Source organism: Chelon labrosus (genome assembly GCF_963514085.1).
Source record: "Chelon labrosus genome assembly, chromosome: 10".
Lineage (NCBI taxonomy): Eukaryota > Metazoa > Chordata > Actinopteri > Mugiliformes > Mugilidae > Chelon > Chelon labrosus.
The window spans coordinates 1809005-1869952 of NC_140360.1; the positions used below are offsets into that span (position 1 = coordinate 1809005).

The window sequence follows — 60948 nt, forward strand, 5'->3', positions numbered from 1 at the left end:
GAGCAGTTATGTAATTAAACAATTATCAATAATTAGCTTATAGTCGGAACTATAAATAGTAACCATCGAATGTAACAAAACTACTTAACAAAAGTATAATCAAGTGATCCAAATAAACTGCTCAACTAAAGTAAAGATCTAAATTTAGTTTCACTATCTTGATCAACTAACGTATTTTATGTAATAAATGTTTTGCTGCTGTAGAGAACTAGCCAAAGCTCTGCAGCAGTTTAAATTGAACACAAGTTACAGATGGGCTTGTTTTGAGCAAACAAGGTCCATCACTTTCAGGGTCCTCTGGAAACATTTCTGTTGTGTGAGTTTTTCAGTTTGCATCGCATTTCTGAATTTGCAGTGCAGTTTTTGTTTGCTGGTGTTGTGAGTCTATTTGCACTAGTGTTGGAAAAAAGATTTGGGATCCGGCTCATTGAACCGGCCACCAAAGAAGACTCTAGAATCTAGACGCCTACTGAATCGGCTCAGTTGAGTCCTACCACATTTGATTGATATATAATCAATAAACGGCAACATTCACACATCTTACATACGTACATTTTGCTTCTCTGCACCTGCACTCAGCCAGCAGGGACTCATACCGAGAGCAGGGAGTCAACAGCCATTCAGTCGGTCGGCAGAGAAACGATTAACAGCCTCAGTATCCACTCCACATACATTTTAGACCATAAGAAAAAAAAATATTTTTTCGTAGTAGTGACCCTGTCCTCACCCATTTTTTATTTTTTATTTTTTGTACAGTTTAATTTTGAGCTTTAGGTTTAGGCTTATATAGGTACTTGATATGATTTTCAATGGTTATGTATCACAACTGATAAATGGAAATAACAGGTAACTGATAATCCTTTATTAGGTGTTTACTATGCTTTTTTATGTCTCAAGTGAATGTACTGGAAACACTTTATTTCGCAATTGGGCCATTTTGGGTCAAGTGACTCAAGTGACTCAAGTGACTCGCAAAACCTGGCTCATACAAGTGAGTGACTCGGACTGATCCGAATTCCTCAAAAGATCCGTGTTTTACACTACTAATTTGCACGTGTTTTTTTAAGTTAAAGTGCACTGAGCTCTCTTGACCACCATATATGGCTCTGAGAGAAAGGAGCCAGGACACACAGTGCATCAGAAAAAACTCCCACAAGCCTAAAAATCAGACGTAACTTGCAAAATAACACAGTTTGAACATGTACACAGAGGTTAGACGTTTGGGTGTTGGGGAAAAGACCCTCTAAGCAACTAAGGTGTCCACCAACTCCAAAAAACAGAGGGCAGCTGGACTAGTAGAGTATCTTGAAGACACTTCATCCAAGTTTCCACTTTCACAAGATTTTTTAGTTGTTCCTAAAGTGTCGTTGTGTGTGTGTCTGTGTCAGGCTGCATCTTGCTGGGGATGGCTGCTGCCATCAAGGAGTGTCATTGCTATGGGGTGGGGGTGTCTGGTCTGGTCTAGGTGGGTGCTACATGTCTAAGTAACATCCACACCAATGAATGCCAGGTCCAGAAGTTTCCCAGCAGAATGTTTAATTGTCACAAGATGGTCAATGTTATTAACTTCTCCTGTCAGTGGTCATAATGTTGTGGTCTAAGTTTATATTTTCATGTGAAATCTTGTTCCACGTGGCTTATAAAATGATCAAATACACTTTAAGACAAGAACACTGAACTTACATGGCTGTCGCTGGGGTAGACCATTTTGCTTAAGTCTGCCATGTCGTTCAGGACCTTCACCGCATCCATGTCGTCTATAGAGGCCAGGTCAGTGTATTTATCTCTGCAGTAACTCAGAGCTTCAGTCCAGTTCTTCAGTTCATAAACAAAGTGGTAACTGTGTCCAACAGTAGAGGAGACAGCACACAGACCTGCGTATAAAAACATATATATAAGTCAAAGGTTAAAAAAGAACAATCCTTTTCCAGTAACTGTCTTTGTAATGTAGGCAGCTGGCCGACTGAACTGACTACACTACACTAACACTGACTACAGCCGTTAAGAGAAAGGTATTTTACAATCACAATAACACTGTTTGAATGTGTCACGGTGCTGGATACCACAACATGTCAGATTAAAAGAACTGTAAATGAGTGTGTGATATTAAAGCTCTTGCCTGATGCAGCTGAGATGAACAGAAGAAGTTTCTCCATCGTTGTCTGCTCTTCGTTTCTGACTGTGACAACAGACAAGCAGCGGCTTCAATGCATCATGAGGTTACACATTAACACCCTGACCTGTTTATTAATAGAAATTACAGGCGCGTGTTTTTGTCTGTTTGTTGTTTTATGAGCTTCTTAATTTTCATAAGGACTGACTGACTTACCAGGTCATCAGCAACACTTTGACTAACGCTGTTTCAGTGATGAGTTTCTTTTTTCAGTTTTCCAAATTCCACATTAATCACATAAATACATCTAAAATATCCATATTTACATATACACTCACTGGCCAGATCATTAGGTACATTAGTGAAATCATTCTAATCTAAATCCTCCTTCATGACTGATCTAATGCTGAGCTGATGTTGAACCAGAGTCAGAAAGGTGGTGATTCACCTGATGATCACTGTGGAGGATGGAGTTTGAGCTGCTGTTGAATTGGTGGCATGACATTTTGGAACAAGCTACAGTTCAACAATACAACAAACCACAGCCTCTACAATAGAAAGCCAGATGAATCAACATCTCTCTCAGTTATTAGAAACTAACACTGAACACCAACACCTTCACGTAGAATAGCAGGACTGGTTTCACTGGTCTACCAAGCTGTAAATGACTGGAAATTAAATTATTTGTGATCGTTTTAATCGTGGATAGACTTTGTGGATATAAAACAGACATGATTACATATTTTAAAGTCAAGGCCATCTTACTCAGAGACGACGGCGCTACAGCAACAATGCAAATGCTTCTCCAAACAAACCATAGAGGCGCCAGCTTATTAATGGAACATAAATTTGAATAACAGTAATTTAAATAAAGGCAAATGTACAGACCTGTGTCATTACATCATCTGAACATAGCCGACACTGGCCTTGGCCTTTAGGTTTACTGTGGGTCCATGAGACTTCTTCAGGTTTAAGACCAAATGAATGTCCTGTAGCTTCACTAATGTATGAAATGAATTTTAAATCAATTATTGTTATTATTATTATTATTATTGTTATTATAATTATTATTATTACTTTTAATTAAATTTTAACTTTATTATTATTAAAAAATACAAGCTGAATAATTGAATTATTATATATTAAATAAATCAAATCTATTCATAATAATATAATATAATATAATATAATATAATATAATGTCAGACCTTAGTAAAATGGCAGCAATATAAGAAACTCTATTCCCCAGAGTAATATGGCGGCCGCGTTGACGAGTGTCTGCAGCGTCCAATCAGACGCAACGTTAATAAACACGTCAGCGCCCCGACCCACGCATGCGCACATAGTCTACTTCCTGCTTCCTGACAGCTGCCCAACATCAACAGCAGCAGCAGAAGCAGAGTCCACCTGTTCTCCCGTGTTTATTTCCCTCCGTGGACTTTTATCATGTTTTCTGCCTCCAGGTGTCTCAGCGTGTCTCTCTGTCTTCTCGCACCGTAATAGTATAGTCCTAACCTTAATCTGCCTCCTGAAGCCAGACTAGGAGCTGGTTTAACAGGAGAGGGTCCTGGTAGCTGAAGTTTCTACCTCCCATGCTAGGAACCAGAAGTAAACCTGAACCTTGAGTCAGACTGACTGTTAAACCCCCTTCTCCTTAGTAAGAAGGACCAGCATCCTTATTTGTAGGTTCACTGTTTATATTTTTTAAGATTTATTTAGTGACCCGGTTCCTACTCTGATAATTAGGACCAGTCCTTATCACTATCATCACTGAATATTCTGTATGATTTGATTTGATTGGCCATTAATGATACCGTATGAAGCCACCTGTCGTAGAGATATACTTCCAGTAGTTTCATTTGGATTATTTTGAAACATTTCTGGAGATTTTTCTTTGACCCATTGTCTATTTTGTAGGAATTTGAATAAATCATGTGAGATAAGGTTTGTGACGTCGTGTAATTCCTCTGCCTGCATTTATTTATTTATTGTGGTAGAAAGATGTGTGTTCTTGTCAGTTTCTGTACACGTTCTGCTCCAGTTCAAAGAACCATCTGACAAAGAACAGTCCAAATACCCGGATGCATTCTTGCCCAGCTCATTTTAACGAGGAAGCATCAGGAGGTAGCTATCCCATAATGCATTTCAAGTTGGCTGCTGTTCCAAGCATAGACTGTTTATAAATATGGACAGGGAAAACACCAGGAAAAACACAAAGTGATAGACAAACCATAGTACATCCTAACAATATCTGCATACCTTTTGTCTGTCACACACTAAAGGCACATAGTTTAAAGTTGCAGATCTGGTTTCTTGGACTGAGATACCACTTATCACCAGTTTACAATCACTCTAATCTGACCCCAAAACATTTCCCCACCATTCACACCTTGACTGGAGTCTCAAGGTTCCTCTGACCAACTTCCTCTAATTGCATTTTAGTATCAGGTCATTAACAGACTCTAGTCATGTGACCGTCAGGTGGACTCCACCCACTAGTGATGTGCGGATCGATACCTCCGATACCAGATCTTTAAGCTATTGAGATCTTGTCTAAATGATATGCGGTTGGTGGGAACTACTTTTCCTTCCGCCTGGGTAAGTGCATAATGCGTCAATCACTCAATCTAGACACAATGGAAGAGCGTAAACGGAGTCATGGAGCTATTTCAGCTCCTAGACTTAGATAAACTTTATTGATCCACAAGGGAAATTGCTTGGCCACAGTAGCTTAGTTGCACTCTTAACAACCACAAGTGAAAGAAAAATTAAATAAATAAATAAGGCTTTTAAATAAAATAAAATGAAAATAAGTAGAATAAAATCTATTCATTCATTCATTCATCTTCTGTAACTGCTTGTTCCCGTGAAGGGTCGCGGGGTCTGCTGGAGCCTATCCCAGCTGTCATTGGGGCGAGAGGCGGGGTCCACCCTGGACAGGTCTCCAGTCTATCACAGGGCTAACACAGAGAGACACTCACACCTACGGCCAATTTAGAATCACCAATGAACCTAACCAGCATGTCTTTGGACGGTGGGAGGAAGCTGGAGCATATGAGCAAATGCACAAGAAATAGAGACGGAAGAATATGTATTATATACACAGGAATGATAGTAAGGTGCAATAGTGTCCATTAACATAAATAACATGGAGTTATCTATAGATGTACCAGACACATTAGGTGTATTTGTACAAAGTATCGCATCGATATCGCCGATACCAACCTGAATTTTACTCAGTATCGGATCGGAAAGGAAACCGTTGGTATTGAACATCACTACCACCCACAGATGTTCCTGATAGAAACCTAAACCCCCCACCAGTCATTTACAGCTGAACACTTGGAGGAAACATCTTCTACAAACACAACAAGTTCTGTTGCAACTGTTTATGCTTTGTTTTCATAGTCTGCCTCTGACAGAGCGTCAGCCATCATATCAGCCATCAACGTCCAAATCTTAGCCAGAGAAGACCGATGGTTTGAAAGAGGAGTAAAGGAAGCTATCTATGTAAGACTGGAAAAAACTTCTCTAAACAGAGGAGGTGGACTGAGATTTAATCTGCCATCACTTTACTATACAGTTTTAACTTCTGTCCCCACAAAGTTTCAACCTCATTCACACCATGAGACTGGAGACTGACAGACAAGAGTCGTTAGAGCACCATTCATAGGGAAAGAGGACAGGAATAAAACACTCCCCCTCAATGACAGGTAAGTATCTAACTGTTAATGGAAATTAGCTGCCCCGGTTACTGGTTGTTCACACAAACAAGTAAGTTTCTGATGGGTTACCCAGAGTTTCCTATTTAAACCTCAAACTTCCCACTAGTCCCTTATAAATGAAGAAGCTACTCAGATGAAACATCTTGTCAAAAAACTCTACAAGTTCAGTTGCCTTTTTAAAATGCTTTCTGGATATACCATGATTTGGATGACTGAGAACCTTCACAGGTCTAAGGTGAAGTTTCCAGCTCAGCTACCTTGTTACTGTAGTGCAGTGGTTCCCAAACTTTTCACAGCCAGTACCCCTTTGGACATTTGACCTCCAGCCATGTACCCCCTACTCTCACGCACTTGTAGCAGCTTGAAAAAGAAATGTCTGTGAGCCTGACTGGTGGTAGCAGTTGAGGTCTCACTGGAAGGGCAATCTATCTGTTTTAGCCATTTATCCATTTTTAGCGGTTAGCCAAACAGATGAAGAGATGAAGGTTTAATACAAAACAATATAAAACATGAAGATCTTTACATTGTGAATTATATTTTCTGTACCTTTCAGACCACGTAGTTCAGTTCAATGGTCCCTGGGATCTCTAGTTGTTGGTCGAGCGTCAATCAGAAGTTCAGCAACATCCAAACATTTGTTCCATTTTCCATCATTTATTCTCATTTTTTCCATCAACTCTTTGTTTGCCTCTTCTCTCAGAAGCGTCTCCAGAACATTTTCCTCCTCTTCCAGTATCTGTTGTTCATACAGTCTGTCACAGCAGCCACATGTGCTCTGACCACACAGTGTCATTAGAAAAGCCAAAGAAATGATCATGAATAACAGTGAGAGGCCGATGAGCTGAAAAGAAGCACAAGGATTTGATCCCATCACAGACCTGATGATGATAAACAGGCTGATGAGTTAGAATAAGACTCTCATACCAGTGATATACAGATCTCGTCTGTATTTACTGGGTGGGAGTTCCATCTGAAGAGGACTGCAACTGAATAATAACTTCACTATTGAACCAAAGCCTTTCATGAAGCTTTTAACTTCATTTTTTTACTTTAATGTGTACAGTAGTGAAGAGGTTTTATCACTGTAAGAACAACAAAAAGACAGATGAATAAATTAGTAACTTAAACACTTACCTGATGCAGCTATGATGTAGAGGAGAAACCTAACAAGGCTGTCTCTCTGTAAGTGTGTCTAGGGAAGGACCTACTGTATAAAAGTGAATGTAACCTTACTATTGTCAGTCCATTCTGTACTTGCTATAGTGCATGTGTCGACTGCAATTCTTGCTAAAAGAATTTCCGTAACAGTCTCCATCTTTGTCTGTTCCCTGTTTGTCTTTAGTCTGTGACTGTAGATATTCTTCTGCACAAATAACCTATTAAACTTTCATTAACTCCATGCAATGAATTATGTAAACTAGTTGTGTGTCAGACTATAGATGAATGCTCTTCTGTATACAGATTTCACGACCTTATTTACATAAGCCTGGCCATGAACAGATATCATGTTTGGTGTGTGAAGGTTCTCAGGCGTCCAGGTCATGGTTTAACCAAAAAAAAAAAAAAAAAAAAAACATAACTAGGACTACTGGACCTGCAGAGACTCTTCATCCAAGTTCTAAAAAATCTTGAATTAAGAAGTGAATCCAGGCCTAGATAAATCATCTTAAATGTCATCAACACATGAGGAGATCCAAACTCTGGCAACACTCATTCATTCATTAATTCATTCATTCATTCATTCATTCATTCATTCATTCATTCACTGTTTCAGCATCATCTTTCAAAACAGTCCAAGAAGACTTCATCAAGACTTTTTCTTATTTGCGACCAAACTGTTCCGTCCCCAGCTCACTAGGGGTAAAGGGTGTGGAACCTAAAAAGAACCAGGTGGATACAGGTTCTTGACTTGGATGGTGGTTGTTTAATGAGACCAAACAGGTACATGAATAATAACAGGTGAATTGATCAAACTTTAAATATAACTGGTCTATGCTACAACAAAACTAAGTTCTCAATAAAAACTCTGGTGGGACTAGAACCCATAAACCTCGTGTTTCAACACATGGAACAGTTGATGAAAACAAAACTAAACTTAAACATTCAATACAAAGCAGAAGATAACTAATCTAGACCAAAGTGCTTCAAGAACTTTATCCAGAAACATGCAACTAACAATCAGATTTAATTAACACTTGGATCAATGGTTGTAGATGAAGGACGACCAGGAGGAGGAACCAGGAAGTCGGAAGTTGTCCAGGACCGACGCCAATCAAACAAACAAATGAACTCACTGAACAAAGGATTCATTCAAACATCTGAGCATCAAAATTCCAACACATGACCTAAATCTAGATTTTACTGCTGCTGTTAATCAAACCCAAACCTATAAAGGGACGATTCATAAGCTGATAACTTGGTAATTATTAACATCATTATGTTATGGTGAGGTGACGATTAGAATCAGTGTCATGTGGCAGGAAAATGAAAAGCAGTCTTCTGTGCTAATGTCAGAGTGTTTGGTGGATCCGTCCATCCACCCGGTCCTCACCCATCAACTTCAACATCCAAAGCATATTAACATGAGTTTGAGTAATTGCTGTGTCTACACACAAGATATACAGTTAAATTCATTTTAGAAATTCAACAGAAGGATAGTTTCTAACGTTACAAAAACAAATCTTAACATTTAAAGATCATCCTTCGTTCTTCTGTTTAAGGTCCTCTTCTTTGTCTCCTCCTCCTCCTTGTAGAAGACCTTTCCATCTGGTTGCTTCCTCCAGCTCAGTTTGATGTCTCCCTTCACCCCCTGGTCCTCCAGCCTCTGTTTGAGCTGAGACATGAAAAGTTTTTATTTTCCTGAACATCACAGGAACAGGACGACACTGCTCTCCACTAAACATCTTGCTCAGCTGCATCCTGCATTCTTTCCTCATCTGCAAGATCTACAGCATCATTTTTGACATCAACATGATTTAATCAACGTTATGTTTCTATATAAAATGTCATGCATCAGTCCATAAACTACATTTAGATGTAACTGGAACAATTGGAAAATATACAGTTCCACATAAAGGTTTTTGCAGCCTTCAGAATTTTCTGAATTTCTGCCTGAAAATGATTCAAAACATCAGATTTTCACACAAGTCCTTAAACTTTATACTTGTGTACTTATTTATTCCAGAATTAATCATTAGTTCATATCAGTGAGGTGATTAAGTCAGTGCCTCCTTGTTTCCAGTATCTGCTGTGACCTCCTTGTAACTAAATGTTTCTGGTAACTGCTGATCAGTGGTCTACAGCAGCTTGGAGGAATTTTAGCCCATTCCTCAGAACAGAACCACTTCAGTTCTGAGATGTTGGTGGGTTTCCTCACATCAACTGCTTGCTTCAGGTCCTTCCACAACATTTCTATGGAATGCAGTGTTGTTTCATCTCCAAACATGACGCCTCTCATTTAAACCAAACTATTCTACTTCTGTCCACTAAACATTGTCCCAATAGTCTTCTGGCGTGGGTGCAAAATCTTTTAAGCGTCACTAAACGTTGACAAGTATTTGTACGTACACTGGTGTTGTTGTTGATTTACCTGTTGCAGCAGGTCTTCCATCACACCCGGGTCACTCAGATTCACAGAGGAGTTCTTCACCAGCTTCACTTTCACCACCTGCTTTGAAACAGCTTTGAAAACCAAACAGGCTTCATCACTTACATCACTCCTGTTTAGGCAGTAATGTCATTCTTCTGATAAAATGAACATTTTCCATCTCGTCTGTATTTACTGGGTGGGAGTTTCATCTGAAGAAGACTGCAACTGAATAATAACTTCACTACTGAACCAAAGCCTTTCATGAACTTTATCAAGGTATTAAATTTGACCAAGTACATGCTAATGTGTTTTATGTCTTGTGCTTATTAGCATATGTCAATATAACACGGTAAACTAAGACGAAGTTGAACTGTAAACGTTGTACCAGATAAATTGCATCTAGGAAACTAACAGGCGCATGTTAGCATTTAGCTTACCCATGTACTCTTAAAGAGTTGCTAGCATGACCGACTGTTAAAGGGGATCTACTGTTTTTTGGACCTCATTTGTAGCATAAAATACAGTTGTTTACTCACCCAACTAACTTTTGTGTCATTTGCACTCATTTAGGAAATAATTAAATCAACATAAATCCATATAGCGACAGTCGGTTTGTTTACCTGTAATTTGCTACTGCTATGGTTCTATGGTTCGTTCACGACCTCAGAATCGGAATTATATATATAAATTATATAATATAGGTTTATAGGCCGAGAGGGGCAGTCAGTCTGATTGGGCAACATAACATAACGTGCAATTCATAATGTGCAATAAAAGAAACCATGCACAATCACTACAATCATAATATATATATATATATATATATATATATATTCATTATATATATATATTCATTTGGGTGTTGGGTACTTGGGGTATTCTTGTTTATATTTTTGTATATTTTGTCCAACAGTGCTGTGTGTGATGGAGATGTCAATTTCCCTGCGGAAACCTTCCAGAGGGATTAATAAAGTTGTCTGTCTGTCCGTCTGTCCGTCCGTCCGTGGATGGATGGACAGACAGACAGACAGACAGACGGACTGTCCATCTATCTGTATTCTTTAGCGGCCATAGACACAATGCATTTCTTCCTCATGGTGTGTTCAGACTACCACTGAAGTTATTTTTAATGGAAGCTCATAACAGAGCTGCCTCGTCTCCACAAAATAAATTAAAAGGTAAAGGCTAACAGACACATAGCTTACCACCGTAGCAAATAAATGCTGACTTCCAATAACAGGGCCAGTCCTCCCATTGTCCAGTACCTCCAACGTATGCTGCTGCACAAGTCTCAGTTTTAGATTTGTTATTGGGTTCCTTCAATTTATCATTCCAGTATCTAAATGAGAAGTTACGTCCATCTGTCCACTTCCAGGAGTCTCTGAAGAGACCGATCCAGGCTTCATCTCCAGGAGGTACCTTTGCTGCTACCTTCTGGTTCTCTGTGATGTTTCTCACACTGGCCAGGTCTGTGTGATGTGTTCTGCAGTAGGTCTGGGCCTCAGGCCATGTCATGTTAGTGTTGATGAAGACATATGACACATTTGTCCCTGAGGACAGACCAGAGTGAAGCACTGTGAAGAACTATATCATATTCATGAATCCAGATATATTCATAAAACCAGCAGCAAAAGTCAAGAGCATGAACTTCTTTACATCCTGTCTCAGCATTAGTTAAAACTCTTACCTGTGTCATCAAAGCAGATTGCTTTTAAGGAATGGTTACAAAACTCATCGTTCCATTTTCCGTCGGCATTCATAACTGCGCATTGTTCAAGAGCCCGGTCGTTGTTTGGTTCTCTAGACGCCCACTTTCTAAACGAGGTCTCATCGTGTTTGTACAAATCTCCGTCTGACATCGACCACCTCCAGCTGTTCACATCATTGTACAACCCAATCCAGACTTCCTGAAAGAACAATTCATTTATGGTTCATTAGATCAGTGTTGCCTGGATCGACCACAGGAAGTATAATCACAAACTCTTTTACATGTGCTATAAAAAGTATTTAGAGGTGCTTGAACAAAGTTTTAGGTTTGAATACTGGACAAAGATGGATTCCTTGATCTGGATGGATCTACGTCTCAAATAGGATTCAGCATCAGTCAAAATTGTCTCAAGATTTCAGAAATTTGAACAAATTCTCAGTATCTCTGTGATATATTAGGCAGGAAGTCAGTCAGTGGTTGGTGTTGATGTGCTGGTGTTACGCCCCGATACCAGGGAAAAAGATAAATGAAAAAAGTGAAGAAACTACTCGAGCACCACACATTAGCCTTCATTCAGTGTATTTTTGCAACACAGAAACAGGCATCAGCAATCAATTAATGTCTCCCACATTTGCCACAGACTGACAAAAAGAATAAGGAATACAACTGAGGTTCCAAACATAACCTGTGCAAGTGCATTTTCATAACAGGTAAGTAAAAGGTTGTAAACAAAAGGTAAATTGCGAGTAGCCGCATAAGTGATGATGATTGGCTAAGGTAAGTTAAGATTTCATGGTAAGCCAATCAGCGGCAGGGCAGTGTTCAGTTGGGCGGGTGTTGTTTACACACAAACGCGCACATAGCAGTATCACACAAGCGATCAGAGATAACCTGCAGCAATGGTGGAAGTATAGGCACTACTTTAACCTCACTGAGGTAAAAGGCAAGAACGTACACATGAAGTGTACATTACGCTCAGAAAAAAGTTCTAATGCTTAAACGTATTTAAACTTTTTTTATTTTTTTTTTAAGTAATGCAATAGTTATTTTCCCTGGTAACTAGTTACTTTTATAGTGGAGTAATTCAGTTACTAACTCAGTTACTTTTTGGGAGAAGTAACTAATAACTATAACTAATTACTTTTTTAAAGTAATGTGCCTGTTAACACTGTTATTTTTAGCCATAAGATCCTTGGTCCCTTTTTTATCATGCTCAACATTATAACCATGAAACTGGCGGCAGGAAAGGGGACAAGTGTAAGACTCTTAGGGTCAAGTTGTAATGACTTGGTCAGAGTATCCCCAACATCAAGAATTCCATTCAATTCAATTTTATTTATATAGCATCAGTAACAATACAAATTGTCTCAAGATGCTTTACAACATCCGGTCTGAAACCCCAGAGCAGCCTGAAGGCGACGGTGTGAAAGAAAAACTCCCTTTTAACAGGAAGAAACCAGGCCGGCCTGGTAGAGAAGTTTTTGGAAAGACAACCAAAGAACTGGTGAGAGGGCCATCCAAGACTCAAGGGTGGCCACATGTGTTCTGATCCCACAGAAAAGTCCTGATATGGCTCTGAGAGAAAGGAGCCAGGACACACGGTGCATCAGAAAAGAAAACACCCACAAGCCTAAAAATCAGACGTAACGTACAAAATAAGACAGTTTGTACATTTACATGTCAGAGGTGAATGGTAACGAAGTAGATGTACTTCGAAGTAGATGTACTTCGTTACACTAACATTTTTTTGAGGATCTGTACTTGAGTATTTTTTTAATCAGGACTTTTACTCTGTTACTGTGACGTTTGCCACCTCGTTACTCGTTACAAATTAAAATAGAAATATAATTAATCATCGAAGGATTATCTGGAATGGGCGTGTCCGAGAGGACGAGAGGAACAAAATACGGTACTCTCACAAGGTTTAGAGGTAAGGGCGGGATGCGCAGGGTGGCGGACATCGACATGTCCGCCAGCACAGAAATTATCGGGATACATTTTTTTAGTCCATATCGCCCATCCCTAGGTGGGGGTGCCTGGTCTGGTCTAGGTGGGTGCTACATGTCTAAGTAACATCCACACCAATGAATGCCAGGTCCAGAAGTTTCCCAGCAGAACATTGAACTGTCACAAGATGGTCAATGTTATTCATGTTGTCATAAGTTTATGTGAAATCTTGTTCCACGTGGCTTATAAAATGATCAGACACTTTAAGACAAGAACACTGAACTTACATAGCTGTATTTCATTTTGTCTGCCATGTCGTTCAGGACCTTCACCTCGTCCATGTTGTCTATAGAGGCCAGGTCAGTGTATTTATCTCTGCAGTAACTCAGAGCTTCAGTCCAGGTCTTCCGTTCATAAACAAAGTGGTAACGGCGTTCAACAGTAGAGGAGACAGCACACAGACCTGCGTATAAAAACATATATATAAGTTAAAGGTTAAAAAAGAACAATCCTTTTCCAGTAACTGTCTTTGTAATGTAGGCAGCTGGCCGACTGAACTGACTACACTACACTAACACTGACTACAGCCGTTAAGAGAAAGGTATTTTACAATCACAATAACACTGTCTGAATCTGTCACGGTGCTGGATACCACAACATGTCAGATTAAAAGAACTGTAAATGAGTGTGTGATATTAAAGCTCTTGCCTGATGCAGCTGAGATGAACAGAAGAAGTTTCTCCATCGTTGTCTGCTCTTCGTTTCTGACTGTGACGACAGACAAGCAGCAGCTTAAGTGAATCATGAGGTTACACATTAACACCCTGACCAGTTTATTTAAAGAAATTACAGGCGCGTGTTTTTGTCTGTTTGTTGTTTTATGAACTTCTTAATTTTCATAAGGACTGACTGACTTACCAGGTCATCAGCAACCCTTTGACTAACGCTGTTGCAGTGATGAGTTTTTTTTCAGTTTTCCAAATTCACACTTAATCACATAAATACATCTAAAATATCCATATTTACATATACACATTTACATGGCCACATCATTAGGTACATTAGTGAAATCATTAGACTTGTAGTCAAGACCGCCTAAACCGAGACCAAGACACTACCAAGACCAGAGAGTATCAAGACCAAGACAACACCAAGACCAAGACCAAGACAGACCAAGTCAAGACCAAGACTAGTTCAGCTCGAGACCGAGACCGAGACCAAAAAAATAACTATTTTTTTGCCATTTTGCATGAGTTGTAGAACCTAAGCACCATACTGGGTTCAGCTGCTTAGTATAAACATGAGATTGTATTATTTCAACTACAGGCACAATAATACAGAGACAGTGCATGTGTTGTGTATGAACTCACTATAAATGTTTTCATCAATTGGCTAAAAATCAAATATGCTGTTTCTACACTATTTGAGGATTGACTCTTGAGTGCTGTTAAGGACTGACATGACTATAGTCCTAAAGTCATCTAACAAAATAACAAGCCTCCAACACCACCCTGCACCTCAAAGAAAGTGTGAATTGAATTGGAAATATGTTACTGATTTAAACTGTACTTAATTTGTCGATGAAACGTTGATTCTAAATATTAAAGATACACAATTATCAACTTGAAATTATTATTATAGTAGCCAAATTACACTGTATAATATCAGCATCACTGACAAGGCATAGGCCTAATGCTTAATCAATCACAACGATATGCAAATATTATTCAAAGGCCAATGATGCCATATATTTATTCAAACAATGCCATTATGAGCACAATACTGTAATTAAATACACAGACACGCAGGTGCACCAAACTCTTTATGGTCTGTAAAACCAAACCTGACGACTGACGAATTCGCTGACATTTTGCGTGAGAGGACGAGCGGCAACGCCTTCTGTGTCACAAAATGCATGTGATTGGTACTTGAAGGGGGCGTATAATGATAATAAAAAAAATAAAATTTAAAAACTGTGCCTGCCTGGATATTATAGGTTACAAATCCCTTCGAGACCGCTCGGCTAGTCCGAGACATTGTGAGGCCGAGAGACCCGAGACCGAGACAAGACCGAGACCAAAGACTGTCGAGGCCGTGACAAGACCAAGACCACGAAAAAGTGGTCTCGAGACCTACAAGTCTAGAAATCATTCTAATCTAAATCCTCCTTCATGACTGATCTAATGCTGAGCTGATGTTGAACCAGAGTCAGAAAGGTGGTGATTCACCTGATGATCACTGTGGAGGATGGAGTTTGAGCTGCTGTTGAATTGGTGGCATGACATTTTGGAACAAGCTACAGTTCAACAATACAACAAACCACAGCCTCTACAATAGAAAGCCAGTTGAATCAGCATCTCTCTCAGTTATTAGAAACTAACACTGAACACCAGAACCTTCACGTAGACTAGCAGGATGGTTTCACTGGTCTACCAAGCTGTAAATGACTGGAAATTAAATTGTGATCGTTTCAGTCATGGATAGACTTTGTGGATATAAAACAGACATAATTAGATATTTTAAAGTCAAGGCCATCTTACTCAGAGACGACGGCGCTACAGCAACAATGCAAAAGCTTCTCCAGACAAACCATACTGGTGCCAGCTTATCCATTAATGGGACAGAAATTTGAATAATAGTAATGTAAATAAAGGCAAATGTACAGACCCGTGTCATTACATCATCTGTAACATTTAGAACATAGCCGACACTGGCCTTAGCCTTTAGGTTTACTGTGGGTCCATGAGACTTCTTCAGGTTTAAGACCAAATGAATGTCCTGTAGCTTCACTAATGTATGAAATGAATTTTAAATAAATAAATATTATTATTATTATTATTTTTAAAATAAGTAAGCTGCATCCTGCTGGGATCGTAAAACAAGGATAAATTAACTCATTATTATTATTTTTATTTTTATTATTAAATAAATACAATAGCTGAATAATTGAATTATTATATATTAAATACAGTGTTGGGCAAGTTACTTCAAAAACGTAATACATTATGTATTACTTGTTACTGTCATTTCAAAGTAATTCGTTACATTATAATATTACTGTCTCTGAATTGTAAGGCATTACACTACTACTGCATTACTTTTAAGTTACTTTCACCAAAATAACTGGAAATATATATATATACTTATTCTAAATGTATGTTATTATGCTCCTAGGCTTAAGGCTAACAACAGAAGAATGTAATAGGCACAGTTTAAAAAATAAAGAAAATAAATTACATTTAAACGAGAAGATGAGGTAGGAACAAAAAAAAACTTAAGGTCAATAAACGTCAAAAAAGCAGCAAGCTAACCTCCTGACTACCAGGAAATAAATATTATCCAATCACAGTTTTATTTTAATTCCCCAATCTTTGTATGATACTTAGAATGCTGGGGAAAAAAAAAATAATAATAAGTATTTTAAGATTTCATGTAACTGATGGATGACATTTTCCTTAAGGAGAAAGAGAAAGGTACCAAAGCCCCAACCATCATTGCAAAAGCTGTAAATGTCCTCTGTAGATAGACAGTATTAGTCTTAAACCTTGGCTTTAACATCAACACATATGCACAAACCAGAAGCTTCATATAAACTGTGGACAGTGGTTGATTGACAACCTGCACTATTAGCTACCAGAGAGAGAAACGTCAGCTATTAACTCCTGTCATGTGTTGGTGCTGAGTGATAAAGTAAATCGACCGTAACTTGCTAATTTATAGGAGCCACGCCCCTCAGGTGGTCAGCCAAACCTCAGGTGTGTGCGCGCTGCGTGCGTGGGGGAGGGAGGGGTAAACGAGAGAAGTGGATCATACCACTGGGGGGTGTGGAGGGGGCAATACTGCATTTCCTCGTTAAAATATTATTTTTAAACCACATACTTTCTTCGATTGTGCTATTTTTTGTCATCTTATCATCGACAAACCCTTTTAAAATAAAACAACCATTTTTTTTTTAACTCTTATTTTTAGGGGTGCTGGGACAAAGTTTAGGGGTTCTTGAGCCCCCCTATAAACGGGCTACTGTCCGACGTCGAGCTGCTTCAGCCCTACAGGAAGAAACGTTTTACAATTTGCGCTGAATTTTTCTCCTCTCCTGATCTCGCGGTGTTATTGGCGATAGTATAAAAACAAAACACCGCTTAATTTCGGGATGAAATGCATTGTAACGCGCGTTACTGACCTTTGTACCGAGTAAAATATTACCCTTTTTTTTTTTTGGAATGCCTTACATTACCACGTTACAGCAAAAAGCTATACATTACAGTAATTACATTAATTTTGTAACGCGTTACTCCCAACACTGATTAAATAAATCAAATCTATTCATAATGTAATGTAATGTAATGTAATGTAACGTAACGTCAGACCTTAGTAAAATGGCGGCAACATAAGAAACTCCCGGAGTAATATGGCGGTCGCTGCAGCGTCCAATCAGACGCAACGTTAAAATACACGTCAGCGCCCCGGCCCACGCATGCGCACATAGTCTACTTCCTGCTTCCTGACAGCTGCCCAACATCAACAGCAGCAGCAGAAGCAGAGTCCACCTGTTCTCCTGTGTTTATTTCCCTCCGTGGACTTTTACCGTGTTTTCTGCCTCCGGGTGTCCCAGCGTGTCTCTCTGTCTGTCTCCGGGTGTCCGTCCCAGTGTCTCCATGCGCGCTCCCGTGTGTTTGGTGTTTGTTTGGCTGCTGACCGATGCGACGGCTCGTCAGTTCAGTGAGGAGGAGATGGCTGGAGTCAGGTAAACACACCAAGACACACATAGTCAGTTATTCTTTAAAAGACGATCAGTTAATTTACAGACTTTAAAAACATCTCTACTGTTCAAATGTAATTTCTCCAACGTAACGACAATTAATAAGACATGTAATGTAAAATAAGTGTCTGCATGTGTATTCACCGCCTTCAAGTCAGTTTCGTAGATTCACCTTATTCATTTTATTTTTCTTGGTTAAAAATGCTCCAGCTCTGTCCGGTTTCAGAGGGATCAGGTGTAAACAGACATTTTCATTTTTACACTTCCAGGTTATTCACCCTGTTGCCTTTAAACCATGAAAAGTTTGTTCTCTTGCAGACTTTTCAATTCAGTTTCAGTTCAGTTTTATTTATATGTATTGCCGTAACAATTCAGTGTGGAACTAAGGTGACGGTGGCATCTGTTAACCTTGAGCAGAGTGTAGGTCTATCATGATGTGTGGTCCCCCAGCAGTCTCGATCTATAGCATAATGTGTCGTTGTCCCCCAGCAGCCTAGGTCTATAGCATGATGTGTCGTCCCCCAGCAGCCTAGATCTATAGCATGATGTGTGGTCCCCCAGCAGCCTAGGTCTATAGCATGATGTGTGGTCCCCCAGCAGCCTAGATCTATAGCATAATGTGTCGTTGTCCCCCAGCAGTCTAGGTCTATAGCATGATGTGTCGTTGTCCCCCAGCAGCCTAGGTCTATAGCATGATGTGTGGTCGTCCCCCAGCAGCCTAGATCTATAGCATAATGTCTCGTCCCCCAGCAGCCTAGGTCTATAGCATAATGTGTCGTTGTCCCCCAGCAGCCTAGATCTATAGCATAATGTGTTGTTGTCCCCCAGCAGCCTAGGTCTATAGCATAATGTGTCGTTGTCCCCCAGCAGCCTAGATCTATAGCATAATGTGTGGTCCCCCAGCAGCCTAGATCTATAGCATAATGTGTCGTCGTCCCCCAGCAGCCTAGATCTATAGCATAATGTGTCGTTGTCCCCCAGCAGCCTAGATCTATAGCATGATGTGTGGTCCCCCAGCAACCTAGGTCTATAGCAGCATCACTAAGGGATGGTCCAGTGCAGCTCTAACTATCAGCTTTATCAAAAACAACTTAAAACTTGCTCCACCTTTGCCGACAAACACATCAATGCTTGATGTAATGATTTCATCCATCTGAATGGCTGAATGGGTCAGGGACATCTCGACTTTGTACCCTAACATCTGTCCAGACTCTGATTTACAGCACGTACTTCATAATTCTTAAAGTGATAAGAGGCGGAAAAAAGGCAGAGAACCAAACAAAAGTCTTGAAAAAGTAAAAACAAAGAGAAGTCGATTCACTCTGGATTAGTTTTATTGCAGGACCTCTGTGTTTACGAGAAATAGGGTAGGTTATTTGCGGTGTAATTTTTACTAAATAAATTGCTGACATTCGCAAGGGGATGCCTCCTGAAGCCAGACTAGGAGCTGGTTTAACAGGAGAGGGTCCTGGTAGCTGAAGGTTCCACCTCCCATTCTCGGAACCAGAAGTAAACCTGAACCTTGAGTCAGACTGACTGTTAAACCTCCTTCTCCTTGTCTCAGGCAGCGCATCAAATCCATGTTCTACCACGCCTACAACAGTTACCTTGACAACGCCTTCCCCTACGACGAGCTCCGCCCGCTCACCTGTGATGGACAGGACACCTGGGGCAGGTGAGGCGACGCCGTCACTGCCTGTAAAATGCAAAGTGCACTGTAGTTATGCTTCCAGTGACATTTAAGGACCAGCATCCTTCTTTGTAGGTTCACTGTTTATATTTTTTAAGATTTATTGAGTGACTGATGCTTGCTCTGATAATTAGGACCAGTCCTTATCACTATCATCACCGGATATTCTGTATGATTTGCTTTGATTGGCCATTAATGATAACGTATGATGCCACCTGTCGTAGAGATATACTTCCAGTAGCTTCATTTGGATTATTTTGAAACATTTCTGGAGATTTTCTTATTTGATTGTCTAATTTGTAGGAATTTGAATAAATCATGTGAGATAAGGTTTGTGACGTCCCATAATTCATCTTCCTGCATTTATTTATTTATGTATTTTTTTATTTACTGTTAATATTTCGTCTTTTTTCTTAATATTTCTTATATTTTTAATAAAATAACCCCCTCTCTCTCCCTCTCTCTCTCTTTTCTCCACAGCTTCTCTCTCACTCTGATCGATGCCCTCGACACTCTGCTGGTAAGAATGTGAATAAATACTTTGAAAATATTTCCTCAAAGCTGATTATTAGTAGATAAAAGCTGCTGAAATGACAGGAAATTAAATTAAATGTATCTTTAAAAGGTTTTGGGAAACAGGACGGAGTTTCAGCGGGTGGCGTCGCTCCTCCAAGACACGATCGACTTTGACATCGACGTCAACGCGTCCGTGTTTGAAACCAACATCAGAGGTAAGACAGGGAAATGATCCGTGGACGTTCTGGTATTTCAAGTTTGGTTTTAGACTATACAGTAAAAAATACACAAGAGATGATTTCATGTTCAATTTAAAAAGCAAAAACAAAAAAAAGCTAAACCAGTAAATGTCCCTTTCACCCAGAAAGAGAAGTGAAGGAGAAACCAGAGGTTGTTAGGTTCATCTAAAAGAAGACGCTTTTGAAGAAGAAGGAGTAGTAGTTTCCATCAGTCAGTGATTTCAAATGTTCTCTAAACGGAGCATGGACATGACTCCGGAACAATATTCAGATGTAATTTTAGACTTTCTGACTCAAGGTATCTGGTCATCTGAATTTATCTCTGAATCTGGAGAAGAACCAGGTTTATTTAGAGCTGAACACAATGATCCATGGACCAGAGAGACCTGGACCAGTGGTCACCATGGAGACTACTTCCCGGAGACTACTTCCCGGAGACTACTTCCCGGAGACTACTTCCTAGACCAGAGAGACCTGGACCAGTGGTCACCACGGAGACTACTTCCCGGAGACTACTTCCTGGACCAGAGAGATATGGACCAGTGGTCACCACGGAGACTACTTCCTGGAGACTACTTCCTGGACCAGAGAGACCTGGAGCAGTGGTCACCACGGAGACTACTTCCTGGAGACTACTTCCTGGACCAGAGAGACCTGGACCAGTGGTCACCACGGAGACTACTTCCTGGAGACTACTTCCTGGACCAGAGAGACTTGGACCAGTGGTCACGGAGACTACTTCCTGGACCAGAGAGACCTGGAGCAGTGGTCACCACGGAGACTACTTCCCTGAGACTACTTCCTGGACCAGAGAGACCTGGACCAGTGGTCACCACGGAGACTACTTCCTGGAGACTACTTCCTGGACCAGAGAGACTTGGACCAGTGGTCACGGAGACTACTTCCTGGACCAGAGAGACCTGGAGCAGTGGTCACCACGGAGACTACTTCCCGGAGACTACTTCCTGGACCAGAGAGACCTGGACCAGTGGTCACCACGGAGACTACTTCCTGGAGACTACTTCCTGGACCAGAGAGACTTGGACCAGTGGTCACGGAGACTACTTCCTGGACCAGAGAGACCTGGACCAGTGGTCACGGAGACTACTTCCTGGACCAGAGAGACCTGGAGCAGTGGTCACCACGGAGACTACTTCCTGGACCAGAGAGACCTGGACCAGTGGTCACCACAGAGATTACTTCCTGGACCAGAGAGATCTGGACCACTGTTACCATGGAGACTACTTCCTGGACCAGTGGTCACCACGGAGACTACTTCCTGCTTCAGTCAAGGACAATACATCACCTCAGGAGAAACAATATGAACACCAAGATTAACTTTAGACAAAACAATAAAAGAAAGGTTTATTTTTTTTCATTTGGATTTAAAAATAAAAATCAAATTTCAGTTTTCATTCAAACTTGAAATACCAAACAAAAAACAAGAAAAATTCACAGACCGGGGACAACGCCTCAGATTCAGATTCAAGAGTCAAACTGCCTGTTTTATATGTGTGTGTATGTGTGTGTGTTGTGTTTCTGTGTGTAGTGGTGGGTGGTCTGCTGTCGGCCCACCTGTTGGCAGGGAGGGGGGGGGTGGAGCTGGAGCCCGGTTGGCCTTGTTCGGGACCGCTGCTGAGGATGGCCGAGGACGCCGCCAGGAAACTGCTGCCTGGTACAGATACACACAAAGAGTCACAAAAGTTAAAGAGTTGGAAAAATTTTTAATTAATCATCATAAATGGTGAATAAATTACTTTAAAAGACACATTAAGGACATGTGAGGTCACCTTCAATCTAAGTGTGTCTTTAAGTTTGGTGTGAACGTCTCCAGCGTTTCAGACTCCCACCGGGATGCCGTACGGGACGGTGAACCTGCTGCATGGCGTCAGTCCCTCAGAGACGCCCGTCACTTGCACCGCCGGCGTCGGAACCTTCATCCTGGAGTTTGCGACGCTGAGTCGACTAACAGGAGACCCGACGTTTGAGAACGCAGCCCGCCAAGCCCTGAGAGCCCTGTGGAAGACCAGATCTGACATCGGACTGGTAACTAGTCCGTCCATCTGTAAACATCCATTAAAACACAGCCATAGACATAGATACACATATATATACGGAGGAAACACCCGTCTGTCTGCTCAGGTGGGGAATCATATTGACATCCTGTCTAAGAAGTGGGTGGCTCAGGACGCCGGGATCGGAGCGGGAGTCGACTCGTACTTTGAGTATTTGGTGAAAGGTGCCATCATGCTGCAGGACGAAGAGCTGCTCGACATGTTCCACGGTAACGTTCCCCACGTTCTCCTTCGTCCTGCTGCTGGTGAAAGAGTTTAATTACAACTACAGTGAGGCTCAAAAGATTTTGTGCTCTTCAGGGTTTTCTACATTTCTGCATAAAAATGACCCAAAACATCCTGAAAGTCGACAAAGAGAACCCAATCAAACACAAGAAACAGAAATATTAGACTTGTTTGTTCAGTCAAATGAGCCAATATTACATATCATGTCCTCCTTGTGTCCAGTATCTGCTGTGTCCTCCTTGTGTCCAGTATCTGCTGTGACCTCCTTGTTTCCAGTATCTGCTGTGACCTCCTTGTCTCCAGTATCTGCTGTGACCTCCTTGTCACTAAATGTTTCTGGTAACTGCTGATCAGTGGTCTACAGCAGCTTGGAGGAATTTTAGCCCATTCCTCAGAACAGAACCACTTCAGTTCTGAGATGTTGGTGGGTTTCCTCACATCAACTGCTTGCTTCAGGTCCTTCCACAACATTTCTATTGGATTAAGGTCAGGACTTTGACTTGGCCGTTCCTAAACATTCATCTTGTTCTTCTTTAACCGTTCTTTTGTAGAACCACTTGTGTTCTTGGTTCTCGTTGTCTTGCTGCATGACCCAGTTTCTCTTCACATTCAGCTCATGGACAGATGTCCTGACATTTTCTTTTAGAGTTCACTGGTAGAATTCAGAATTCATTGGTCCATCAGTGAGGACAAGAACGTCCTGGTTCAGATGGAAACACTTCTGAACAGATGGAATCTAATTGGGCCTTGAAATGAACTTCCTAATCCTAAAGGTACGCATACTTTTACCCCTCACAGATTTGAACAAATGATTACATTTCCTGAATAAATAAATACACAAGTCTAATATTTGTGTTTCGTGTGTTTGTTTGGGTTCTCTTTGTCTACTTTCAGGACTTCTGTGAAGGTCTGTTGATGTATTGAGTCATTTTTATGCAGAAATGTAGAAAGTGAAAATGTTATAAATTTGCTTTCTGTGGTGTTCCATTAGAGCTGTGTGGAGTCTGAATAATGAGTGATGCCTTTTCTCAGCGTACGATCGAGCCATTCAGAACTACACTCGGTTTGACGACTGGTACCTGTGGGTGCAGATGCACAAAGGAACCGTGTCCATGCCTGTTTTCCAGAGTCTGGAGGCTTTCTGGCCCGGCCTGCAGGTACAAACACACTCAACCCGACACACACCCGACACACACATACAAACTACAAATGAAAGTGACCCGTATTCATTTAATTTGTGTGTTTTAGTCTCTGCTGGGGAACCTGGACAGCGCAGTGAGAACTTTCCAGAACTATTACTCAGTGTGGAGACAGTTTGGAGGTCTGCCGGAGTTTTACAGCATCCCTCAGGGTTACACAGTGGACAAGAGAGAGGGATACCCACTGAGACCAGGTCAGGACAACAGAGAACTGCTTGTGAAAACATGATGAGGCATGAGAACCAGAGGCCAGCAGGGTCTGAGACAAATATAGTTCTGAAGAGAACTTTTAAACTGGAGCAGATGCAGGACAATAATCCCCTCCATGTGTTTCAGAGTTAATAGAGAGCGCCATGTACCTGTTCAGGGCCACAGGTGACCACACCTACCTGCAGCTGGGCCTCGACGCTCTGGAGTCCATCGAGAAGATCGCCAAGACGCCGTGTGGATACGCTAGCGTAAGGCTGCCTGCATGTGAACAGGACAAAACAAAATAAAAACACGACTGAGACTGAAGTCAAAATGTGTCCAGGCAACTAACAGCTAACTGAATAATTGACTCTCTGAGTTCAGCTCAGGGTGCTGCTTCAGAGCATAGACTGTATATAAATATGGACAATGTGTCCCCCGCTTCCTTGCATTCAAGACAGTTAACCACCGATAAAATAAAGTGATCTGAAAATGTTTCTATTCATTTTAAATTGTTCCACACGGTCCTTGAACTGTCTTTGGGTTAATTATATAAATTTATTATATTCATTTTACATCTGTTGCTAAAGTTGCTATGAGCTAGCCTGAATGCTAGCAAAAAACTAACTTTGTTCTGGAGGCTCTCTGTTGGGAACTGATTCACGCTGTCTGGGGGGCGGAGCTTAATGTGGTGATGGACAGAAGAGTAACGCCGTTCTAGGAAAACAAATAAACTGATTATATTTAAATCTTATTTTTTCCTCCTGCAGGTTAAAGACCTCAGAGATCACCAGCTGGACAACAGAATGGAGTCCTTCTTCCTCGCTGAGACCATCAAGTACCTCTACCTGCTCTTTGACCCCACCCACTTCCTGCACGGCGGCGGGACGGAGGGGGACGGGCTCTGGGAGGAGGGCGGCGAGGGCGGGCAGTGCGTCCTGGGGGCGGGGGGGTACATTTTTAACACCGAGGCTCACCCTCTGGACCCGGCGGCGCTGTACTGCTGCAGCCGCCACAACCAGGACCGCCAGGAGCTCCGGGACGTCCTCCTCGGCCTGTCACGGCGACGGGAAAAGACCGGCCGGCAACCGACGCCGGCGTCTGACAAGCAAGCCGACGCCCCTTCCCGCGGCCAATCAGAGAGCATCGCTCTGAAGCCAGGAGAGAGGAAGACGCCGCCGCCGCTGTCCTGCCCCGTCCAGCCCTTCAGCGCTAGACTCTCCATCCTGGGACAAGTTTTCACCGACAACACCTGAGACCGGTCGGGCCGACTCCGGGCTTCACTCTGTAGATGATGAGTCAGAGACTTTTAGAGGAAGTCAACAGAGACATGGTTTCTGAGACGTCCATCACCCAGAGCTGGTTCACTTCCTCTGATGACTCTGCTTGAACTTTAACTGATGAGAACTATATTTTTATTTATTAATGACCTCATGTTTGACTTGACTGGAAGTTCATGTTTGCATTTTGGACAGTTTCCATTTTAACAACAATTAATGTGAACCAACAGCCATCCCCTCCCCTCTGACCCAGAGGATTAAACCCATGTGCTGTAGAGTGTTTGGTTCGTTGTGGTATTTATTCTCCAGCTCTAAATTACAGACTTGTTTAGAGCCACACAGTTTCACAGCCACGAGAAAACGACACAGATGATGAAGTTAGATTGAATTCAGAGTGAGGTTCAGACCAGAGCTACAGTAGAAACCATTCAAATGGAGATGTTGACGTATGTAGAGTTTCCATGGACGCCAGTTGTTCCTCTAAAGATGGATGAGGAGGAGAGGTGGTGGTGGTGGTAACCATGGTGACCTTTTCCAGGAGGGACAGAAACATGGAGGTAGAAAATCAAGATGAACCAAGATGGAATCAATGTGGACAGAGACGTGGAGACATCTTGGTCGTCTTCTAAGACTCTACACATTCAGGACATGGAGGAGGACATGGAGGAGGACATGGAGGAGGACATACTACTACTGATTGTTTTTATGTCTTTTTGCTTCTTCTCCTCCTCCTCCTTTCTTCTTCTCCTTCTTCTCATTCTCCAACTCCTCCTTCTTCATCTTCCTTCTCCTCCTCCTCCTAAACTACTTCTTCTTTTTCCTCCTTCTTCACCTCCTCTTCTTCATTTTCTCCTATTCCTCCTCATCCTTGTTTTTCTTCATCTCCTCTTCTTCCTTATCCACCTCCTCCTCCTCCTCCTCCTCCTCCTCTTCCTTCTTCTTCTCCTCCTCCTCCTCCTCTTCCTTCTTCTCCTCCTCCTCCTCCTCCTCCTCGTTTTTCTTCATCTCCTCCACTTTCTTCTTCTTCTCCTCCTCCTCCTCCTCCTCCTCCTCGTTTTTCATCATCTCCTCCTTCTCCTCTTCTCCTCCTCCTCCTCCTCCTCCTCTTCCTTCTTCTGATATGTATTCAGTCTCCATGGTAACAGTCCATCTCTGATCACTGGTTGAACCCCTATAGATCAGTGTCTGTTTTCTTTGACCCTCTGTGGCTGTAGTAGTTTGGAGCCTCCAGCAGGAGGCAGCACTGACGTGTTCCTCCAGATCATTTATACTTTACTCAGTAAACAAACCAACAAATGTTCTGAATGAACAAAGACTCAAAACAAACCAGTTCTGATGAGAAGCTGCTTGTGTTTCACACACGCCAACAGTAAGTTATCATCTCTGACTTAAATTAAACATCTGATTTCTCTTAGTAGGTGTTCATCTCTCCAGCTCAGCTCCCACATGACGCTCAGAGTCACTGGTGATAAATTAGTCTTCAACCACCAAACTGTGGATCGGCAGAGGAAAACCAATCAGGACATAGGAACCATAGATTAGTCCTAGGATGCTAGACCCAAAAGAAATCAGGACTGTCTCCAGAACCATCAGGTCCATGTTCCTCATCCTGGTCTCTAAAGACCCTGGTCTCTGTAGACCCTGGTCTCTGTGGTCCCTGGTCTCTGTGACCCTGGCCTCCATGGACCTTGGTCTCTATGGACCCTGGTCTCTGTGACCCTGACCTCCAAGGACCAACTAAAATGTCTTCTAGATTAGATAGTAGAAAACACCCTGATAGCAATGATATCATTCTGAACTCATTCAGCAACCCCTTGACTAGAACTGGACCAAGAGTTTAGAGAAATACCACAAAGGTTCTAGTAACAATAGACCATAGTACTACCGCCATTAGCCCACTAGGAGGAGACAAAGGAACATGTATGAGATTGAGAAAGAGGGCTCAGACTCTGTCAGGTAAGTCACCATGTGGTGATCATGTTTACAGCCTCTAAATGTAATAAAAAGAGCAGCTTCTCTAGTTTCTAACGACACTCAGCATGGCAGAGTGGAGCAGAGAGGATTGTGGGTACTGCTGCGTTTTATTTCAGCTGTCCCTCATATTTTACAGCACCCTTATTTTTTTTAACTAAAATATTCAAATTAGCAACAAACAGACTTTTTGATTTAAGTACATTTGGACACTTGTTTTTAAAGGCTGATATTTTAGAGACTGTTGTCTGACCTATTTAAACGGGTTATTCCTGGACCAACTTAATGCAATTTTAAAATTAAGTCTAGAAATCAGTATGAATGCCGTATTGACCCAGTTCCACTATTTATAGATGAGAAATGTGGTTTCCAGAGATTTCACGTTCATCTCACATTCTGGAAGTTTGGTGCAAACACAAGACTGTTAAGGATTTTTAAAAAATAGAGTTCTGTCTAAGAACCTTGAAACGTAGCCGTGAAATCTGTTTTATCGTAATCAGAAAGGAAATGATGAAAGGGACGGATGATGAGAAGAAAAGTGTGGACAGTAAAAGAGGAAGCAGACGTTAGAATAAAAAGGAAGGAGTGAAGCCGCAGACAGAGGAAGGAAAGAAAAACAGGAAGAGATAGTTTCATCATCAGACTTATAAACTACTCGTGTGTATTTTAATATAGAAGCTTAAATATTTGAAGAATATGTAGAAAAACAGATTTTTAGCCACTAGGGGACATAAAGGCCTCAGACTGAACAATGAAGCTTTAAATCTTCTCCTATACTATAAAATACTCTATTACAGACAAAACGTACACATCAGCCAAACAGGCTTCAAGTATCAAAGTAAAAGTCTTCATTCTACATATACTGATCTGTTATTATCCAGCTGTTCCAACCTCAGGCTCTGGGCCTTGAAAAGAGTCACGAGATAAATGCAAAGGGTCACACTCACTGTTGTGCATGAACATATTTTTGTGACCTGAACGCATCATTTTTCCGACTATGGCTGTTGACGTGAGTTTTGTTCAGTCTGGAGGGAAATAATGACGTTCACCCCCGTTCAGGGAAAAATAAGAAACAAAAAGCTTTACGACAGCTGACGTACGATTTACGGCATACATCATGGCTGGTGCAGCTGAAAGAGAAGCAGCCTCTGGTACCACAGAGACAGCTGATCCACACAAACAGTTGAGTTATTTCCTAGCATGTACAGTCAATGGTTATTCAAAAAGGCAGGACAGAGGCTGCGGATGGATGGATGGATGGACGGGTCAGTCAGAGATTCTATTGAACAAGAATAGATCGAAGCTGCTCATTAAAAAATAAATAAAATGGTGAAAATGAACGTGAACTGGGTTAGCACTGATGCCTCACAGCAAGAAGGTTCTGGGTTAGCTGGGATAGGCTCCAGGTGAGTGAATGAATGAACGTGAACTGTTTTTAGTTCAAATTAAACAATGTGAACAGTCACACAGTTATCTGAACGAACTGAACTTTGAACTAGTTCTTGGTTAGTGTGAACTTGCACAACGCTGGTCATAACACAAATAGAAAATATTTCTGCACAATTTTTTCTTTTTCAGTTTGTAAGCTGCAACAAATTCAGACATTTCAGATCCTTAAAATAAATCTTGTGACCTAAAACGGGGAACATTTGCTCTGATTAAATATCAGGAATTGTGGAAAAACTATATTAAAGTAACCTGTTTTTTTTTGTTTTTTGTTTTTTGTACTTCTTATTTGTTTAATTCTCCAGTTGCTGGCCACTTTCTTTCTTTCTTTTCTTTAACTCAGCTAATCATTTATTTTATTTAACTAATTCTTTAACTGGTCTCTGCCAGGTGTAGTTCAGGGGTCTGACCAGCGGCGGCGCTGAGGAGCAGTTCTGATGATTGGCCTGAAGCTTCTCGTGTTTACAAGAAAACAAAAGAAGCAGATTGAAGTTTGTGTTGGAATCAGAACCCAGTGTGTTCAACAGAAATCCCCTCCTCTGTCATTCAGGGTGGGACTCTCCCTCCTCCTCCCTCCTCCTCCCCTCTCCTCACCCCTCTACTTCTTTCCTAACCCCTTCTCTGTCCCGTTATCTTTTGCCTTCTTTTCTCAGACCTCCTCTCCTTTCTTTTCTTTCCCTCCTCCCTGACGTATTATCTCATCTCCTGCTCTCCTCTCTCGTCCACTCCCATTCTCTTTTTCCTCATCTTTTCCTTAAATTTCCTTACTTTCTCTCATTTATTTTCCTCTTGCTTCCTATTTTCTCTTTCCTTCCATCTCTTATTCACTTCGTTTCCTCCTCTCTCTTTTTTTATTTCCCCTTATTCTCTCCATCTTTCCCTCTTGGCTCTTAAAAACTTATCTCCTTTTCGTCTCCCCCTTTACTTAACATCTTCCTCCTTTGCTGCTTTTTCTTCCATCCATCTTTACCCTCCCTCTTCCCCTCTTTATCCCCCCCTCGTCCTCGTCCTCCTCCTCCTCCTCCTCCTCTCAGGGTGTGTTTCTGGATCTGTCTGCATTAATGACTCCATCATGACGAACAGCTCTGAGTGAATATTTGAATTTATTCCAAGCGACATCAGAAAAAATTCAAACCTCATCTTTTTTTTTTCTTGTGTTTCTTCCTCTCTGCTGTCACTCTGCTGCTCTCTCTCTCTCTCTCTCTCTCTCTATCATCGCTCTGTTTTATTTCTCTTTCAGTCATTTCTTCCCGTTCTAAACGTTTACTTTCATCTCTCTAGAATGACACATCGGTCGCTGTCAGTAATCAAGCTGATTTTATTTATTGACGTTTCAGATAATCAGAGGCAAAGATTTGTCCACATTTTTACTTTTTAAAAAAAAAAATTCCACAAACACACGTCGATGAAAAGGAGTGAAGTGAATCATTTATTTGCCACGCGGCTCTACGGGGTCAGTTTGAACTTCAGGGTGGGCAAAGGTTCTCAGTCATCCAGGTCGTAGTTTATCCAAAACACAAAACTTCCCGGGTGGTAAAACGTCTTCAAGAAACCCTACAAGACCGGATTCAGCAAAGAACCCAACGCTAACCATTCACTCATTCACTCATTCATTAGAGGGCTGCTCTACTTCCAGGGGCCCAGAGAGACTCAACGATTTCAACCAGCTTTTATCTGAGAGCTTTACTGGTTTGAACTGAGTTTTTTAAACTGTCTTTTTGTGCGTTGTATTGTTTTTTATGAACGTATGCCCACACTTATGGGGGACCCCGTCAGACGTCTCCTACTCCAAAGATGTCAAGAAATTTAAAAATTCACTGAGGCCTGTACTGCCGCCAGTGAAGGACGAATGTGAAGAGCTACTGCTAGCTGGGAGGCTAGGAAGAGCTGCTGTTAGCTTATAGGACAGGAAGAGCCACTATTAGCTTAGAGGCTAGGAAGGGCTGGTGTTAGCTTATAGGACAGGAAGAGCCACTATTAGCTGGGATGGTAGGAAGAGCCGCTATTAGCTTATAGGACAGGAAGAGCCGGTGTTAGCTTATAGGACAGGAAGAGCCACTATTAGCTTGGAGGCTAGGAAGAGCTACTGTTAGCTGGGAGGCTAGGAAGAGCTACTGTTAGCTGGAAGGCTAGGAAGAGCCGCTGTTAGCTTATAGGACAGGAAGAGCCACTATTAGCTTAGAGGCTAGGAAGGGCCGGTGTTAGCTTATAGGACAGGAAGAGACACTATTAGCTGGGAGGCTAGGAAGAGCTACTATTAGCTACTACTACTCTCACTAAAAACTTTGCCCCTGCTGTAGTTCGGACGTTCCTCTGGATAGAACCAGGATTTAATTCTCCACCAATGGGGACATTGCAGTTCCTGCTGTTCGACACATCCAACTGTTCACACAGTAGTGTGTATAGTTGCCTCTAAGGGCTGCAGTTTGGGGTTTGGATGCTTGCTCAGGGCATCTCAGCCATGGGCACGACGGGAGGCGAACCTGGGACCCCTTGGTCCCAAGCTGCACCTCTAACTACTACTCCACAACTCCCCTAATTATCACATTAATGCGATACTCTCCGGGCCTAAGTGTTATAATAATAAAGGACAATGAATAAAGCAGCTGTTTCATTCAAGTGGCCGAGCCTCCATGTTTATTTCTTAACTTATCTACAGTTCATTCATTCATTCATTCATTCATTCATATTTCTTCATTTCCCATCTGGCAACGCTGCTAAAATAACTAACATCAGGGTTTTGTTGCACAATTTACATCATGTCCACACATCAGGGCGCACAAACAACAAACACTATGTGTTCATGGTTCTGAAACAACGGTGGATAGTGATTGACTGTTTGGAGAAAGTAGCCACAGTTCACTACAGTGGCCCAGATGATGTAGGTTAGGCTGGTGATCGGATCACATGAACAGCTGATAGTTTATATAGCATACAAGCTAAATGACTGCTTCACTGCTTCAACCTCAGCTCACAGTTTATTTTTGTGTTTAAACTCAGACTTTCCTGCAGATAATCAGCATTTCAGAAACTGACTTTCACATCTCTGTCTAAACATTTAGTTTTTAAGTGTCGTTAACTCAGAGTCCAGTCTGTGATTCTCTTCACACTCTCAGTTATAATAATAACAGTAATAACAGAGAAGCATGTGCTGATGCAATCGGCCTCAGCTGCAGGGGTGAGGTCAGTCGAGGGATTTACTGCCGCTCACCAACATGCTTTTCAACTCCTTTAGTTGAGTTCAAAGATAAATCTGAACCAGCAGACACCTACCAGGAGTTTGTTAAACTCTGATCACACGTCTCCTTTCTAAGCATTTTAAGAAACAAAATACTCACTGATGGATAAGCTGCTGTTTGCCAGAACACGACTCACTCAAAAATCAAGCTGAAGTTTTCTTTAAGGATTAAATAAACGAAGAACAGCGTAATTTTAAACCTGGAGCCTGGGGCCTGATGTTGGACCAGGTTTTGTGGTGTGTTCTGCACCGTTGCCTCTACTCAGACCTCTGCTGGAACATTTAAATTACAAATATTTCAACAACATGATGATCTAGAATAAAAGAAACTGTAGATCAACTGATCAGATTCAGCAGAGGCCAGATCTGTACAGTTTACAGCTACACCTTCCTAGCCTCCCAGCTAAAAGTAGCTCTTCCTAGCCTCCCAGCTAAAAGTAGCTCTTCCTAGCCTCCCAGCTAACAGCAGCTCTTCCTAGCCTCCCAGCTAATAATGGCTCTTCATAGCTTCCTAGCTAACAGCAGCTCTTCCTAGCCTCCCAGCTAATAATGGCTCTTCATAGCTTCCTAGCTAACAGCAGCTCTTCCTAGCCTCCCAGCTAATAATGGCTCTTCATAGCTTCCTAGCTAACAGCAGCTCTTCCTAGCCTCCCAGCAGTAGCAGTAGCAACAGTAGCTCTTCACAGTCGTCCTTCATTGGCGGTAGTTCAGGCCTCAAGAATTTTAAAATCTCTTGACATCTTTGCGTTCCTATTTTTTTTTCTTCTTTCAGTCACAGGGAGCTGACGTCCCATCTGTCTACATCTTTCTTAATTAAATGTAACATGGGAGGTTCAGTCAGTGAGAGTTTCTCCTCCCAGCTGATCACTGAATGAGTGTCATCACTACTGCACAAGGAGATTTACAAGACCAGAAGACCAGGAAGAAAGTCCACAAACATTCCTATCAACAGGTATGTTAGAGTCTGTTTATGAAGCAAGAGATTGATCTTGTCAATGTCAAACTATTTTATTTCTGTAATATTTTAGCCCTCTGTATGACCAGGGAAGCCAGTGAGACCTCTTGAACCAAACCAGAGTCAAACCAGTGAACCCGGAGAAACCAGGCTGTGAACCCATCTGGACCGGGTGGTGCAGGGGCCTCAGTGAAACCAGGCCGTGAACCCATCTGGCCCGGGTGGTGCAAGGGCCTCAGTGAAACCAGGCCGTGAACCCATCTGGACCGGGTGGTGCAGGGGCCTCAGTGAAACCCGTTCCCAGGGTCTCCGATTACTGGGCGATGCTGGTGAGCGTTCACAGGCGGTCGTGAAGGTTTGACATCGTCTCTAAGGAGGGGTCCACTTCCCGTCTCCATGACATCATCACTGAGCATGTGTAGTTCAGACAGGTCCAGGAACAGATGATGAGGATGATGATGATAATGGGATGTTACACTGAACACTGCTCAGCTATTGCATAATGTTGCATGTGTGAGAGATTTGGCTTCAGGTCGCTGCAGTAATCATAAACTGACGGACGAGGAAGGTCCACACCCAATAATCACAAAGGCTCATCTGTTAGCCGTTAGCAGCCAGTCAATGGTAACAGAGTCACATGGGCTGGGTTTAATGCACACAGCCACATAGTATTCACATGATGTATGGATCTGTGTGAGTCCACTTGGACTATATATCTTTGTCAGAGCTAATCTGACCGAGGAATGTTTTCAGAAACATTACGGTTGGTTTTAGTGTTCACACTGTTGGATTTAAAATAATATATTACAAAAAATAAGCCAAATGATCTCCCAGTAGAAGATGAACATCAGACTTTTTTGACTCAAAGAAGCACCAGATTTCTCCAAACTGGAATTTTAGACTAAAAACAAATACACTGCCTGGCCAAAAAAAATGATGTCTCATGCTCCCTGAACCACTCTTTCACAATCTGAGCCCCATGAATCCTGACATTGTCATCTTGGAATATGCCCGTGAACATCAGGGAAGAAAAAATCCATTGATGGAATAACCTGGTCATTCAGTATATTCAGGTAGTCAGCTGACCTCATTCTTTGGACACATAATGTTGCTGAACCTAGACCTGAGCAACTGCAGCAACCCCAGATCATAGCACTGCCCCCACAGGCTTGTAGAGTAGACACTAGGCATGATGGGTGCATCACTTCATCTGCCTCTCTTCTTACCCTGATGCCCCCATCACTCTGGAACAGGGTAAATCTGGACTCATCAGACCACATGACCTTCTTCCATTGCTCCAGAGTCCAATCTTTATGCTCCCTAGCAAATTGAAGCCTTTTTTTCCCAGTTAGCCTCACTGATTAGTGGTTTTCTTAAGACTACACAGCTGTTCAGTCCCAATCCCTTGAGTTCCCTTCACATTGTACGTGTGGAAATGTTCTTACTTTCACTATTAAACATAGCCCTGAGTTCTACTGTTGTTTTTCTTCCATTTGATTTCACCAAACGTTGAAGTGATCACAGATCACCATCAATCAGGATTTTTTTCCGACCACATTTCTTCCTGGAAGACGATGGTTCTTCACTATCCTTCCAGTTTTTAATAATGTGTTGGACAGTTCTTAACCCAGTTTTAGTAGTTTCTTCAATCTCCTTAGATGTTTTCTCTTCTTGATGCATGCCAATGATTTGACCCTTCTCAAACAGACTAACATTTTTTACACGACCACAGGATGTGTCTTTAGACATGGTTGTTTAAGAAATGAGAAGCTACTCATTGCATCAGTTGGGGTTAAATAACTTGTTGCCAGCTGAAAGATAATCACCCATGCAGTAATTATCCAATAGGAGGCTCCTACCTATTTGATTAGTTAAATCCAGGTGGAGACTCTTTGTTTTTGGCCAGGCAGTGTGTGTCCCTCTTTTGTTTTTAAGCTGAGTTTTTTGCAGTGTAAAGGTTCTGGGCTCTGAGTACATCATGTCCGTGAGCCTCCACACCATCACCAGTCTGTCAGACTGCAGCTTTAACATGTGTCCAGTCTGACATCAGTCCCTGAATTCCAGTGTAATCTCCTCCTCCTCCTCCTCCTCCTCCTCCTCCTCCTCCTCCTCCTCCTCCACTGTGGTCTCATCTGGTCTCTGCTCCACAGACAAACACTAAATATTCTAATAATTTCAAACAAAAGTAGACACAATAAAAGAGAAGCTTAGATTCAAACTGAACTTAGAGATGTCTGAAACTAGATAATGAAGAGCATCTGTCAGACCACCCTGCCTGGAGAGAACTCCAATAGGTGCATTTAACTTTAGCCACCCTAAAATAAGATATCAGGACTTTCTGACTTGGCTTCCAAAGTGTTCCTGTTTCATAAATTCAGAGAAATCCTAATTCCGTTTACTTCTCATCCGACGGAGGATCCAGACTCACTCTCCCTGGACAGATGGGAATCCCTCCAAACCCGTCTCCTCCCAGTTGAATGAGTCCCAAACATGACGCTGCAGCCTCCATTCAACACAAAGCAACCAAAGAGCTCCTTCTTTCACCAAAACATTCTGGTACAACGTGTGCATCAAGACCTCCCTTCCACTATTTTCGTTTTGAACAAAAACTGAGCGATACTAGAAATCTGAAATCAACTCATTCCCCGACACTGAACCTTGAGCAGCTTCGTTCTCAGAGAAGCAGATTCTGGTTCAGCGGCCTGGATCTGAACCATCTGAACAACATGCTGCTACAGAACACCGCAAAAGCAAAAATGAAAGACATGTGTGCATGTGAAACGAAAATCTGGCCCTGAGTTGAATGTTCATCTGAAGTCAAAGGTCTAACTATGTATGTAGTTGATTAGACGGACATCTTTAATAACAAGATGTTTGTTCCAGGACATTCATTTATCAAGAATCAGTCTCGATTGTTCTTGTGAAACATCTCTGTCCAAGTTCTGGTCCAGTTCAAAATATCATCTGTACCAAGTACAGTCCAAACACCAGGATGGATTCTTGGACGTATCAGGAGGTAACTTCAACATTGGAGGGGGTGAAAACCACTGGTCTCAGGACACTCTGTAGCTCCTGGAGACGTCCCAACCGAGAACGTACCTCTTGAGAAGGCAGAGGAAATTTGGTATGTTGACTCATATTATAGGGACAAGCAGCTCATCTCAAAAATCCTGAACATTTATTAATCTGTGTTGATGTCTTTTCTTGTTAAACGTCATCAGGCTCTGTTCCACTTCAAAGAACCATCTGTACCAAGTCCAGTCCAAACACCGAGATGGGTTCTTGCTTGCTAACAGTTCAGAATGCATTCAATGTCGCAGGCATCAACAAGTACGCTGTTAGAGGATGACCGCCCTCCGTCCTAGCGTCTGTATTTAAGATGCAAACTTGACCTCCGTCAGTCAGAGTAGGAAACCAGACATCACTGAGCATACCGTCACCTCTCAAGGTTCACCCCTGACTCCCAAACCAACACCAGCATCATAAAGTTTGCAGATGTGTGAAATAAACTGAAGAGCTCTTGACCCGACTCCGATTTAAAAAGCTGAACGCAGATTTCCCGTCTCTGCTTACGGACCTGACTCTTCATACACCCGGTCTCATTGCAGCAGATGTCTCAGCGGATCCCGTCGTACTCAGGAGACTCTTCACGTCAGAAACAAACACAATTCAACTTGTCTTTGGCTCCTCTCCACCTTCCAGCTGCAGCAGTCTGCAGCAGACAAAAGAACGAAGCGACTCCACCCTGCAAAGCTTCACATATCTGGAGAAAACACATTTACTAAAAAGGTTTTCTGTCTCGAGTTCATTAGTCTTTCTGGTATCGTGATGTTTTTACAGGGAAAGATCTCTCTGTACATAAAGCCTCATAACTACATTAACAGTAGTCGTGTTGAATAAATTCCCGATCAGCTGGACTTTCATCTGAAAGGAGGCAGAAATTCTGAATTTTTTTAAAATCAATGTTAAACGCAGAGGCCACATTTTTTACAGTGTTACGTTTAGTGCCTAATCTTTATAATTCTTTTAGTTTTAATCATTTTAGTTTTATACTAATATAAATGTTCCTCTGGTTGTTTTACTTGACTCAGCCTAAGCTCAATCTTGTACAAAGGTCAAATATTGTGTTTCCATCCAAATGTTTTTATTCTAAATGTTCCTTTTTGTGTTTCACTAGACTCTCGTCAGACCTGTGCTTGAATCTCTAAAAGAAATAATCAAAGGAGAATATTAATTTATGCTGGTTTCCATCCACTACTGTTATCCAACTATTATCTCATTGTTTTATTCAGTATATGAGATGGCGTTGTTAAAAGAGCTCCAGTCGAACCTCAAACAGTGAAGAAAGACATTTGAAAATACGACATTGGTTTGATAAAGTGAGATGAGATGTCGTCGCCCCACACAGATCTGATGGTTTCCAACTTTTCACCACTTTTTCAATTCATCCAGTCACAAAAACACTCGGTAATATCATTTTCAGATCAAGTTTTTTTTTTTTTTTTATGGTCGACAGAAACACTCGTTATGTGCATTACACATAGACAATATAAAGATGGAGGACGGAAAAGCAAGTAGAGCTCCCCCTGGTGGCTGGCTGCAGTAATGGTAATAAGCTCCACCCCCTCCGTGTTAGTGGGCGGGACTTGGGGGAAACCAAAACACTAAAATACATGTCAAATAATTTTTTTTCAAGGATGGTTTCTGTCATTTTAGGTTGTTAATATTATGTTGATGCATGTTCGAAGTGTCAATTTTTCTTATAAGTTCCGTTTTAGTTATTTGACACTATAGAAACAGGATGTGACATCATGACGACGACCAGTTGCCATGCCAACTGCTCCATGAAGCCGTCCCATAGGACCATGAGAGTAGGAAAAAATAATTACATAAATAAGGTGGAGGTAGAGCAGAGCGTCGTATTAATTAAACAAAATCGCAAGTGAGTCTGGAGGAAGTGTGGGCGGGGCATAAATATCACGGCTCCACGTGGCTCCACCCTCAGACCGTACTGATCAGACTCTGGCTCCAAACTCACAAGATGGCACCGCCCGTATCCCCGGTCAGTTTGACCAAAGTCGAGAATGTGGATACATGTTGTCCATATTTATATACAGACTATGTTGTTATATCATAATTTACCATAATCAGAATTTGTGCCGTTCACAATAACATTTAAGTCATAATTACAACTAGAAAGGTTCCAGTAGTGTAGAATGTGTTTCAGGTGTGACCCCTGTTGAGTAGGTGGTCTTTAATGTGAACCAGGACTCATTGTGTGTTCACACTACCAAAGGAAGGAGGTCACATGTGTCCCAGACCACCTCCACATGTGGACTGACACCAGATCAGTGTTCACACCTGGACTTTAACACTAGAGATCGGAACCAGGTCTAGGTTGGAGGAGTTAAACCCACAGTTATTGTCCTTATTTCAACCCCTACACAAAAGAAAACCGAGTTTGCGTGTCAGGACACACATGCACTAGGGTTTCCCTGCAGACTGTCAACATGGGGCTGGTGTTATGCAGCAGGCGGTGACCCCACAGGATTCAGTTTCAGACGTTCACCCCACTCTGCTTCCTCCAGCACACACTCACACTGAGGAATGTGTTGCACTGTACGGTGAAATGTGATCCTGTGGGTACAGCTGGGTGTGTGTCATGATGTGATGTACTTGGCTGCAAGAACGAAAACACGGCCCAGGCTGAAGTTTGCTCAGCCCTGTTGCAGCCCGTATCTTTTCCATCACTTCACAGACGCTAACTTAGACTTCCTGGAGACTCACCATGACCACCTCTTAGACCTAAACCTGATCTTACGCCTAAAGGAGAAACTAAATGCGTGATGAATGCGTCAGCTGTCACCTCCCTCTGATGTGTCGCAGTGTAAAAGCATTACTGGGCCCCGGTTTAATGTCCCCCAGGGGCCCCTCTTCTGTTTTTTACTCACAGATGTTCCAGCTGCGACACCTCCCTCTGCATGAGGTTGTTCTTCTTCCTCATTGAACACAGATTTTCTTCATTTGATGCCATTTTACACGTTGCCTGGAAACAATAACAACAACAACAATAAGACAGTTAGAACAAAAGCATCTCGTCTTCAGCTGCATCTCACGGCCTTCATGGCCAAGACGATGAGACTACCGCTGTCCTTCTATGGACATTATGTCGTAAAGCAGAAGAATGACGCAAGAAAAAGTGACACATTCCATGTCTGGAAAGGTTTGTGGCTCGTATTAGTCACCTCACAGACGAATGACGCAGAAATTAATGTTACTTCATTATAACCGAGAACAGAATTAGGAGAGGAATAGGTTGTTGAGTTGCTTGGAATGCTGTATGGGAATGGCTAGTGTGACATCATCATGCCCAAAAAAGCCACTTCCGTGTCCATTCGCTAATATTCTAATGGTTAAGGTGCTCTGTCAAACTGTCAAACTGGACTAAATAATAATAATAATAATAATAATACATTTTATTTATAGGCGCCTTTCACGACACTCAAGGTCACCTTACAAATTGTTTAAAATAAAACACAATTCAATACACGAAATAGTTAAAATAAACGGCATTAAAATGGTGCAGTGCTGTGTCCCGTGTTGCTATAACAGAAACAACGTGAACAAAACGATCTCTTATTACCGATTTCCCCTCGACGAAAAGAGAAGAAGTTGATACGGTAAGTTGGATCTCAAATTATGAACATTAATAACAAAAATAATAATAATAACCGGCTAGCGATTACTAGCGAGCTAACGTTACTAGCTAGGTACTACTAGTAACTAGTAACGTTAGCTCGCTAGTAACTTTCCCAACATACATTAGATAAGAATAAAACAGGATAGTTTTGTGCATGTAAATTCTGCTGCAGATGAGATGGATGGTGGTATTTAAATGTATTATTATTATTTATTTAGATAGTGTTTAAATGTGAAATAATTGGGTATAGTCTAATCAAAATAACAGTAAGCTAGTAAAGTTAGCTCGCTAGTAATCGCTAGCCGGTTATTATTATTATTTTTGTTATTATTATTAATGTTCATCATTTGAGATCCAACTTACCGTAACTTCAGCCATCTCTTCTTCTCTTTTTCGTCGAGGGGAAGTCGGTGATAAGAGATCTGCACCATTTTAATGCCGTTGTAGTCCAGTTTGACAGAGCACCGTAACCGTTAGAATATTAGCGAATGGACACGGAAGTGTCTTTTTTGGGCATGATGACGTAGCGCCTAGCCATTCCTATAGTACCAGCGAACGCATGAAGATAGATTTAGTTGTTTATGAAGACTGAAAGTTTCTGCAGCTCTACTCTGATGTAGCGCGAGGAGGTTTTCAGCTGAAGGCTCTAGAGACTTTTAGAGGCTCCATCAGCTTCTGGAAGCCTCGATTTTCTGAAGCTGATGGTTTTCCTCTAGAAGTTATGAGACCTTCATGCTTCACTGCTTCATGTTTGTAGCTGCAGAGTCGAAGCATCTGCGTCATCTTTACGCTCTGGTTCTTCTTCTAAATGATCTAACTGACGGACGGCATGAAAACTATTTCCTCCTCTTCATCATTAATCTCAGGTTTATTTTCATTCGCAGACTTGTTGTCGTTAAAAACCCTTCAAAGGAAAACGCTGTTCTGCAGTAAACCTGACGCCCAGGTGCTGCTCCTGTATCAGAGACCTCATCCAGACCTCACATTAACATCCTGGTCTCACCTGTCCATCTCTAAGTCCCTGTGTCTCCACCTGGTCTTAATATAAATGTGTCTCCACATGTGTCCCCAGCCAGCACTTGAGATCTGATCTCAGTTTGTGTGTCTGTAAATCAGCAGCGCCATCATGTGGTCAGTAGAATATTGTACCAGCTGCTGTCTCTAATGGATCTCTACCTACCGCTGGATCAGAACCATCAACAGCTGGTTGTTCAGATTAGTTTCTAGTTTAGTTTGGTTCTCAGCTCCAAGACCAGAATCTTTTAAAAGGCTCTCATTACTAATGAACAGACATTACTGATTCATGTGATCATTTCTACTAGTGGTTGAATGAATCAGTTAAACTCCTCTTCCACAGATCAGCCCTGTTGAGTAGGTGGTCTTTAATGTGACCCAGGACTCATTGTGTGTTCACACCTGAGACCAGATCAGTGTTCACACCTGGACCTGTTTAACCTGGACTCTAGAGACCAGATTCACCAGGGCAGATATTATTAAACATTGTCTGTTTAAACGTTTGTGAAGTTTGTATTTTGGATTAATCATCTATACAGTTGAAAAGCGATGATTCAGAGACGAGTATCTCTTTACACCACAAATGTACTGGAGTCAGTCACTGTATCAGTATCAGCTGCTCAGTGACTCAGTGTGAACACATACAGACTTCCCCACGTTTCAACAAACTCCTCATTGATAGAGACAGAGATGGGGGGGCAAATAAAGAGGTTTTAGAGGCAGTGGTTGACGAACACAAGTTAAAGTCTTTATTTTTCTTTCTCTAATGTAACGTGTTTGACATTTATTCGTCAGAATATGAAGCAGACTATCCTCCCTAAGACAATTATGTAATTTTTATGTCAAGTTTATTCAAACTTTATTTAAATCCAGACTTTTAATATATTCTTCATATGGTTTATATTGTTCCTATTTCTTACTCAGACCTATGTAGAGAAGTTTTGACGAGATATTGTTTAAACGTGCTGTTAAATGTCAAAATAGAGGGGTTTAACTCAGTGGGTCGATGTTCAGATACACAAATATTTTCACAATGACACAATCAACTAGAATGAATGAATGAAGGAGCTGCAGATCAGCTGATTAGACTCAGGGATCTAGCTTCTTAGTCTCCAAGCTAACAGTAGCTCCTAGCTAACAATAGCTCTTCCTAGCTAATAGTAGCTCTTCCTAGTCTCCAAGCTAATAGTAGCACTACCTAGCTAATAGTACTTCTTCCTAGCCTCCAAGCTAGTAGTAGCTCTTCCTGTTTCCAGACTACTGCCACCTGCTGGTGTGAGGACTTATTTCCTCTCAGGTTCAGAGCGTAGCTATGTACTAGCTGGTTGTTGCTTTAGGCAACACAGTCTGAGACCTCTTTCATCATTGCCGGCAATGAAACAAACGGCCTCTGAAAACAAAAGCGACTGGACATGTTTGAGCTTGACCACAAGTGAAACATCTTCCAAGAAATCTAAAAACAAGTCGTGTTGCGTTCTGTTTCAGCTTCATTTACGATAAATCGTTCTTTAATGCAGACGTGGTTGTGTGATTGAACAATGAGACAGCAGAAAAAGCCAAAGTGAGACAGAAAAAGAGGAAGAGAAGAAGAAGGAGGAGGAGGTGGAGGAGGAGGAGGAGGTCAACATGGAGGATAGTGACCAGGGGGTGAGGGGGTGGAGGGGGGTGAGGGGTTGTTGTGCGTACCAGTCGGTGCAATGTGTGTGAAATGTGAACTGTGGTGTATCTTTGTGAGGACCCCTCTGAGTATTTAAACAGGCTTCTCTTTGGTCACATATAAACTCTGTAAGGAGTTCAGTCTTGTCCTGAGGAGGTTTACCTGGAGGATAGATCCAGGTGATAGAAGGTGAATTGTGTCACTGAGAGTCCTCACAAAGATAGAAGTAGATGTGGGAGTGTTTTTGTGCAGGGGAGGACTCTCTCCCTCTCTCTCTCCCTCTCTCTCTCTCTTAAAGCCGATCAGAAACAGAGGGATCTGCAGAGCTGAGAGCTGAGAGGCACTGAGGAGGGAACACACTTATACCGACTCTTAAACAACAACAAGTGGTCTATTGTGCAAACACACACACATTAAAAAACACACACACACAGTTATTTATCAGTTTTTCTTTGGACTCGGGACTCACCCCTTCAGGATACATCGTTTTTGGAATCCCATCATGCACCAGCGGAGCCTGTTGGAGCTCCAGGGGGTCGCCACCCAGTTGGGGGCCTCGACCCCACGGACTACCCAGGATGGAAACTCGTGGAGCTCCAGACCGAGAAGGGAATCCAGCCGCCTCTGTCCGCCGAGGGTGAGTCCTCTCTGGGCATGGCTGCTGCTGGGGGCCCTGGTGGTTCCTGGAGCTTGGAGCTTTCTGAACGAGGAGCAGGAGGAGCTGCTGGTGGAGCTCCACAACCACTACAGGGGACTGGTTTCACCCAGCGCCTCGGCCATGCTGCCTCTGGTAAGACGCCCGCGGGACATTAACTTAATCCCAACCTGCCAATAATGGAGATGTAATGAGGAAATCCATTTAATCTGTGATTACAACTAATTCTGGGATTAGTTTAAATGAATCCATGTTTTGTCTATATATGAAATAAAACTTCATGAAAAGACATTTCATTTAAATAAATTGGCCTCTGTCCTATTCTACCATGTCCTTTGGACATTCAACTGAACCTGCCTGATGTTAACTGTTGGATTCTTGTCCATTTACCAAAAACATTTCAGCTTGAAAGTCTTGCCATTGAATGAAACACCAATATATGTAGAATAGACTCCAATAAATGTACAGTGTGTCATGTTGGTCTGTCAAAATGGTAAAAAGTCTGGATTCACCAGTTAAACATGTTGGTGGTTGTAGAACTTGCTGAATCTTTCACGGTATCAGGCCACAAACTTTGATTCTTCAACTGAAACAAGTTGTTTGTTTGCAACATTTAACACAATCATCCGTGATTCGTTGGAGTAGTTTGCGGGTTTTTTTGCAGTAAATGTGTCACTGCTTTAGGGAAGTGACTGACGTAGATATGCTCTTTGCCAACCTACTTATAGGAAGTCTGATCTTGGTTGCTCATCACCCGTCACCGTTGGGTAAAAATGGAATACAACAGCTGTAAATAGCTATAGGTTAACTATGGCTACAGTAGGGGCTGGGTTACTCTTCAAGTACTGGAGGGACGGTGGAAAGGTTATGTTGAGTGGAGAGGTAGGACAGAAACGCAGGAGGCAAAGAGAGGCGGGAAACAAAGATAACTTTAATGAAACTTACTGAATCAGGAACAAAAAGCACTGCAGGGTATCCAAATCCAAAAAAAAAAAAAAAAAAAACAACAACTGGTGAAATCAGAAACACAAGGAACTGAACTGAAACATCAACAGACAAACACAGAGACTAGGCTATATATAAGACACATGGGCTGAGGGGTTAATGAGACACAGGTGAAACTAATGAGGGAGAAAACAATCAACCAATCAAAGAGGAGGGGGCAGGGCACAGACAGGAAGGGAAGCAGAGACATGAGACACCAAGGAAGAGCTTTTCAAAATAAAACCAGGAAACCTAAGGAAAACCAAACAGGGTCAAGGAAAATATTTAAATATTCCAAACCACGACAGGAACGTGAATCACAAACGTTCCTGTCCACAAAACCTGCGGCAAATAAATGTATGACAGCTGAAAGACAAGCTCCACCCTCTGATGTGGTTGATACGTCCTCGTCGACAGGACGGTTTGATTTCACCGGTTTATCCAATGGCGCTCTCACGTACTTGCTTTCAGACATATTCTCCATGGGCTTGACGCTACAGCTACGTGGTTTTGGGTTATCCTAAAGATTCTTAGCGTAAAGAGATGCCTGCTTCTTGTCTTGTAGTGTGACACTGGAGCCAAATCTACATCTCTAAACACTTTTATTGTCATTGACCAGTTGATCCAGAAGCAAACACTGTTCCTCTGTCCAGTTGAGTTTCCTACTTCTTTTCTTCTCCACTGTTGTTTGGTTTGTGGAAGATTTGATCGCCAACCAACACTGCTTCATCTAGGCCGGTTAGCAATCACAGAAACTGATGAAAGCTGAGACATTTTACCCACGTTAATACCAAATGATGAAAAAATGACCAGCATGGTAAATGAATGGAAGCAAATAAAAAGAACTATCAGCATGTGAATACTGTGCAAGTGGGCCTGAGTTTAAGCACACATTTTGTAGTCTCATTTTAAAGTATAGCTTACTATTTATTTTCATTTTATGTCAAATATTATTTATAATTCCACAGTCTCCATAGAGTAGTAGATCAACCAGTCACAACTTTTACCTAGCAACGGTCTCAACCACACCTCCTCACTAAGATCAGAGTTTCTGTCCATTCATTGCTCAGAGTTCTCTGACAATGTTCTGGAATCACTCCTAAGCTAAGATTCCTAGCTAGGAATGTTTAGGCTAAGAAATGGGGGGCTATCTGAGAGGATTCTAGGAATCTTTAGGAATACGGGCCCTGGTCTGCCGGCACCGATACTGATCCGGGACATCCCCAACTCTTACCGTTTCCACTTATCTTTGATACACATCCTGGTATTTGGACTGTACTCGGTCAGATGGTTCTTTGACTTAGAACAGAACTGATGACGTTTTACAAGAAAAGACAAGAACACAGATTGATAGCGGACACAGACTCATCATTGTTCTGCTGCTCAGTTTTTCTAATCTAATTGTGCTGCATTCACAGCAACGGCTGAACGTCGTTGAGGGTGAAGTGTCACTTCCAGACATCAGGAACAAACTGGAGATCATGAAAATAGTTCCTTCCTCCCGTTTGTTTGAGAAAAGACACATCTTCTTAGATTCACCTCTTCAACAGAAGCTCGGAGCTGAGAGTAGGAAATATTTAAGTGTTGGGAAATAGACTAACCGATTGTTGGTTTGGCTCCGTGGCGCCAGAGGAGCAAACTCGTACAAGAGTAAAAACAAAAACATTCAAATGTTGAAATGCAGCGATTATAAATAACACTAAGAAACTATGTCAGAGAGACTGACTCTGAGCTCTTTGTTCTGTTCTTGACATGTTGTCACTTTAAGTTTTTATACTTCAGAGGTGACAAAGTAATCATTTATAATACTTACTTGCCAGTTCATTAGGTACACTAGTGACAACCTAATAAAACAGTCTTCATGAAGGTTGTTGTGTTCAGCTTTAGTTTCTAATCACTGAGAGATATTGATTCAACTGTGTTTTCATTTTCTACTACTATTGAATTGACCAGTGTTCCTAATATTTTGACATAGTGTTCAGTGGGCTAGGCTAAATAACAGGAACACTTTAGTGTTTAATTCAATCCAGTTTAACAGCACCACAACATCAACTCAACATTATTTAGATTAGCATGTACTCACTAGTGTACCTAATGAAGTGGCCAGTGAGTGTTAATTTCATATCACTTTTAATTGTTTTGTTTTATTTATAATTTCTCTGTATACTACAACAGAAATAGTTTTTGTTTACTTTTGAAATGATCCTCGAGCAGCAGGTTGGGGTGGATGGATGGGTCAGTCAAACATTGGACTAACCCTCAAACCACAGATAATTTACTGTTTTGAATCATCTGCATTGAACCCAAACTGTGATCTTTCCTTATTATGTTAGAATGATTCTAGTGTACCTAATGAACTGGCCAGTGTTGATGATTTACTGCTGCATCAGAACAGAATATGAGCAGAGGCTGCTTGGCTTATTAACTCTATTAGATTTTTTTATTACAAATATTGAGCCAAAGTTTTACACAGACCACATATCTCTGTCAGACAAATTGGCACCAACAAGTATTATATTTAAACCACTTTAAACTGATTCTTTTCTCCTCCAGTACGAATGACTGTATATGAAAACACTACAGGGTTATTCATTGGTTTCTAGTGTCTATTATTAGTGATTAAAGGTGTTAATGAGATGCACCTTTACACATTTGATATTCGTAAAGTAGAAATATCCCATCTAATCTCATTTAATTGTCAATTCTCAATTAAAAAAATCCTAAACCAAGAGAAAATAGGATGAAGCCTCAGATGTCTTTTGTTTATTGTTAACAGCTTCCATGTATTTGGTAAAACGTGCCGATTAACAGCAGATTGGGAAAGAACATTTTTTGAGTTTATTTGACTTTGTTTAAAAAGGTCCTGGGTGTCTGTTAGTATAAGATCACATCTAGGCTGAGGAGGGAATAAACCCATCTGGTCTGATATGTCGGTTTAGAACTGATCCTAACTTCCTCTCAGTTCTTGTCCTATTGTCTTTCCCAGATCACAAACACACATATGAGCTCTGGCGTCGTTTTCTGGCTCGTCTATTGTTCCTGCTCGGTCTTGTTCTAATTACTGGGACACGATTGTTGTTCAAAGATCTTATGATGTTTGCTACTCATCAGTGTTATTGGAGTTGGTTTGTTAGTTTTAGTTTTTTATTCATAACATCTGTGTAATTTTTGGTATTTTTGGAGTGTTTAAAAAGCAACAACTAAAAAATGCTAAACCAGTAAATTTACCCTTGGTTCTTTAATCTATGAAACCAGAGAGAGAAGTAAAGGAGAACCCAGAGGTTATTAGAATCAGATGAAAGCAGAAGTTTTTGTAGAAGAAGAAGTATCATCACGATGAAACCTCATTAGCATCGTTCTGAATTTCCATGTCTCACTCATCAACTATTGGTCACCTGCAAATTAATTGGCTGCATTTATACCACCATAAATTATGAATTAAGAAAAGCGTAACATGTTAATTATTTGAGCTCAAGACCTAGCTGTTTCCTCTTGTATTTATGCTAAGCTAATCTACAACAAAGCAAAAGCTTCATATTTACTGTAAATGTAAATATGTACATTTGTTCATTAGCTCTGAGAAAGTGGACTTTATATGATGATAATGATGTCAACAGGTTCACTGGTCTGCTCCTATACATGCTAGGCTAACATTAGTGTTATAAACTTGTATTACTAACAAGCTCACATAAAGTCGTGGTTGGTTTCATGTGGTGGAGTTGTGAGGCAGGTCGGGACCGGCCAGCTGTTTAGGTTTTTGGTCGTTGGACCAGAACGGAGCTGGAGGAGCTTCAACCAACACGGAGATGTGAAGAAATGATTTCAGGAAGGAGATTTTAGGATTAAAGTCTGTGTTTGACTGGTTGCACCTGTTTTTACGTCCTATTTACTGAAATAAATGTCCTTTTATCTGCCATCTTATCACATTAGGGAACATGCAGGGTTGTTTTAAAAGCGTTGACATGAAGCCAGACGCCACAGACGACCTGGAGTCTGGCTCTTAATCTCAGCTAATCTCAGGTTGTTTTTCACATTTCATTTGTCTGTCCAAGATGCATGTTCAGAAATAATAGTAAAGCTGTTCTGGAGTCTCTGTATTGGGAACTGATTCTGCTCCTGCAAAGATCTGACGGGCCAATCAGATCGTTTTAGGGGCATGGCTTAATGTGGTGACAGACAGAAGAGAAAGAGGTGGTTTAGGCTTAGGCGTCAATTTAACGTGCACCTCCCCAGAAATGTAACAACCAGAGCTGTGATTGGTCCTCTTGGTAGTAGCGTGTTTCCTCTTTAGTATTTCCAGCTGCTTCTCCATCTCCACAATTTTCTAATTGATTGTTTTGGATCAATAAAGATGGAGCACATGGAGGAAAGGTTAACTGAGGAGGTTCAGAGATACAAACATTTGTAAGATTCGTCTTTGGTGAAATTTCAGCAAAAGTTTCAGTCGCCATTGTTGGAAGTGAAGCGGGAACTAGAAACAAAACTTAACCCGAATGATTAAAAAGACACAACGCAGACTAGTGTTTGGGTGGAGTTGTTACAGAGCGAGACAGACTGATGAGGTTCAAGTATAAATATATCACAGCAGCGTAGGCTACGTACGTAGGTTACAGCGTCTATGTCCAGCAGAGGTATAAACGGATAGTAGTCATACACAACATCTGAGCACCATGGAGTTAAATTAGTTCATAATGGCTCATAATTAAATCTAGAATTGTGTTACCAGATTCTGATTCTAATAAGAATCAGGTCTTGATGAAGCATTATGACTTTTTCCTTGGGTGTTGTATGTGGTAATCACTTGACATAATAAAAATGAATACATTTTATTCATTTAATTAACCATGCTGAAACTGAACTTGCGTAACTAACTTGCATAAGACCAGAACCACAAGATAGTGGTGGAGGAGAAATTTACTTTCTCTGTTAACTGAGATAAATTAAATTATGCAAACAAACAAATAAACCTGCAGCTTTGCTTCGGGGCGAGCTGCATGCAGGAAAAGGGTGAGTGCTGACGCAAGATGGAGGCGACAGTTTACGATATGCTGGCTTCACTGACTATGGTGTCTCTCTTTCACTGATATGTTGTGTCGTCTAAAAGTAAAAAGAGAAAGTTAATCTCAGTCTTCATGTTGTTTCTCGAGAGGTGATGTCTTGTCCTTGACTGAAGCAGGAAGTAGTCTCCATGGTGACCACTGGTCCAGGAAGTAGTCTCCATGGTTACCACTGGTCCAGATTTCTCTGGTCCAGGAAGTAGTCTCCATGGTGACCACTGGTCCGGGTCTCTCTGGTCCAGGATGTAGTCTCCATGGTGACCACTGGTCCAGGTCTCTCTGGTCCAGGAAGTAGTCTCCATGGTGACCACTGGTCCAGGAAGTAGTCTCCATGGTGACCACTGGTCCAGGTCTCTCTGGTCCAGGAAGTAATCTCCATGGTGACCTCTGGTCCATGGATCATTGTGTTCAGCTCTAAATAAACCTGGTTCTTCTCCAGATTCAGAGATAAATTCAGATGACCAGATACCTTGTGTAAGAAAGTCTAAAATTACATCTGAATATTGTTCCAGAGTCATGTCCGGGGGGAGTCGACACTTTCCAACAATGAAATCTATATTCTTGACCTGAATACATATGCTGTGAACAGACAGCTCATGTGCTACATACTGTGAGCTGCAGATATGTATAGCCTGTATAAAAATAGGCTGCAACTCAGCACCATCAATAGCATTTAATAGTCCTCCACAGCGTGTCCTTAGATGAAGCCTTCTAAGGTCTAATAACTGGTTTTATATGAATCAAATAATCAAAGTTTTCTCCTTTAATTTTAGTTCTTGTTTCTTTTTTAAGAGATTTTAAGAGACGGAAGGTAGAATTACTTGTTTAACACATTTTAGAGTCTAAAATCAAACCTGTAGTACCAAAAAGTAAACGGTCAGAGGCACACATCCATCTCAAAATACCTCCCTCCCTCGTCTCTCTTTTTTGTTTTTTTGTTTTTTTTTAATCAGGTACCCTTATTAAATCGAGGCCTGGTCTCCAGAGAGCGATGGGTGTTTCCGTTAGAGTCAGACATAGCAGGAGTCAGCGATCAGGGTTGAGCAACCAGGGAGGAAGACTGTTGGGAAAGAGCTGAGCAGCGAAGGGAGTGAACACAATGTTTAGGTAGAGAATGAATGAGTGCAGAGAGGAATGTGAGCCGGTATGGAAGCCCCACTGGGACATCTCCACATCCACAGTCTTTTATTTTCAGCTGAAGAGAGAAAATGATGAGGAAGGAATGGGAAGAAGGAAACACAAGTGAAAGAGGGTGAGAACAAAGTGAGAGGGAGGAGATACGAAGGAAGGAACAACCAAAAAAAAAAGGAGGAGGGTGGAGGAGTAAGAGCTGAGCTGAACTGGGAGGAAATTACAGAAGACAGATTTCAGTTTTTGTTGGCAAGAAGAAGACATCTATAAAATGTTACCTGGACAAGATGGACAAGATGCTGCTAAATGGGAAAGAAACTGGATTGACTCATTCATACAAACGTGATTAATAGAACTAGACAAACCAAACCAGGGTCCACTTTAACAGTCCTACCAGCTCAGACTAAAGTAGTTCTGTTGCTACGGAAGAAGAAGAACAAGAAGAAGAACAGGAAGAAGAACAAGAAGAAGAGGGAAGAGGAGGAGAAGGAAGAACAAGAGGAAAGACGTAAGAAGATGAAGAAAAGGGAGAATGAAGTAGATGACAGAAGAAGAAGAAAAATAAAGAGGGAAAGGAGGAAGAAGAAGAAGTAGGAGAATAAAAAGATGAAGAAGAGGAGGAAGAGGGGGGAAGAGAAGAAATGTCTCCAGATCTCCAACATTGGTGTCCACATGGGTTCCAGCTTCATTGATCAGAAAAGAAGAAGAAGAAGAAGAAGAAGAAGAGAAAGGACAAAAAGATGAAGAAAAAGGACAAAGAAGTAGACGACAGAGAAGAAGACGAAAAATAAAAAGAGGTAAAGGTAGAAGAAGATGAAGGCGATAAAGAGGAAGAAGGAAAATTAGAAGTAGGAGAATAAAAAGATGAAGAAGAGGAAGAAGGAGGAAGAGAAGAAACGTCTCCAGATCTCTAACATTGGTGTCCACATGGGTTCCAGCTTCAATGATCAGAAAAGAAGAAGTTTTTCATCTCCAAGATTGAATTCATTCAGTAGAAGAAGATGATAAACATGTCTCCATGTGTCCAACGTTAAGATGTCTTCAAGAACGAGACTGAGAACCTTGAGAACCTGGACAGAAAATAAAACAGCAGCAGATATACGAGTTACAGTAGTCCCTCGCTATAACGCGCTTCACCTTTCGCGGCCTCGCAGTTTCGCAGATTTTTTAGTGCAATTTTGCATGCTTTTTTTTTTTTTTTTTTTTACAGCGCATTGTTTTCTGCGTCCTGATTGGCTAAGGGAGAGCCCGCGTGTTGTCTTCTGTGTCCTGATTGGCTAAGGGACTGTAGACCGTTGTCAATCAATCTCCTTGTACGGTGTCTCTTGTACAGTACAGAATGCGTTCAGCTTGCCAAATTTACATATACAGTATCTTTGATCGCTGGCAGTGTGACTGAAGTGCGGTATGTTTGTAAGTTATTGAGAAAAGTGTATAAAGTGTGTAGTGAGGGGTTTTGCAACCTTAAAACATTTATAATCATTGTAAAAAATAAAGCTGACTACTTCGCGGATTTCGTCTATCGCGGGTAACGTAACTCCCGCGATGAACGAGGGACCACTGTAATTCAGTCTGTGTTTACATATACACTCAAAGTGTGTTTGTTGCCTAAACCAGAGTAGTAGAAGAAGAGTGTAGGTGTGAACCCTGGTGTCAGATATAAAAGCTGAGTCCACCCCAACCACCTCCTCCACACTCTCCTGTAGTTCATTAATGTTGTTCTTCACTCACTACAAACAAACAAACAAACAAACAAACAAACAAAAAGCTACGACATTTCAAACTGACTGTACAACAAGGAGTTTTAAATCCAGCTGAGACAAACAGAAAGTCAATCAGCTGTTCACAGACCGGACGACCTCCAGCTGATCAGATGCAGATGACTGAGAAAGTTTCTTAACACGGAGCAGATGTGGAATGTGAAAGAGACCCCTGACTATTGTTTGTGGTGTTGTGTGTCATCGCTGGACAAATAAACACACACTCACACACACACACTGATACTAAACCCTCAGTCAGGATCCTGTTGTTCATTCTTTGGGTTTCTTAGCAACAGTGACTCAAATCACGAGATGGAGACAAGGGTTAAACATCTGCTCCGTCATCATGACATGACGATCATCATGTGAAGTTTTTATACAAGATAATAAAATACTTTGGACAGAATCAGACTCTCCAACAAAATTATAGCCAAAGATTTAATAAATCAACTCAACGAACAGTTTACTGCATAAAAACGACTTGAGACATCAGCAGAGTCCTGAAAGTAGACAAAGAGATCCCAGTCAAGCTAATGGGAATCAAATATTATTCCATCTAAGCTAATAGTAGCTCTTCCTAGCTTTGTACCCTCCCAGCTAATGGCAGCTCTTCCTGGCTTCCCAGTCCCCCAGCTAACAGTAGCTCCTCCCAGCTTCACCGCTTATAGTTGCTCTTCCAAACATTTGAGCTTTTAAGTTAATAGTTGCTCTTTTAGTACCTTCCTAGCCTCCCAGCTAACAGTAGCTCTTCCCAGCTTCCTAGTCCCCCAGCTAAAAGTAAATCCTCCTAGCCTTGCAGCTATTAGTAGCTCTTCTAAGCATCCTAGTTAATAGCAGCTCTTCCTAGCGTCCAAGAATTACAGCTAACAGTACCTCTTCTTAGCTTCATCTAAGTCTAAATCTAAGTCTAAGTCTTCATAGTCTCCCAGCTAACAGTAGCTCTTCCAAGCATCTTACCTTTTGAATTAATAGCAGCTTTTTGTTGCTTCCTAGCTTCCCAGTTAACAGTAGCTATTCCTAGCTTCACAGCTAACAGTAGCTCCTCCAAGCACCTAGCTTTTGAATTAATAGTAGCTCTTCATAACTTCCTGGCCTCCCAGCTAACAGTACCGCCTCCTAGCCGTGCAGCTAATATTAGCTCTTCCAAGCATCCTACCTTTTGAGTTAATAGCAGCTCTTTATAGCTTCCTAGCCTCCATGCTAACAGTAGCTCTTCCTAGCATCCTAGCCTTGCAGCTAACAGTAGCTCTTTCTAACTTCTGGCAACTTTTTGGTTCCGTAACAGGAGACGTAAAGCGACACAAACACAAACACAAACAGTCGCCCTTTGTTGCCAGGAGTTCCTTGGTGTCAGTTTTGTCCCGGGCCTTGACAGTGTGTCTCAGTTGTAGTTGTTTTTAGTTTTTTTGGTAACAGTGGAGCTCAGATGACTCAAATGAAAGTGTTCCCTCGGGCTTTGGAGACACGCCACTTGTCTGGTTTTAATATTTAGGACTTCTTTGTTAAACGGGCTCAAAAAGCATGATCATCTCTGTGTCAGTAAGAAAACAATAACAAGAAAACGCTGAGCAAGGAGTCGCACAATGTGTCTGAATGGGAAGAAATAATTTAGGAAGTTTATTTAATGATTCTGAGGCTTCTTCACAAGCATTTTAATTTAGTATCAGAGGATTTAGTTTTTCTGTGTGTTTTCTTATTTATTTATTAGACGTGATTCAATGCAGCACACATGTATTAATATTCTACTGGTTTATTCTTCTTCTTCTCCCCTCTCCAGGGTCTGGACATTTATCGTGTAGCTAGCTCCACAGTTTTGAGGAAAAAACAAACAAACAAAAAGAAAAAAACATACAAATTAGATATTAAAGCCTTACAGGAAGTTTGCATGATTAATTTCAAAACTCTTTACCTTTCACCACGTCAGTTTGCAGAGACGACATATCCGTGATGATGGGAAGGAAACGTGTACCTCAGACAGAGAGACTGGTGAAGGATCAGAGGTCAGAGGTCAGACTGGGGGACATGCTCGCTCCTGGTTTATCTGCATTAAAGGAAACAGAATTAAAAACTTTGTGAAACATGTTTTAAAGTCTGTGAGTCACGACAGAGCAACTTCCTGACTCAGCCGATGAGCTCTGGGGTCAGACCCAGTGTGTTTTTAATAAATCAAATCTAAAACGTTTCCTTTATATGACATTACATGTCGTATCAGTTTTAAGAGCAGTTTTTCCAACAAGCAGCTGTTGGAAGCGACTTTCAAAGACTCTCCACGAGACAAACAGCAAAACTTAATGTCGCATTAAAAACGTCCTGACTCTTCTGCGGTGGGTTTTAGAACACGATCAGGATGAAACAGCTGCACACCATTTGTACAACGTTCTTCTTGAGAGAGTTTTACAGGTCATAAACCGACAATAAATCCAAAAACAGAAGATTAAATGATCATGATAATTAAAAACAGACTGAGGGGGGCTGTAAAAAAAACAAGTAATAAAACAATCAGTTTAATCTCAAAACTCGACAGAGTTCAGAAGCTTCCACAGAGAGGCTGAAGGTTTACTTCAGTTTGAGATGATTCCTGAAAAAAAAGACAAAGAAAAAGAACTTTCTGTGAGTTCAGTCAGAGCGTTCATTCAGCCGTGTCTTCTGCACAGACTGTTTGTTTTCATCTTTGCTTTAAATCGATTTAAACTTTCAGCTTCCAGGTCACAAACTGAACACAAATGTACGACACAGAGAGAGACAAATCTAACGGAAGTTTTCTCGTAAAGGAGAACTCACAGTGAGGCAGACAAAGACGAGAAAGAGGAGTTCAAGGTTGGAAGTTGTAGTTAAGTTATAGTGAAAACACAAAGGTGGAGATTAGGCTGCCTTCAAATGGAGCTCATGAACTAGTGGCTGTGACATTACTGGAGGTTGTGTTGCTGTTTAACTGTTTGACATGTGTTGGCGCCTAGAAACCACCGAGGCTAACAGTTAGCAACCAAGCTAACGAGCTGATTGCTTAGCATAGCAAATGAGGACGAGGCAACTGTCAATCACCGTGATGTCACATCCTGTTTTTATATTGTGTCAAATAACGAAAAAGAATGGCCAGACATCGGCATTATATTAACTATACTGATCTATATTTTAGTGTTTTAGTTTGACCCGTCCCGCCCACTAACATGGAGGGGGTGGAGCTTATGACCTAAACTGCAGCCAGCCACCAGGGGGAGATCCACTTGCTTTGGCTTCACGTTAGAGGAGCTGTCATGGCGTCCGCTTTTTTTACAGTCTAATAAAAGGATTCTACGGACGTACAGGACAAACCTGATTCGGTCAAGATTCATACGTCACAGACTTCTCTGCTCTGATTGGTTGGAGGACTGTCCAGTTACAAATGTTTAACGTTCGCTGGTTCCCCTTTAGAGGTGGGACCCGGCCCTGAAGGTGGTTGCAGAGGGCTACGCCACCAAATGTATCTGGAACCACAACCCAGACCTGGAGGACACAGGAGAGAACCTGTTTGCTGGCACCGGAGCTCTGGACCTCGCAGAAGCCCTGGAGAAATGGTTCCTTGGTGAGTTTCACTGGTGGAGACGAAAAAAACCAACAAACAAGAACTGGACATAAAACCTCCCTCCTCCTACAGTCAGTTATTTGTTTTTAAACGACTCTGCCCCCAAGTGGCCAAAACATGTAACAACATGATGCAGTTGATTGTTTTTCACTTTACAGAACGTATGGACTACGACTTCCAGAACAACAGCTGTGATGAGGATAAGATGTGTGGACACTACACACAGGTCAGACACACACAGTATTAATACACGCACACACAGTATTAATTCACACACACACACAGTATTAATACACATGTGTGTGTTTCAGATGGTGTGGGCGGGCACACACAGAGTGGGCTGTGCCTTCCATCTCTGTAACACTATGGAGGGTCTGGACTGGGAGAGAGTTTCCTTCCTGGTCTGCAACTACTTCCCAGCGTCAGTACTACTACTACAACTACTGCAGTATTACTATTACTACCGCAGTACAACTACTACTGCTGCAATACTACAATAACTACTTCACTACTACTACTGCAGTATCAGTACTACTCTTGCACAACTACTCCTACTGCAATCCTGTAACCTGCCACTTCATTCTGACTACCACTACTGCAGTTCTACTAGCTCTACTGCAGTACACTAACAACTATCCTACTGTACACTGCTACTATCTATGCTACTACACCCCTGCTAGTACTTCTACTGCTCTTTCATGTCCATCCCTACTACAGAGACTACTACATCAAATACTACTGTTACTACGACTAGTTCTGCTGCTCTGACTCAGACGACTACTGATTATACTAATACTACAAACAGCAGGCACCACTACTACTAACAGTACTACAGTTATTAGATACTCTTACTTCTACTCACTGTACTCACTACTATTGCAGTATTACTACTACTACCACTGTACAACTACTACTGCTACAATACTACAATGACTACTGCACTACTGAACTACTACTGCAGTATCAGTACTACTATTGCGCGACTACTCCTTTAACCACCGCTCCATTATGACGACCACTAGTGCAGTACTACTACTTCTACTGCAGTACAGTAATGATTCTGCCGTACTTCTACTGCTCTTCCATGCTCATCACCACTACAGAGACTACTACATCAAATACTACGACTAGTTCTGCTGCTCCGACTTCTACAGATTATACTAATACTACAAACAGTAGGCACCACTACAGTAATAACAGTACTACAGTTATTAGATACTCTTACTTATACTTGTACCTTCACTGTTACTACTACTGCAGTACAGGTGCTCCCTCTAGTGGCCAGAAGTGATAGATGATAGATAGATGGATGGATGGATGGATAGATAGATAGATAGATAGATAGATAGATAGATAGATAGATAGATAGATAGATAGATAGATAGATAGATAGATAGATAGATAGATTCATGATATAATAATCCAGATGTTGGTGTGTTTTCAGAGGGAACTATGAAGCGGAGCGTCCGTACGTGGAGGGCGACTGGTGCTCCAGATGTCCTGAAAACATGCAGAGATGTGAAAACAACCTCTGTGGTACGACTCTTCTCATTGGTCCTCCTCAAACTCTGTCACAGATTAAATACTATAATAATAACAACAAATGAACCCTGGTGAAATCTAAGGTGCAGTTTATTCCAGGACGTTGAGTTTTAGGCTGAGCTAAGTTTTCTCTCCAACACTGAATTGATTCAATAGAAGAAGAAAACCAGGATGTTTCCATGTGTTTGGAGGAAATAAGGAGGGAAGAAGAAGTAGTATGTCCTCCTCCATGTCCTCCTCTAGTCCTGAATGTCTACAATCTTAGAAGACGACCAAGATGTCTCGTCTCTGTCCACACTGATTGTAACTTGGTTCATCTTGTTTTTCTACCTCCATGTTTCTGTCCCTCCTCTGATTAGTTGAGGAAGAACTAGAGTCCAGACTCTTCTGTAAACACTGAGGCAAGGAGTCAGCTGATTGGCTACAGGTGCAGGGGAGACAGGAAGTGAAGATACAACACTTTAGACCTAAATCAGTTTAATATTAATACAGAAAAGTTTTCAGCCTCTTTAGATCTGATCTGACGCATTTAAAGAAAACTGATTTTGTTCTTTTTTTTTTTTCTGGTTGGTGAAACAGTGGAGGAGTATGACGAGTACACGTCCAGTACTCCCAGTTTTCCCAGCAACGTCTCCACCTTCGGAGTCACGGACATCCTACCACCGGTTACTGCTGAGACTCAGGACGGCACCGATATTCAGGACGCCACCATGGCTGAGGACACCACCGTGGCTGAGGACGCCACCACGGCTGAGGACACCACCGTGGCTGAGGACATCACCACGGCCTATGACGACACCCCCACCATGGACACCCTCTTCCCTGAGGCCCCATCACCAACACAGGGATCAGAAGCGAACACAGAGGAAACTCAGAAGGGAAGTGAAAGTTCAGGAATTGTGGAGGCAGAAACAAAGAGATACGTAACACAAATAGTACACGACCGCAACAAAGCTGGTTCAGTGTCCTCACCGTCAGTCCTGTTAGCCTGTCTGACCGCCATCATCACTCTCAGGCTGTGAAGAAGAGGAGGAGGAGGAGGAAGAAGAGGAGGAGGAGACAACAGGTTCTCCTCTTTTGCACTGACTCCGTCCGGCGGTAACGAACTCTCGAGCAAAAACAGGTCATGTAATAATTCACACTCACCAGGAAACAGCTGACGTTTTCATCCAGCATGAGGTCTGCACCGATCAGCCACCAGTCACTGACCCACCACTAACCACATAATGAGGAAACAGATTCAAATGCTAACTAGTTGGAATCAGATCTGAAATGATGGGAAGCTGTGTGGTCAGAGCGTGGTTAGCCTAGCTTAGCTTCAAGACGGAACTTGGGTTTCTACCAATGAGTCAACGAACTCATGAACAAGAAGACGCACAAAACATTATAAATGAGTTCCCAGCAGCTTCAGAAAAAAAAAAAACAGAAATCAAGGCTGATTGAAAGGAAACACAGAGATTGGACGCCCCACAGTCTGATCCAGATCTGATCCTAAATGTCCTAGAGTTGGTCTCCTGTAGCTTCCTAAAGTCTGTCCTTGTCTTCCTTGTCTTCTCCTAGAGTTGGTCTCCTGTAGCTTCCTAAAGTCTGTCCTTGTCTTCCTTGTCTTCTCCTAGAGGTGGTCTCCTGTAGCTTCCTAAAGTCTGTCCTTGTCTTCCTTGTCTTCTCCTAGAGTTGGTCTCCTGTAGCTTCCTAAAGTCTGTCCTTGTCTTCCTTGTCTTCTCCTAGAGTTGGTCTCCTGTAGCTTCCTAAAGTCTGTCCTTGTCTTCCTTGTCTTCTCCTAGAGTTGGTCTCCTGTAGCTTCCTAAAGTCTGTCCTTGTCTTCCTTGTCTTCTCCTAGAGTGGACTGGATTCAGTCCAATAAATCTTTCTGTCAAAGTTAATGTAGTGTGGAGAGGGTAGCTGGTACCTTGTGTTCTCTACTCCAGAAATGTTCTGGTCATCCAACGCTGCCATAAACTCCCTAACCCTCTCTGGAAGATGTTTCTCCTTGACGCTGTCTCCAGGAAACTTTTCTCTTCTTCTTTTAAACGTTCAGTGTTTGTTGTTGTTGTTTGGGTGCAGCCTTTGACTGAGTGGACTCCATGGATTCTGTTTAGATGATCAACTACTACCACCTCACCACACATCCACATTACACTAGTTACTGGCCGCTGCCATTAAAACAGAAGAATAAGTTTAGACGCTGAAATAATTAACTACAATAGATCATCTGGTACTGATCAGGTCTTCATTACTAACTGGAAGACCAGATCGTCTGAATATTGATTAATTAACACTGGTTTGTTCCCATGTGTGAGGCCAGTGATGGGCGGGTTGTGTGTCTGAACTGATTCTTCTCCCTTTATCAAAACGTTTTGGACGCTTTGAAGGGTTTTATTCAGCAGGTAGACAAAGACAAAAGACAGGTGACGCTTCTGTTTCCCGGAAAACAACTGAACAAATTTTTCTGAACATCTTCATTTCTACCTTTACTCAGATCTGTTGGATTTCCAGGAAGTCAGCCTCACACATGGACGCATGCGCAAAACAAAATATTGTTATGCATGCTTGAAAAACCAAATCAATTACGTCATCTTACCTCGGCCTTCTTCTTCTTTTTCTTCTTCTTCTTCTTGATGTGGTTAATGGCGCCACCACCTGTTCATCTCACTGATTAAACTTAAAGTCACCACAAACTCGATCCAGAGTCTGACACCAGGCCACCTGTTACTTTCTGTCTTTGTGCTAAGCTAGGCTAAGCTATGCTAAGCTAGGCTAAGCTTGTAAGTGCACAGAGGACATTTCATCCACTTAAACCAGTGGTAAAAGTTCTGAGGAGCAGATTGAAGCCCCTGAATGTAAAGAAATGTTTTTATTATTATTATTATTTTGCTTATAACACCATCAAAGGATAATAATAAATGCATGCTTTCCGATCAGAAATGTGTAAAACTAAAAGTAGCAGAATGCTAAATGCTAATAAAGAAAGGGACTGCAGTGCGGCCATCGGGCCTCTCTCTTCATGTTGGGATCGAGTCCTGATTTAAATATAAAGCATCATCTCACGTGGAAAAACACTGAAAAGCAAAAAGGAGCGGGAGACATTTTTATTTTATGTTTAGCTGAAATTTCAAAAGTTTCAAACTGACGACCCTGCTTCTTCTTCTTCTTCTTCTTCTTTTTTTTTTACATTTATCTACGCTCAGACTGGGACGACACCTGGACAGACTCTAATGATTCACGTATCTCAGCTGATGGGAAATTACCGCAGTTATCTCCAGTAACTTTAGCACAGATGGCTGTACGTGTCTGTATATAAGATTAATAAAGAAATAAACCTGGTTTCTTCTTTTTGAGAACACGTCTGGGTCCTTATATTAATAATAATTACAACATATTCAAAATGAAACACTATTAAAAAATAAAACAGAACAATTATGTTATTATTTGAAGAAAACAAATGTATTTATTTATTCTAGGAAACTGATTTGTTATGTTGCAATAATAAAAACTGCACACAAGCTCATTTCATCTCTAGTAGCTGGGAGGCTAGGAAGCTAGGAAGAGCTACTGTTAGCTGGGAGGATAGGAAACTAGGAAGAGCTACTGTTAGCTGGGAGGATAGGAAGCTAGGAAGAGCTACTGTTAGCTGGGACGCTAGGAAGAGCTACTGTTAGCTGGGAGGCTACGAATCTAGGAAGAGCTACTGTTAGCTAGGAAGCTAGGAAAAGCTACTGTTAGCTGGGAGGATAGGAAGCTAGGAAGAGCTACTATTAGCTAGGGAGCTAGGAAGAGCTAATATTAGCTAGGAAGATAGGAAGAGCTACTGTTGGCTGGGAGGATAGGAAGCAAGGAAGAGCTACTGTTAGCTGGGAAGCTAAGAAGAGCTACTGTTAACTGATAACACCACAAAGAACTGTGGGCTAGGGGAGTTCAGGCTGATTTAACCTTTACATTCTAGTTTTTCAGTAGCAAACAATCAGTTAGGCCTACTTGCCGTATCCTGACGTCCTGACATCCTCCTTTTCCTCGTCCACATC

At 41.7% G+C, this 60948-nt stretch overlaps 2 protein-coding genes across 3 annotated transcripts; both read left to right on the forward strand.

Annotated features, from left to right (window-relative positions):
- Window positions 1–17604: 17604 nt before the first annotated feature.
- On the forward strand, window positions 17605–25537 carry edem2 (ER degradation enhancer, mannosidase alpha-like 2). Of its 2 annotated transcripts, XM_084552738.1 has the most exons (11): window positions 17605–17826; window positions 19406–19516; window positions 20012–20051; window positions 20157–20262; window positions 21836–21961; window positions 22121–22332; window positions 22429–22570; window positions 23619–23743; window positions 23835–23979; window positions 24122–24243; window positions 24745–25537. In XM_084552738.1, exons 1-11 carry the CDS (start codon window positions 17738–17740, stop codon window positions 25228–25230), a joined length of 1704 nt encoding a protein of 567 aa, XP_084408864.1. In that variant the 5' UTR covers window positions 17605–17737; the 3' UTR covers window positions 25231–25537. The 2 variants fall into 2 exon arrangements, with proteins under 2 accessions (XP_084408864.1, XP_084408865.1); XM_084552739.1 differs by lacking the exons at window positions 17605–17826; window positions 19406–19516 and adding an exon at window positions 19548–19602.
- Window positions 25538–42458: 16921 nt separating this feature from the next.
- On the forward strand, window positions 42459–60310 carry LOC311494532 (GLIPR1-like protein 1). Its single transcript, XM_084553620.1, has 6 exons — window positions 42459–43025; window positions 55234–55384; window positions 55543–55610; window positions 55696–55805; window positions 56829–56920; window positions 57506–60310. The coding sequence occupies exons 1-6, from the start codon at window positions 42738–42740 to the stop codon at window positions 57946–57948; spliced, it is 1152 nt and encodes a 383-aa protein (XP_084409746.1). The 5' UTR covers window positions 42459–42737; the 3' UTR covers window positions 57949–60310.
- The last annotated feature ends 638 nt before the right edge of the window (window positions 60311–60948 follow it).

Excerpts from the sequence above, each read along its gene's own strand:
- edem2 (XM_084552738.1), top strand. The coding sequence starts at position 17,738 with ATGCGCGCTCCCGTGTGTTTGGTGTTTGTTTGGCTGCTGACCGATGCG. Across the intron at positions 23,744-23,834 it reads CTTTCTGGCCCGGCCTGCAG|TCTCTGCTGGGGAACCTGGA; the intron begins GTACAAACACAC and ends TGTGTGTTTTAG. Across the intron at positions 24,244-24,744 it reads CGCCGTGTGGATACGCTAGC|GTTAAAGACCTCAGAGATCA; the intron begins GTAAGGCTGCCT and ends TTCCTCCTGCAG.
- LOC311494532 (XM_084553620.1), top strand. The coding sequence starts at position 42,738 with ATGCACCAGCGGAGCCTGTTGGAGCTCCAGGGGGTCGCCACCCAGTTG. Across the intron at positions 43,026-55,233 it reads CCTCGGCCATGCTGCCTCTG|AGGTGGGACCCGGCCCTGAA; the intron begins GTAAGACGCCCG and ends GTTCCCCTTTAG. Across the intron at positions 56,921-57,505 it reads ATGTGAAAACAACCTCTGTG|TGGAGGAGTATGACGAGTAC; the intron begins GTACGACTCTTC and ends TTGGTGAAACAG.